The following is a 72,089-nucleotide window of genomic DNA, read 5'->3' on the forward strand; positions in this document are numbered from 1 at the left end:
CTTTGTATATTTAATTGAATTTTTAAACTTCTCTTTTTATGCTTGTTATCATCCTTGTTAATGTTAAAAATGGGATTTCCCCTAGATTTCATACTTTCTAGAACTACTACCGACTGCGCCATCTAGGGACTCTGTATTTAAAGAAGAGGAAGGGGGGAGAAAATAGCCTTAAATCATCACTAACTTAAAACTATGTAGAAAAGCGAGGGGACCGTAAAATACACTGGTACCCAAAGTTGGACAAACATGTTAAGTTATTAGTGGCTCAAAAATTTACCATCACGTTTCATCATTAATTTTATCTTACAAGGGGTGTTTTTGTTTTTCATCATTGGAAAATTTTAATATAGATTTTATTTATTGGGATTGAATTCATCGTCGATTGTCCTTTATCACTTCAAATTCCTGCCAAAAACGGAGTAACGTTAAAAATTATTTCTACCGATGCTATATAGTACGAATAGTTATTCTCTTAAACCTGCGCTATTTAGGCTTTTACTGCTTTTTAAGGTCGTGTAAAACTCAAAGGGATGGTTGTCTGCTACAAGATTAGGACAGGTTTGCTACAATAAGACCCTGTAGCTTAACTGTACTGGGAATGATCAAAGAGATCCAAGCTTTTTTATCAGACGTAGGGGATTAAATTTATATCAAGTAGTTTCAGAGGTTTTTGGTTATGCCTAAGGGGGGTATAATCACCTTTTACCACCCCACTTGTATACCCTTTTCATTTTTTAAAGCTGAATTTAAAAAAAAACTGTATGCTTTTACAATAATGAAACAATAATCTAAAGACACATTATATAACTAAGCCAATAGGATAACAATGGAGGAACAACCTGGACATGGCATTGATTTAAATTGTGAACAGATTTTGGTAGAAAACGCATATTTTTTTTCATTTCGTTCTCATAATGAGTCTGCTTTTTAAGTTTGATGAATTTTTGGGCCAGATGGACCATCTAGATTATTACGGCTATTACTCTTAAAAACAACAGCATGGCAGTTAAGCTAACAAACTAAACACTTAACAATGAAAGTAAAATAAAGAGGGGGCACGAGTTATATGTAACTCTACCAACTGACAGGGACCCCGTACTTACTCCCAAATGGGTCTTTGAATTTTAGCCAATAGCTTCGGAACTATAAACACAACCAAGTCACTACAAAAGCAATTTGCTAGCAGACGAAATGGTCATTACCACTTAGACAAGGAAGTTGTCTGGGTTCAACACCTATACTAATACATTTATTACCTAACATATAATTATGCAATGCATTGAAGAAAATATCTTTAACTGTTTAATTAATTATGAAAGAAATAAAACAGTAAATAAAAATGCATTTATAATTTTAAACAAGTAGAATTCAAGACGCAAGTAGCAAAAGAAATTATATCGTACAAATAATCTAAATATATTCAAGGAAATATTCTGCTCAAAGTTAGTATATACAGACAGACGGACGTACATGCAGACACAAATTATAAAGTAGCTTCGCTAGCAAAAATTTTTAACCAAAAGTAATTAAGATCAATCTATTCACATGACATTAATAGATAAATGTTATGTTATGTTAGAGACAATAACAACAGACGCACAGACAGTGCCCATTGTTATAGAATAGCAACGCTTACAAAAACTCGCAACCAAAAAGCATTAAGATTTGACTAGTTAACTCTAGTATAAAGCAGATTGAACATTATGCATTTTAAAAGGCGAATCTTATCTACATTAGACTTTCTTACGTTCTTCAGTACGTAATAAATAGCACTTATCCTTAGAATTTAGGTATGCTAGAATCGTCATATCCATATGAAACTTTGATAATTCTACGATCATTTTACTGAAAGTCTTTTCGTTCATTTAAAATGTTGCTTTTTTAGCAATTTTTACTTCAACTTTTATCTTCTTTTATTGACCTTATATCTAACTATGTTAAGTGTTGATTCATAAGACGCTTGGTTAAAAAATAGCAAAGCTATAGGTTCAAGTTTGTCTGAATTTTCTATATAAATGAATAAAATAAGAAAAACAATATAATTTTAAAAATTTATTTACTTACAAAAGAAAATGAATGAAATTATAAATTGAAACCAAAATATATAGCCAAAGGGTGGAATAATCTTTACAACAATTAGACTATTGGACAACCAACAAACTGAATAGCTTTGAAACCAGGATAACCACCAGCAGGTTGAACTAACTGAAATTCAAATCAATAATATATTATTAAGTTATTTTTAACATAGGTATTTCAAATTTCTATTTCATATTGAAATCTTATAATATTAAGAAGTAAGTTTTTTTCTTCTGTAGCTTAAGATTAAGATAACTACTGATTTTAATCTTGTTTTGGACAAAAAGTAAGAGGCTATTAACTAATTTTTATTTTTTCAATCAAACATGGTGTTTTAAAATCTCTCAAAATATTTTGTTTATTCTCTGTGACTAAACACAAAATCATAACACTAAAACAGTAAACTAATAATATTTTACCGCATCAAATATTGCAATTTTAAAATGCCTATAACTTTTGGTTATTATAGCTGGAGGCTTCGAATTAAATGTATTGGGTCTACTCAAGGCGACCTTTCAGCATTTAGAGCAGTGTATTTCCTTCACGCTTCCTTTAATATCCAGAGATCAGAGTAAAACAATCGAGGGGGAAAGAGTTATATAACTGTGAGTCCCCTTCCCGAGAACCCTGGGCCGTTTTTCAATTAGGACACTTCAAAGCCGCTACAAAAATAAACAGAAAGCAATTTGATAGCAAACAGGGGGATCCAGGTAGTTGTTTAAATTATAGATTTATTACCCTGATTTTATTTACAGTTTAGATTTGTAAGATTGGCTCTATTATTCTTCAAGAACTCATATAAAATCAAAATATAAAGAGAGAAAACTTTTTATGTAATAACAGTAGGCAACTTTAAAAGTCTGCATGTACAGAAAGTACTATTCATATCTTACCCTTGTTATGGTGAGTTTCACAGATTCTGTAGGTATATAGCGAGCCAACCTAAATTACATTTATTTTTTTAGACCATTTATAAAGTAATGGATTAACTGATAATCATTTAATATTATTCATTTCTAAGTTTAAACTTTTAATACAAAAATATATTGAACCTTAATTCATTCCAATCAGAAGAACCAATAACATCCAATACAAATTCCTACAAACAATGAAAATAAGAAATGTTGAAAATCACATGTAAGATAATTAAAACATTAATTATTACCTCATTTTTACCGTCATCAAAGTTCAATCTAACTTTTCTAAAATTAATTGTGCAAAAATATTTTTTTCATCAAAATGAATTTATTTAGATCCAAGAGCAATTTCAGATAAATAATGGATATTAATTATAAAATATAGAACATTAACAAATATGAATACTTACTCAGCACTCTGAGAAGGATTATATCTTTGTGTTATCCTCACTATCTGGAAAAATACTTTTTAAAATATATCTGTATCGCCGCGATATGACTTGAGATCTTATACATCCAGTCAAACCACTGATAGACGATCGACCCACTACTTGCTGTCCGATGAGGATGAAAAACCAGAAGGTTTACAAATCTTTGTATTGCAAGATGAAAACCAACGATCTAAAAAATATAAAATACATCAATTAAAATAATACATATAAATGCGATAATCAGATCAGACAATATAAATGATCATAATCGATTTAATCAAATTTAAAACATCATCCTTAAGCGTATTACGTTAAAATGATCAGGTTACATAAGCACAATTGGTCTTTTCATTAAACAACAAAGGAAATAATTTGCTCTATACTTAATACTTATTGAAAGAATTCTAATTGAAGTTAGGTCTTATATTAAGCACGCATGTAACAATCATTACCTGGGTTACATCTCATGCAAGCAGGACAGACTTACAGCAAGGTTAACACTCAAACACACTTTCCATGGCACATCCGTTTTTTTGCATTCTCCAATAAACTAAGGAGAAAACGCACTCACGGAGAACAACAACAAACTGTTGCACTTGAATGCCGCACTCTCGGAGGTGAAATTAAAAGAAATGTCGTCTTTTCTGAATCACCGGAGTGAATGCTTCCTTTCCAATACAATATCATTATAAATAACAAAAAAAAGATGAGAAGGTTAAATTACCTGAACTAGTACAGGAACTGAAAATTTTACTTCAATAAACTCGCCAACTGTCTTCAACTATGATTTAAAAGTTTGAGTATAGTTCCTTTCATTCCAAAGCCTCTTTCACAATAGCTATCGATAGGTTGGGTGATTTAATGGCAAATACATATTAACATAAGATAAATATAAATTAATCAAATTAAATAGTCACTTAGATTTTTAAGAAAAAAAGAATAGCCTAGAACTTTAAAATCTATAATAAATAGCAAATGGTCAACCTACACAAGTTTAATAATGGTGTAGGTGAAGGAAATTATGTAGAATTATAGTAAAGATTCAAAAGTTCTGAAAATTTTACTGAAAAAATTATTAAAGTCATTTAAATGATTTTTAGTTTTACCTTGCGTATAGCCCAACCATCATATTTATCTCTATTAAAATTACTATCAAGAGCATTTTCACATACATAGCGACTGAAATATGCATTTTGCATTATTAATATTTACATGTTGCAATTATGAATATACATTAAATTTAAGAAATAATATTACAAATATGTACTTTTATTCATCAACAGCCTAAAATTATAAATATTTGGATCTGTAATTTAAAAAAAAAATACCTGTCATATGTATTAGATGCAGTGCAAGTCATCATAGAAGCAGGTAGTATCTTAGAATTAAAATTTTTTTTTATTCAATATTTTTATATATTTAATATTATTATGGGTAGCGCATCTGTTAACCATATATTGTAATTATTCTTCAGTTTTGTGTGTGATTTTATACAATAAACATATCTTTCTATAATTTGCATTGGGTTGTTCTTGGTAGTTTAGCAACTCTACAAGTTGCTACTTTGAAGTGAAGGTTATTTTTAGTTTACTTTATCTAAAGTTTCCAATAGGACTCATTCATGACTAAAATTATAAGAAATTAATATTACTTACAATTGGAATGGACCCGTCATCACATGTTACTAAAATGCATATTTAAAATCATTAATAATTTGTTAAGTTATCTCAATTAATATAAATGCAAGTAAAGAGAACTTTACTTTAAAATGAAAAAAGAAATTGCAAGTTAATGATTAAATATTAGTTTACCTGGGACATTAACTCCTTCAACTGAACGGGTAATACTAAATTCTAAAAAAAGTTGATATTGCAACTTTATGGATTACTAGCGGCTTCGCCCCTAGCCTATATAGGCTTTGCCCCAAGAGGTTGGATCAATATATTTTTATGATACCTAAATTTAAAAAGAAAAAGAAAAATAAAATTGGGGGGGGGGGGGTGATGAATTTTTTTTTGGGTGGGGGAAGTAGTCAACCCCCCTTTTTAAATTTTAGATTTAAAAAGAAAAAAGAAAAATTTTAGAGGGGTATTTTTCATTTTTTGGTGGGGTTGGGGGTGTCCCACCCCCCAAGAAAATAGCTTAAAACCATCACAGGACCAGTAGGTATATACAGACAGAGAGACGGACAGTCAGACAGACAGACATCGTACTAATTTGTATTATAGATGACAAAAATATAACTTTCTTTGGGAATACAATATAGTTCTCTAAAATTTATTGCAATAAACAATTTAAAGATTTTATTCATAATTAGAAAAAGTAAAAATAATTTGTGATCATACCTTTTTTTCTACTTCCAGTGCCTAAATAATAATATAGTTATTACATTAAAGGCTAATTTTAAATAATAGATAATAGCTATTTTTAAATGAAAATAATTAAATTAGATTTGAAAAAATATCATATACTAAATTACCTGTACAAAACTTCTCTTTGCAGAAAGTTTCTCCATTTTCTAAGCATTTTGCTTTAGCCTCTGGACCTGCCTGAGTTGGAACTTGGTCACATAAGTCTTGTCTGACATCCAAACAAGTCCTGAAAATAGAGTATTAAAGTTTATTGATGATTTATCGAAGATATGAATTTTAGTTTGTAAACTTACGAGTAGCCAGGATAATCATTGCATGGATCTGCAATCACCAAACAACCTACACAAGTTTGATCATGTTTATTCAATTAAAATGTCAGGTTTAAAAAAAATAATAATTATAAATGTAAATATTTTATTACCAAATGAAATAGTCAAAGCAAGTACACAAAACTTGTTTTGCATTGTAGCTTTCTATAATCCTTGAAAAATAAATATAATTTATTATGCATACTGCGAGCCTGTCTAAAAATGGACTAATTAAAGTTCAGTCATACAAACAAAAACCAATACATTTTAAAAGTATTCCAATAATGGCTATATTAGACAGTGCGTGGAATATAAAAGTTTGTCAATTTGTTACTATAGTTTAGACACATTGCATGCCAAGTAAATCCATTGTATTTTTTTTGTTTTTAACAAAAGTAAGATTTTTTCAACATATTTGTTGTTAACTCCTGGTGTGTGCAAAAGCCTACTTAAGAGTATTTTCAACTAGCACTAAATTGTAAGAATGCATTTCTAATACTGCATCAATACTCGTAAAATTTCTATGAATTTGAATTAAATTTTTTTCAAGATAGGCATGTACTATATATAGGCTGAAAACCTGCTATCATAATCTCCTAATGCAAGTGAAGCTTAATATCAATAGTTTTATCAATAGTTTTTAGTCCATTGAAATAATTAGAATGTGTTGAATTAATAAAAAATATCTTATAATATAAAGTAGTAAGGATTATTTTGATCCAATGATTTATAAACTGATAAGGTTCTCCTTGTTAGTATGTTTCAAATATGTCAGGGATGGTTTTGGACTATTTTACTTTTAGATTTATGTGTTGAGATTTTTTAAAGCTTTATTTCTACCTCCTTATTTTTAAGGGGATGACCGTTTTTTTTGGGAGGGCGGTGTCCTACTCCTAGCTACAGTTATATATTTATATTCCCTGATGAGAAGAGCCCAATTGGATCATCGGACTGATGTCTTAAGCTTCAGACAGACGGACAGATTTCGTTCTACTTTGTATTATAGACTACCTGAAATGTCACCTAGCATCTAGGGGCTTTGAATTCGAAGGAACAAGAGGGTCCAGAAAAAAAGCTTAAAACAATGCTAAGACTTAAATCTGAAAATAAGAGCCTAAAATCATACCAAAAACTATATAAAGCTTTCTTGAAATAGGGAACCCAATCAGTTCATAATATATTAGTTTCTTAAGCTTCAGACAAAAAAAACTTACTACTTTATATAATAGGATAAAAAAAACTAAGAACAACTAATACTTTTTGGAAAGTCAAGGAAAACGTGTTGAATATTAAATTCTTAATATAGTTTACCTTTAGTTAATGTTTGACAAACTGATAATTATTTGAAAATTTTCTCTGTATTTATAGGTGATGATAACAAGTGTCCCCACAAAACAAAGTAAAAGAGACAATTTAAAAAAAGAAACAGGGATGACAACATACATTAGTAAATGTTCAGTGGTCATATAAAGGAAGAAAAAGGAAGAAGTACAAATAAAAGTAATTACAAATGAAACAAGAATGACAACATACATAAGTAGTGAAGCACTAGTAGTGTTTAAAACCCTTTCAGGACGATAATTTGAAATAAAAAATATTAAGATCCTAAAATAGTTTAAAGAAAGAAATCGTCAGGGAGAAGATAATGGAAGAATAGGGTTAATAGTCAGGATTCAGATAACCAAAAGAAAGTAAATAAAACATTGAATAAACCTAGCCAATAGCGAGATAATTATATCGAGCCCAACTCTAGTGCTCTATATGGGAATGTTGACAAGAAGTTTCAGCCTTCTCTCTTTTACAGGAGCCGAAAAAATCTGGTTTGAAAAATAAAAGCGGCTAAAATGCTGCTTAAAAGCAGTCAGACCGCTATTGATGTTGAATACTTAAATATGCTCCATATTTATGTAAATGTTGACAAGAAGTTTCGGCATTCTATGTTTTATAGCAGCTGAGAAAATTCCATAAGGTTTGTCGTTTAGGAGGTTTGTCGTTTAGGAGGTTTGTCGCTTAGGACGTTTGTCGTTTAGGAAGTTTGTCGTTTAGGAAGTTTGTCGTAGTAGGATGTTTGTCGGTGTACCCTTTAAGGCAGTCGGACGCTATGGGTTAATCAACTAAATATAATCATCCTATTTTTAAAAGAAAACTTGCTTGTGAATATAAAAAAAAATACTTTAAATGAACCATTATTGGTAAAGAATACTATCTTATGCAGATTTGTAAAAGCGAAGAATTTACAAAGAACCAAAATTACCCTAGATGGTTCAACGCGACCCCGACTGTTAAGGGATACAATCATTTCTGTGTGACAAATATTTACTTTATATGACGTTTTATTTGTCATTCGATCCAATAATATAAGTGACAAGATTTTGTATGCGAAACTATCATTAACCAAGCTTTTTTTCCTAATAAATAAATAAATGACTTATCTTATGGATGAAATGAAAAATAAGTATCTTTTGTTATAAAAATGTGTGTGTATCTTAGAATAAGATATGCAGTAGTCGATTTTTTCTTTTTTAGCCCTATTAACAAACTGAATATTTGGCCATAATTTAGAAATTGATGTATTTTTTTGGGACAGTCTAAATTATATAAGCATTAGACATGTTAAAAATTAATTAAGATTAAGTTATGATTAATTCAATTCAACGTCTTGAACATATCAAGAATTAATTTTATGAAAAAATTATTTTTCTACCAATTGTCTTTTTTTAACAAAATCAAAGTTTTGTCTCAAGGACTGAATAAATTAATGTTTATATAATCAATCTATTTTTTGTAAATAAAAATACTTTTGTTATACCCTATAATTTAGTCTGGCCCCTTTCTAGACTTATAAAGGTTCGGAAAAGTCACAACTGATATGCTAGCATAAATCTTTTTAAATTTCAAGGTCTTCATTCAGACATGAAATGTTCTAGTTGCCATGTTAGCCGCTTCGGCTACAGATAACCCAAATAGAGTGCAGCTTGTGTCTGTGTTTTGACATCTGGTTGGAAGTGAATTTGTATTTTCGGCGGTTTCTATATAAATAAGAAAAATTAAATAGAAAATATTTCTTTTATATTTTATTACTTTTAGAATAACAAAAACGTTTTGATCACAGATATTGTAACAATTATATGGTCTACAAAATATATAACTTTTGTCATACATATAACATATCAGCTAACGAAATAAATAAATAAATAATTATATAATAAATAAGACTAGAATATTATTTTTTTATGATTATGAAATTCCTAAATAAAGTTTCTGGATTTTTTTCTCATTTTTATATCATTCATAATTATTACAGAAATGTTAAAAAAAATGTTTTGTTTACAAATAAAACTAAACCCAGAACCACTTCATTATGCAATCTACATTTTCCTGGATATTTTGTCTACGGTAGTCCATAAGTGTACAGCTTTACAGTACATTGTTTCTATTTGCTAAAGCAACATGTATGATAAAAGAAAAAAATTCTTTTTAAAGTAAAATGCTTATATTTCAATCAAAATCTACATTTTTGTATTTTTTACCGACCCACTTCATTATGCAAATCAAAAGAAAAGGGATGGGAAAAGGTTTGTTTTGCACTTTTCTCCACTTTTAAAAAATGATTCTGATAAAATAACAATTTTTTAAGGGATATATGCATTAATTATAATGAAAAACAGTTTAAGGTAGTTTTAATGATTTTTCTAAATAAGAAATAATTGAAAAAAAGAAATTCTATCCCTATCACTTTAGATGACAGCTGCCGACCCCAGTCATATGGATGAAGCTAAATATATGTTAAAGATAAAATTTACCCTGAAAAGTATACAAAAATGTTTTATGAAGTGTTAAAAAAAATCCTTTTTAAAACCTTGATTTTGAGGTTGATGGCCTTTAAGATGCTCTTACTGGTGGTGAAGGTGAGCTAATTGTTATCTAAGTACACTAGCGAATGCGTCCCTAGTATCTAGGGATATTAGAAGGGACATGAGAGTGCAGAAAAATAACTTAAAACCATACAACGACTTTTTTATAAAAATTAAACAGCCTAAAACCACCCTGGGACTTATAAGAAGCTTCACTCTAAAGGAGAACCATATCAAATCAGCTGTTAGCGAGATCCTTCACTACAGACAAAAAAAGCTTACTACTTTATATAATTGGATATGTATAAATATTCGAAAATTAAAAGTGCTCTTATACAGGCAAATGTAATAATATTTATAAATGTATGTAAATATAAAATATCAAAGTAGTTATCCTATATATAATACTAGCGGCTTCGCCCCTAGCCTCTAGGGGCTTTGCCCCAAGAGGTGATAAAAAAAATTAAGGCGAAATTCGTAAAAAATTAATATTTATTGTTTTTAGTGAGAGAATGTTGCTATTCTTTCATTCAAAATAAATGCTGGAATAAAAAATATTTTTGAACAAAGGACCAAGGAAATCTTCTGCAAAAAAAAAAAAAAAAAAAAAAAAAAAAAAATGGGGGTGGGATTTTTTTGTTTTTGGGGGGGTTGGGGGTGTCCCACCCCCCAAGAAAATAGCTTAAAACCACCACAGGACCAATAGGTATATACCCTGAAGAGTAGAATCCGATCGGTTCAGTGGTTACCGAGATCTTAAGGGACAGACAGACGGACAGACGGTCAGACGGACAGACATCGTTCTACTTTGTATTATAGATGACCATTATAACAACTTGTCTATTAACCTATGTACCATTTTTTGTAGTCATAGCAGCCTCCAGTGGAGCCTCTCGACATGAAATATAACCATTATCTAAAAACTACATTATTTACTTTATGAATTTTAGTAATTAAAATTGCAATTTTTTCGTTTTTAATATTGCTTGGCTGGAGGCTGCTATGACTACAAAAATCGGACCATAGTTCAATATATAAGTTTTCATCATGGGCATGCACTTTGATAACATTTAGCTCACCATCACCACCAGTAAGAGCATCTTAAAGGCCATCATCCTCAAAATCAAGATTTTAAAATGGAGTTTTTTTAACACATCAAAAAACATTTTTGTATACTTTTCAGGCTAATTTTTATTTTTAACATGTATTTAGCTTCATCCATAAGACTGGGGGTAGGCAGCTGTCCGCTAAAGTGATAGGGATAGAATTTCTTTTTTTCAATTATTTCTTATTTAGAAAAATCATTAAGATCTACCTTAAACTGTTTTTCATTATAATTAATGCATAAATCCCTTAAAAAATTGTTATTTTATCAGAATTAATTTATAAAAGTGGAGAAAAGGGCAAAACAAACGTTTTCCCGTTGATTTTCTTTTGATTTGCATAATGAAGTGGATCGGTAAAAAATACAAAAATATAGATTTTGATTAAAATATAAGCATTTTACTCTAAACAGAATCTTTTTCTTTTATCATACGTGTTGCTTTAACAAATAGAAACAATGTACTGTAAAGCTGTACACTTATGGACTACCGTAGACAAAATATCCAGGAAAATGTAGATTGCATAATGAAGTGGTTCTAGGTTTATTATTTTTTCAAAGGTAGAAAGATATTGGGGAAAATACTTTTCCAGTATTGCTTCGAAACCGATTAATATCCTCTGGATTAGTTCCGGTTCTCAGCCATACTAAAAAATCATGCATTGTTCATATTATAGACAATTTTCTACAAATAGTGAAATAAAAACTAAGGATTAATTTTATAATTTATCGCTTTGTTACCCGCGGAAAGCTGTCTATAATAAATATTATTTTTATCTGGATGCTTTTGTCTAAGCTTACGTTAAATGAAATATGTAGTTTTATATATATATGTAAAAGATTGAACTGTATACTTTTTATTAATCTCCACTCAATTATGATAAAAAAAGGTACCGCAATGATAGATTTATTATCGAAGGAAAAGTCTATTGAATGATTGAATGGTTTTTTGGAAGGGCCCCCCTAATTTAAGACTAATTTAAAATCCCCCTCTATTTCGTAAGAATTGCTTTACTTTATAATGCCAAAAGTACAAAAATCAGGTAACACGTTGAGAGAGACAGTTTATAATGGTGATGGAAGCTAAGTATTCCGAGAATGTACACAAGTTTAAAGAGTACAAGACAATGGCACTAAAATAATGCTTAGTTAACTCAATATTTTGTATAAAACCGTCCTTAATTTGTACATATTGTATATTTGTGAAACTCTAAACAAAACTCACGTGAGCATAACATTGACTGTATAATATCGGACTCTAATTTTTCCTGTCATTGTTCACATACTCTCAATTATTCTTATTTTCCAGCTCTCCGTTCACCCCTGTTTTCTGTTACTGGTCCTGACTTGTGCCTGAAATTAATTAAAGCTTTTTATAGTGCCTATAGAAATGACGTCATACTGGCCTACCATTGGTAATTTAGTCTGTGTATTGGCCTTTGGTCTTTTGTATTGTATGACGTCATTTTTAATTGGCACTATATTGAGCTTCAAATTAATTTAAATATATTTATAAGTAACAGGATGACATATGGAGGGGCATATTCTCCTTTCCAATGAAGCTTTTTATAGTTATAGGGAAGATTAATAACTATTTTATGTTTGTACTAGCGGCTTCGCCCCTAGCCTCTAGGGGCTTTGCCCCAAGAGGTAATAAAAAAAATTAAGGCGAAATTCGTTAAAGGACCAAGGAAATCTTCAGCAAAAAAAAAAAAAAAATGGGGGGGGGATTTTTTTGTTTTTGGGGGGTTAGGGGTGTCCCACCTCCCAAGAAAATAGCTTAAAACCACCACAGGACCAATAGGTATATACCCTAAAGAGTAGAATACGATCGGTTCAGTGGTTACCGAGATCTTAAGGGACAGACAGACGGACAGACGGTCAGACAGACAGACGGACAGACGGACAGATAGACATCATTCTACTTTGTATTATAGATACCTTTACCCCCCTAAGAGAAATCACCTCTAGAAAAAAGTAAACCCGTCAACAAGAAATTCTTTTTTAATTTTCTTCTTAAAAATAAAATTGTTGCCGTAAGTTTAAACATAAAAAAAAATCATTGTGACCATTTATTAAGTAACAGGGATCGTAAGGTATAAGACAGTTAACTATAAATTGATCTATGCGACGAATTATAAATTTAAATGAAGTTTATAATTTTTGTTAGTAAAGTTTGGACACTGCTAGTTTCAATTTGTTACTATTTTACACAAACTTTTGGTAATTTTTTTTCATAGCAAATCTACACTACATGTTGTCCGTTGGTCTGTCTGCTTGTCTGTAAGGATAACTTGTTTGCACTTACCTCAAAGGCCTGTTATCACAGAAATCCCCAGAGCTGCTGTATCTATGAATCCAATCCAAAACTTTGCTTACTCTAAATAAATAGTTAAAAAATCAGATAGATAGACAGAAAATAAAAAGAATAGATAATCAATAGTTGGATAGATAGATTATAGATATATTAGCAACCTCCCCCTAGTTTCAATTTCACTTTTTAAAGAGAACGTTTTTTTTTCTAGGGGTGATATCTCCTTTGGGGGTGGTTGTACTATGCCCCAAAAATGGGAATAAACCAATTCACGTCATATGACAAGATATATTGTAAAGGAGAACCCTATCGGTTCATCGGTTATCGAGATTCTTCCATACGGACCGACAGACAGACAAACAATGTGATACTTTTAATTAAGAATAATCATAATATTGAGATGGATAAATAGATGATCATTTAGACGTACAAAAATTAACATAATACAAATGGGCGAATAAATAAACAACCTAATAGGTTAATCCTATTATCCTATTATATAAAATAGTAAGAGTTTTTTGTCTGTCCCGAAGGATCTCGATAGCCGCTGAACCGATAACTTTATTCTTTACAGTGAAGCTTCTTGTAGGTCCTGAGAAGGTTTTGAACTATTTTTTGAGGAGGGTGTCTTCACCCCTCTCCCCCCCAAATTTTTTTTTACTCTTTTGGAACTCAAATTTCAAATGGGATGAGGTCGACTTTTCCCCCTTCTACCTTAAATGCACCTAGAGGCTCCTAGGGGCGTTGCCGCTAGTAGATAATCATACCAATAAAATCATTAGATGATAAGATAGCTAGATTAACAATTAAAGAGATTAGTAAATTAACAGATTGATAAATAGACAAAAATAAATTTCAAGTTTCTGAGAAATAACCAAGAGCCGTACAAATTTATATTCAAGATTATTTAGAACAGACGGACATCCTGTTACTTTTAATCAAATGTTAAGCAATAAGAAAAAGAATATTTTACATAAAAAAATATGCAAGTTTTATTTTTAGAAAATTATCATTATAATATTTGTAGTAAACCTAATCAAATATTGTATCATTTAAATTTTCCTTATATTATAAAATGTAAAAACTAGCAACTAACTAAGGCAAATTCAATTTTTCATTGATATATTCAGATATAAAATCTGGCTTTACATGGTTAGAAGTTGGACAATCAACCTTATAAACACACAATCAAAATTCAATAAAAATCCCAAAAGTTGATAAGCCAACGATTAAGAAAACGTTATAAACTTTTGGGACTAGTGTAATTAACAGCCCAATGTCCCCTCCATTTCTGATGATTATAGATAGGTAGATAAATAGTTAGATGGATGGATAGATACCTTGAATAAACTCCAGGCCACTGTGGACGAGCACATTCTTGTCCCCAAGAAACAACGCCAGCCAACACCCAACGCTCATCATGCTAAATAAACAAGAATGCTAACACAAATAAAACTAAGCTCTCAAATAAGACGCTTAAAATATTATACCGTGTAAATGAATGTACAAACTTTCTGGTAACAATATCAAAGTTGCTACGATTTCTAAGTTATACATAACTCTAAAAGGAATCATCAGGCAAAGTTTGAAATCGATATGACGATTCTAATATGCCTAAATTAAATATAAGAAAAATCTGTTACGTACGGACGTACAGCCATTGAAACTAAAACGATTTAAACAACAATTAAACGTATCAAATGATTTGTCAAAGTCGCGGCCTTGCTAGTGACGTTAAAAAATCACTAAATGGTTTCGGCAATGTTGAATGGGCAACATTAATGCAAAAGTTGGGAAGTTGTAATAGATGTTTGTCCCTTGAAAAGATAGAAAAGTGAACAGCATTTACCTGGATAGTAAATGGACCGCCGCTGTCCCCAAAACAGGCATCTGCCCCAGGTTTACTGGCACATATCATGTTATCATTCACTTGTCTAAATAGAAAGATAACACATATACATAAAAAGATGCATACTTTTTATAATAAAGATCAATTGATTTATAATTGTCCATAATAATTTAATTTACAAAGTTATAGATAAACAGATAGATGATTGAATAGATAGATACTCACTTCTCAGAATAAAGATCAATACATTTATTATTGTTAATGATATTAACATCCACAATTTTAGGAGTAGTAGATAGAAAGATAGATAGATAATATAATATACTAGAGTTGGCTCGATATAACTATCTCATTATTGGTTAGGTTTATTTAATGTTTTATTTTATCTTTTTGATCCTAATATTTTTTATTTCAAATTACCTTCCTGAAAGGGTTAAAATGTTTAGTTAACTGTTAAATTTTAGTTTAATATTTAAACTCAGTACGCACATATCGCTAGTATCAAATTATTTAGAAACTAAGTTTTCTTTTATTTACTATATAATAAATTTAAATTTTCTGTTTTATGAATAGAAACTTAATACTTCAATATAATTCAAATAGCAACATAAAATAAAAGAGTTTCATAGAGTAAAATAATGGGTCTTAACGTTCTGGTCAATGACAGTTTATTATGGATTATTGGAGCACTATGAGTTTTAAACACTTATTATTTGGAAAACTTAAGCTCATTTATAGACATTTATTTCCTATATAGATCTGTCATCAATCTTGATGCAATAAAGCAGGCCGTTTTGTAAATATTAAAAATTGGATAATTTCATATTAAATAAAAGTTCCCGCAAATATAAGTATTAAATAATTAGATAATTGATAGATAAACAAATATATTATTAGAAAGATAGAAAAAAAGATAATTAAATAGATAGATACTTACTTCTCAGAATATAGATAAACAGATAGATAATTAAATAGTTAGATACTCACTTTTCAGAATAAAGATCAATACATTTATTATTTTCCATGATATTAACATCAACAATTTTGAGAGTAAAAGATAGATAGATACTTACTTTTCAGAATATAGATATACAGATAGATAATTAGATACATACTTATTTCTCAGAATAAAAACCAATGCATTAATTATTGTTAATGATATTTACATCCACAATTTTAGGAGTAGTAGATAGACAGATAGATAGATAAATAAATATATAATTAGATGATTGATCGATAAACAAATACAGCATGACCCTCGAAAAAGTATTTTTAAGCATCTGCAGCCTATATTTCTCAATAAAATATTAAAAGATTCATATGTACTTGTTCTCTATAATTTTCTACATCAAAGGATATCAAAATATTTTTTTTACATCAATTAACAGCCGAGATTTTTAAAGCCAAAGTTTGGAAAAAGTGCTTGAGAAACTGGATATTGCTAAATATTTCTTAGTTTTTTATTAGTATATTACTTCTTATCAACCAGTTAAAAAACAAATAAGAAAGAAGAGCAAGTTTACAATTAATACATTTTTTATTGCATTAAAAAACGTTACTTTTACATATATAAAAAACTACTTTTCAAATATTACTGAATACATTTTTCTTATAACCATTTTCCCTTAAATCTTATAATATCTCCCACTTATTAATATGACCTTAAATAAACCCCTCCCCAATTTATGCTCATTACCGTTAGGATTAGCGCAACCTTTACCAATAAATTCACGCCCACTCATCAAATTAATCTAAGACACATAAAAATCATTTAAATTGTTAAAAGTTTAATAAAAGATTGTAGCTGTAACTTTTTGGTTTTTTAACTTATTTTGATAAAATAAAAAGTGTTTGATTTCTGTTTATGTAAACTTTCAATTTGCTACTATTTTTTTTATAGGATTTCTTTCTGTAAGGGTGTTTTTGCAATTTACACTAATATAAAAATGCCTTTTAGAGCAAGTGAAAAAAGTGCTTTCAGCATGATATAAATTTCTGGGAAACATCTTTATATAAGTTTTGTAAAAAGTATTGAAATTATGAGGAAATCACGTAATTTCACTATAAAAAAACATTTTTCTTGAAAAGTTACTTTTTCCTCAGCCACTTTTTCAAAACTTTGGCTCTAAAAATCTCAGCTGTTAATTGATCTAAAAAAAATATTTTTATATCTACTTATGTGGAAATCTACAGAGAACAAGGACATATACATTTTTTGATAATTCATTGAGAAATATGGGCTGCAGATGCTTAAAAATACTTTTTCGAGGGTCATGCTGTAGATAATTAAAAAAATAGATAGATAGAAAAAAGATAATTAAATAAATAGATACTCACTTCTCAGAATAAAGATACACAGATAGATAATTAAATATATATATACTCACTTTTCATAATAAAGATCACAATACATTTGTTATTGTCCATGATATTAACATCCACAATTTTGGGAGTAAAAGATAGTAAGATAGATAGATAAACAAATATATAATTAGATGATTGATAGATAAACAAATAGATAATTAGAAAGATAGATAGAAAAAAAGATAATTAAATAGACAGATACTTACTTCTCAGATTATAGATAGACAGATAGATAATTGAATAGATAGATACTCACTTTTCAGAATAAAGATCATTACATTTATTATTGTCCATGATATTAACATCCACAATTTGAAGAGTAGCTGATTGAACTTTAGTATCTAGATCTGTGACACCCCATCCTGACACTGTTGCACTAAAACAAATAAGTTATATTTTATGCAATGGCAGCAATGTAGTATAGCTTTTTGAAATTGAAAGAAGAAGGGTGGGAAGAAAGAGAGAGAGAGAGTGATAAAGAAATAAAGATAGAGACAAAAAGGAAGAAAAAATTTGGAAAGAAAGAAGGAGATTTTAAAACAACTAATAATTTTGGAGGAGTTTTTAACTCAGCCGCGACTAAGCCTAAAATTTACGCTTTAAAAATTTATAAAAAGAGGGATATATATTTGGGTCAGGTTTAGGTTCAGCGGATTTTGAAAATGTAAAAGGTTGGTTTCTTAAGGATTTTTCAAGGCTATCCAGCCCTGTTTTTTAAGACATTCTGCTTTGGATTTAGTTTTATCAGATTGCTACTGATGTACGTATTATCAATTGTACAGATAGTCTTTTGTTTTAGAGTAGCTGCACGTTTAAATATACCTGTAACCATCAAAATCCAGGTAATCAGTTTGTGGCAGGCATGCAGGTTTCACCCAATTTATCTAAAAACAAGAATAACTGCATTGAAAACTATAGAGTTTAAAATAGAACACAAATAATTGAAATAAATACATCTCGATGGATTTAAAGATGTATAAGCTCACGAACTATTTCTTTGAGGAGAGAATTGGCTCATATTTTTAATACAAACAGTTTGAGTTTTGAGAGGTCTTTTGGTCATGATGCTATTAATTAGGGTTGGGCCGGATACTTTTTTGGCCGGATACCGGATACCGGATATCCGGCTGATTTCAAACGCCGGATATCCGGTAACCGACCGGATATCCGGCTAACGCCGGATATCCGGCAAAAATCCGGTTATCCGGCCAAATTACCGGATATCCGGCCGGATAACCGGCCAAGTTACCAGATACTAAAGTAGCAAAAAAAAATTTCTTCAGAAATCTTATATAAATTTACATAAAGTTAAACTTGTTCAGAAAAAATGTTCTTCTAGCTTCAATAATAAGACAATTATAGCCATTTAAAATTTTAAAAAGCAGAGATTTTTGGTGTAAAGTATAAAAAATTATAGAGCCGGATATCCGGCCGGATAGTTTCAATATCCGGTATCCGGCCGGATATGGAAAATGGCCGGATATCCGGCCGGATATCCGGCCACACCGGATATCCGGCCCAACCCTACTATTAATATAAAAAACTTATTAATTTTCGAGAATTTTTTTTTGTTGAAGAATATTTTATTAATAAATTTTATATCAGTTTAACTTTAACAAAGCGTTTGATATCAACCATTTAAAATCTTTGAACAATGTGTTTCGGTAAAAAGTGATGGTACATCGGATTTAGATTAAACTGGTACCCAAAGTTTAATCACCAAATTATCTTAATTGTTGGCTCAAACACTTTTGGTAATTTATTTAATTTTGTATACAAAAATTTCCAAATTTTTCAACCAATAATTCTAATCTTCAGAAGTAGGGGAAATTTATTTATCACCATTTGGGATGTATATCAATTTAAAGCCTATTGTCTTTTCCCTGAAGATCCCTGTGTTATTGAAAAATATTGAAAAACATAACATATACACAAATATTTGAAAGATATCTATGTATTTTCCCTCCCTTTCATAAAATAAAAATTTAATTTAACAAAAATTCATTCATCAAATTAGGAGGTGACTTACCCTTTCAAAGTCAACATGTTGATTTAATTCAATTAGAGCAAAGTCCATATTGAAATGAGCTCCTTTCCTAAAAATTACAAATCATATATTATTTTAAATATAAATTTCAAAAATAGCGTCGCAGAACTGTAGATTGTTTTCATATCAATAAAAGTACTAAGGGTGGTTTTTTGCTATTTCATTTAAAGTATTTAAAAGGTTTAGGCTATTTTACTATCTACCACCTCCTACTTAGACTACAGAGCCTCAAACATGCTTTTAAAACATCTTTTGTTCATGTTTTACATAACTATGTATGACGGATGGACGTACAGACTATAGAGTAGCTTGTTATAGATAAGCCTTACCTAAAATCAGGGTGCATGATGACCTCTTTAACACTGAACCGCACATCTGATGTCTCTCCATCCTAAATAAAAATATAATATAAAAGTATAGCAAAGTTTGTTCCTATGTCTGGCCGTCTGAAACTTATTTTCTTATAATAAGAATAACAAGCAAACTGCAATTTTTTTTACAAGTTAAAGTTCACAGAAATGGATGGTTCAATTTTGTGATGCTTTTCAAAGAAGTCTCATAAAGTGCAGTGGTTTTAGGATATTTTCTTTCGCCATTATGCAAAATCAATAGTTTTAATCCTTATTATAAAGACAAAGTAACAAATGTTTCGACCCTTGTATGTACATTGACATACATTGCTGGTACCAGAACCATAGGGTAACTGGAGCATCCTGCAGACACTAACCTGAGTCCAGTCATGATCACCAAAGACAATGAACAAATTTCCAGGTATTCTTCTCCTACGTGACTCCAGGCAATGGGCAGCTGATAAAAAAATGAGATATAGTAATCAGGAATATAGGGGGATAAGACAATGGACTATATATTTGTGTACCACTGATTGTACACTACCCTGTCCCGTTTTAGAAAAATTTTGTTAAAATTTTTGCCCCCAGCCATAATATGGTTTATTTATGCAAAATAATGACCCATGCAAAATATTTTTTCTGTAATGCAAAAATTGTGATGGTACAAGCACTGCAAAATTTTTAAAATTTGCAAAAAGACCTGTTTTTAAAGCTCTTGTACCATCTTAATTTTAAAGATTTTTAAAAAATTTCAATTCTAGTGTGTCAAAATAAACCTGAAATTTACCAAAAAAAATGGGGGCAGTCTCAATTCTAACATATAAAGGACAAAAGTGTAGCAAGTAATCTTTCAAAGTAAAAATTGCCAGATTTCATACACAATTAATAGGGTTAGGCCGGATTGGATGGATACAGATATCCGGCTGATCTATAATTCTGGATATCAAGTATTTAGGTTTATATTGACACACTAGAATTGAAATTTCATAAAAATCTTTAAAATTGAGATGAAACAAAAGCTTTAAAAACGGTCTTTTTGCAAATTTTAAAAAGTTTGTACCATCTCAATTTTAAAGATTTTTACGAAATTTCAATTCTAGTGTGTCAATATAACCCTAAATACTTGATATCCAGAATTATGAATCAGCTGGATATCTGTATCTATTGATTCCAGCCCAACCCAATTATTTATGTATGAAATCTGGCAATTTTTATTTTGGAAAATTACTTGCTACACCTTCTTCCATTATATGTTAGAATTGAGACTGCCCCCATTTTTTTGGTAAATTTCAGGTTTATATAGACACACTAGAATTGAAATTTTGTAAAAATCTTAAAAATTGAGATGGTACAAGAGCTTTAAAAACAGGTCTTTTTTGCAAATTTTAAAAACTTTGCAGTGCTTGTACCATCGCAATTTTTGCATTACAGAAAAAATATTTTGCATGGGTCAATATTTTGCATAAATCAACTATATTATGGCTGGTGGCAAAAATTTTAACAAAATTTTTCAAATCCGGGACAGGCTATTGTACACTATAGGTTTCAACTGAGGTACAACTCAAATAAAGAAGCTCTTTATAGTGCCTTTTAAAAAGATACATTTAATAACTTCTTATTGAGTATCCCAAATGACGTCATATTATAATAGTCCATTATTCTAATATGACGTCATTCGGGATTTTTTGGCCAAAAGTTTTTAAATTCATCCCTTTTTATAGACCCTATAAAGAGCTGCTATGTTATCCAATGTCCCCTCTCTCCCCGGATTATATAATAGTAAGATGATGTTTTCCAACGTGGAGATGTGATAGGAAAATTAAGAAAAAATGCATTAAGTGGTCATCAAATTTAATTTCACCATCTAAATGCATTTTCACAAGTAAGTACAGCTTCACAAATAAGAGAGAAAAAATGAGAAAGAAGAACAAGAGAATGAATTGGATAAAAGTAGAAAAAAGGGAGAGATAATAAAATAGATAGATATATAGAGAGAGTTATAGGAAGAGAGAAAAAAAGCTATGGGTACACTTATCAATACTATTAATTCTGCAAACTAAAAAAAGGGGTATAGTCTCTTTCGTTGCAACGCCTCTTAAGGGTCGTTTCGTCGTATTTTTTTAGTAACTTTTGATGGGTTATTTAAGGATAAGAATTAGGTTAGGTTATTGCACTGCAGTGTTAAGCAATTGGCCCCGCATGGGCTAGAAATAAAGAAAAAGCTGCAGTGAAAATACGATGAAAAGTTCCTTAAGAGGCGTTACCACGATAGGGACTATACCCAAAAAAAGTTATATATAGAAGAAGCGTCTTTTTACCTGTTAATACAAATTTGCTGTTGATCAAAGTTCCACCACAGAAAGGCTGAAAAAGAAATCATTGAATTTTAATGTCATAAAACAAAATAAACTTTTCTTTGTGCTTTCAAAATACGTTTTTTAGGTATCATATGACATAAACTAAGAGTTTATTTAGTTTTCTAGTGTGCTTTCAAATATTCTAATTATTTACATTAGAAGATTTCAAAATAATCCAGAACTATGTTTTAGTATCAGATGTACCATACCCGAAATAGTATTCATCCTTCCAGGTAGCTACACCATATTGATTCAGCAATTAATAAAATATTTAGCTACGGAAACATACAGTCTTATAAAGATTAAGACAAACAAAAATACTATACCTTGCTGGTTCCTCTGGTAGTGAGACCTGCCTTCCAGGGGATGGAACCTGGATTAGCTGTACAGTTATGGCCAGGTGGACAGATAATCCTGGGGGCTGGAGGGATCACTCCACATTCACAACTGAAATAAATTTTAATTTTAATCATTATAGCACAAAACCTTATGTAAATTAAATCAATGAATCTTCCAAATTTATCAAAGAAAACTAATGTAACAAATTTGTTTAATATGAAGGAAAGAATTGGGGAAAGTTTTGTCTGCCTACAAATAAAGGCTGCAACCATTGCAATTAGGGGCTCTATAGAGGGAAGGCACGAAAAAAAGTCTAAAACCAACCTAATACTTAAATTCAAAATAAATTATTCTAAAACTATCAAAGAACATAAGACGGTTTAGTAGTAAGGGGGATCTAAACTGACAAACACAATAAACTTACTACTTTATATAATAGGACTAGCATATTCGCCCATAGAGGCCTCTTGGGGCACTTGAGAAAGAGAAAGAGGGGAGTTAGTCGACCCTCCTCTTTTCAATCTAAATTTACAATGAAGAGTAAAAGATCAATTGAGGGCGGAACTCCAGGAGCGATTCAACTTGGGAAGGTGGAGGTACCCTTCCCCAAAGTAAATAAAAACCTTCCACGAATTTGAAAAAGTGTGAGTCAAACTCTTTAGAGTACACAAACACCCAGTTACTTTTAAATAATGATTGACCCTTACAAGTATCATTATGTGTGTTAGTACCTTTCCTCAGGTGGAGTAGTTGTACTAGTAGTAGGTCTTGCTGTAGTAGTTGTAGTTGTTGTTGTAGTTTGTTCTGTTGTAGATGTTGTAGTCGTTGATTTTTCTGTTACAGAATCAGGGAAAAAGAATGGTCTAGCAGTGCTAAAAATAAAAGTCTTGGTTACTATTTATGAGAAGCATCTTATACTGACTAATAAATATGACGCCTTACATTACAAATGACCAATGATAGGTCAGTAAACATTGTAATTGACCAATGGTGAAATGTATACTGGCAAATTATTGGTCTTTTGTATTATATGACGTCCTTTTTTATCAGGCACTATAAGCTGCTTCATTTCATTTCCATCCATCTATTTGCATTATGAATATATATCAATCAATCAATTACTAAGTACCAGTATAAGTTGATGATTTTTACAGAATCATAGAAAATGAAAAGCCTACCTATCAGTTTTGATTACTGTTTTAATATTAACCTTGGTATTAATTTAATTACCTATATGAATATCTGTCAATGAATCGGTCTGTCTATTTTGTAGCAGTACATGTTTTGATTTTTATGTTAAAGAATCAGGAAAAAAGAATGGTATAGCAGTGCTAAAAATCATAGATTTAGGTACTTTTCTCTTAATCTGTATATCTATCTCCATTATGACTATTTTTATCTATCTATCAATCAATCAGTCTTTGTATATATCTATCATTCTATCAGCCTGTCTATGTAGTAATCTTATGTGTTGTTGATTTTTTTTTCAAAGTAAAGGGATGTCTATACGATACTAAAATAACAACTCATTAAGTTAAAGTATGTTTATCTCTTTGTTTTATATCTATCTATACCTTTCTTGTTCTTCCTTCTGAACAATTCCCGGGTTAACAGGAGCGATACAGACAATCTTACATGTCCACCTGTCCATTTAGTCTATCTATCTATCTATCTATCTATATCTATCTATCTTTACCTTTCTTGTTCTTCCTTCTGGACTATTCCCGGGTTAACAGGAGCGATACAGACAATCTTACATGTCCACCTGTCCATTTAGTCTATCTATCTATCTATCTATCTATATCTATCTATCTTTACCTTTCTTGTTCTTCCTTCTGGACTATTCCCGGGTTAACAGGAGCGATACAGACAATCTTACATGTCCAACCATCCAAACTTCCAGGAGAAAACCTGCTTTTACCAGTCTAAATAACAAAGAATATTTCACTGAGCTGATTAATATATGCTGGATTAGAACCCTTTCTCAGCTATACTGAAAAATAATGTTTGCATCGTATTACAGACAATTTTCCACGAATATTAAAATAAAATCATAAAATTTATACCCGTTTTGTTATCCCGTTTTTAAGATAGATAGACAGATATGTATTTCAATTCAAGCATACAAAATGATAATAATATTATTACACATATTCACGTCATAATTCTATGCATAGTTTGATTCTTTCATAACCTGGATTGGCCGTTGCTTCCTAATCTCGGGGCTAACAAAACCGATTTTAATCTTTAATAATTTTTCATTTTAGTATCCGAGGAAAGCTGTCTACAATACGATGCTATGTATAACTATTACAGAGTTCTAAAGACAAAAGGTTCGGGTTTACAATCTTTCGAAAATCTTTTGAAAAGGGTTGTTCTGTTTCTTTAAATGTAACAGTTGAGTGTTTATTCTACTCAATTCTCAATTCCCTTCTTACATAACTAGAGAGAAGTTGCGTGAATGAATTGAAACTGAGAAATTTGAGTCAATTCATAGAGACTTTTTGGTTGTATCTCATTACTGTACATGTAATCACTTAAATTAATACAAAGCTATTAAAAAAAAAACTAGGTATCGCCAGCTGCGCGTAAGCATAAGGAAAATCATCATATCATAACTTTAAAACTTGAGTGTAAATTTGAGGCTTACGCGCGGCTTTAAAATATATATATACACCCTCACCCTTTTATCTAAAAGTTAACTGTAAAATAATTCTAATGTTGGTTGAAATTATCCTATACCTGGAATGCTAATTTGACAGTGGCATCTCCAGAAAATTTAAGGCTGGCAGTCTGGCGTCCACAGTACTTCTTCTGGAACTCCAGCTTCTTTCCTTTACCCCGCATAATCCTGAATTACAAACCTATTTTTATTTTTCAACATATTGGTTCATTGGATTACACCCCATAGCTGCATTTATCCCCTAACCCTACTACAGCGTATCTCGCACAAACTAATAATTAAGCCAATAAAACAGTAATTTTTATTAATAATATTCATGAAAAATGTTTTTATTACATTGGGACAATTAACTATAATCAATTTACAAAATAGCAATAAATTACTTAGGTGGCTTTTAGAAAGATAAAAAGGTGCACCATTTAAGACAAAGAATACCATTTTATAAAAAAAAATATTTTTTATAAAAAAAACACAATTTAAAAAAAAGTTAAATAATTAAATCTAGCTTTTTCCTGTATAGAAATTATTAAACCATTATTTTTTATTGTTTAAATTTGTTTATTTAACCTAATCTATAAGGCTTATTAAATAATTAATTCACGTTTATGATCTACATAACATTGCATTGTACTATAGATAGGTATATATAATATTTTCTATTAAAAAGAAAATTTTCCTATTGATATTATATTTTATAACTATGGTAATATCAAAGAATAAAAGGTACTATTGAAATATTTAGCTATTGCGCTTCAAAATAATGTTAATAGTTGACCTAAGACTCTATGAAATTTTTTGGAGCCATTTTAACTTGATTTTTTGAGTTAATAGCAAATTGATTGCTAAAAAATGCTAATAGGATTTAAACTAAGGAAATAATTAGAGTAAATCAAATGTAAATTTAAAAGAATTTAGTGACCTTTTAAAAAATAAGTGATAAATTAATTTTGTTTATGAAAGTTCTTAGAATGATTTGTTCCCTATAATATTAAAGTTCAAATAATCTAATTATCTAAATTTAATTTTTCTTTTTATGTATTAAATTGATTTTTTGAGTTAATAGCCAATTAATTGCTAAAAAATGCTAATAGGATTTAAACTAAGGAAATAATTAGAGTAAATCAAATGTAAGTTTAAAAGAATTTAGTGACCTTTTAAAAAATAAGTGATAAATTAATTTTGTTTATGAAAGTTCGTAGAATGATTTGTTCCCTATAATATTAAAGTTCAAATGATCTAATTATCTAAATTTAATTTTTCTTTTTATGTATTAATATTTTTTATATTTATGTAATTTTTTTATTAAAAATATTATTCTAATGAAATAAATACATTTTCATCAAAATACTGAAGTTCTTTACTGGAGTCGCTGCTGATCATCTGCAGGCACAGACCTACAGACCTACTTTATAGTTATAGAGCATCTGCGCTGATTTCGCAAAATACTTATATAAACTTGAAAGAATGTAGAATGAATAATTCCATAAAAATTATTACAAAAGACTTTAAATTTTTAAGATTATGGAATTAATAATTTCTAAATAAAATTAATACAAAGGGATTTAATTGTTAAAAGGATCAAAGCATCAGTCACTCAAGAAAGACGTATTTTAAATTATTTCGAATCAGTTTTTGATGTTATGAAATTGATAATCTTTTAATACCATTCTGATAATTCAAGATGTTCTCTATTATCTTATGTCATTGTCAATATGTCTGTTTGACTGTTTGTTTGCCTTTCTGTTTGACTGTTTGTTTTGCTGTCTGTTTGACTGTCTGTTTGACTGTCTGTTTGACTGTCTGTTTGACTGTCTGTTTGACTGTCTGTTTGACTGTCTGTTTGACTGTCTGTTTGACTGTCTGTTTGACTGTCTGTTTGACTGTCTGTTTGACTGTCTGTTTGACTGTCTGTTTGACTGTCTGTTTGACTGTCTGTTTGACTGTCTGTTTGACTGTCTGTTTGACTGTCTGTTTGACTTTCTGTTGGACTGTCTGTTGAACTGTCTGTTTGACTGTCTGTTGGACTGTCTGTCTGACTGTCTGTTTGACTGTCTGTTTAACTTTCTGTTAAAATGACTTTTAAATTTCAATAATATGCTTTTCTGTCTGTTTGTAAATCTATCAATTTTTAAACTATCAATTTTTAAACTATCAAATTATTATCTATCTATAAATCTTTTTTATCTAGCTATACATCACTAAAAACCTGAGATAATCTGCATCCTGACACCTATCCCCGCTCCCTGAGCCCTCCCTGGTCTTCATATAACTTATGTATATATCTATCTATCTATTTATATGTATATCTATCTAGCTAGCTATCTATCTATAAAAACCTGAGATAATCTGCATCCTGACACCTATCCCCGCTCCCTGAGCCCTCCCTTGTCTTCATATGGCACACAACATTCAGATCACAGCCCACGGGTTGAAACATGAATTTACACCTAAATATATTAATTATCGGACCATGGAAAGGAAACAAAGTAGCGGGTTTCGTTGTATTATTACAGTTGCTTTTCTCCAATTTCTAGGGGGTCTCTATCCCTGCGGGGCAATCAGCAACATTTCCTAACTTAACCTAACTTAGAGTAACCTTTCAAAAGCTTCTGTAAAAAATACGACGAAACTTACTACTTTGTTACTTTCCATGATCTAAATTATCTTTATTAAAAAAGTATCAGGATGTCCGACTGTTTGTAGTGTACAATCTAGCTAACAATTGAACCGATATGGTTTTTTAATACTGTGAAACTTAAAATTAGTTCCGGGAAGGTTTATAACAATTTTGAAAGAATATTTAACTTAATTGAAAGTGGGAGTCGTCTCTCCACCCCCTTTAACTTACATGCATCTAGAAACCTCTAGGGGTATTGCCAGTAGTTTGTTATAAAGTAGTTTGGCTACTAGGAAATAAATAAAAACCTTTCCTTGACCCAAAATATTATTCTGTAAAGGAGAGCCAGAAAGTTGGCGTTAGTCAAATTTTTATCCGGGTTAAAAATTTTTAAAGTTGTACCTTTAGCTCCTATGTTAAACTTACAATATTAGTAAGAGAAGCTTAACTGCCTTTGCCCAAAACAGAGGCAACTTATAAGCATGCACAATTAGGACTTTTTAGCAAGAGTTATACAATCAAAGTGTTGATAGTTTAAGATATAAGTGGGTGCCATAAAAGTCAGGCCCTATTTTGTTATATTGCTACACTTCCTGTATCTCTTATAAACCCAGAACCACTTCATTATGCAATCTACATTTTCCTGGATATTTTGTCTACGGTAGTCCATAAGTGTACAGCTTTACAGTACATTGTTTCTATTTGTTAAAGCAACACGTATGATAAAAGAAAAAGATTCTGTTTAAAGTAAAAAGCTTATATTTCAATCAAAATTTATATTTTTGTATTTTTTACCGATCCACTTCATTATGCAAATCAAAAGAAAATCAATGAGAAAACGTTTGTTTGGCCCTTTTTTCCACTTTTAAAAATTAATTCTGATAAAATAACATTTTTTAAGGGATTTATGCATTAATTATAATGAAAAACAGTTTAAGGTAGATTTTAATGATTTTTCTAAATAAGAAATAATTGAAAAAAAGAAATTCTATCCCTATCACTTTAGAGGACAGCTGCTGACCCCCAGTCTTATGGATGAAGCTAAATACATGTTAAAAATAAAAATTAGCCTGAAAAGTATACAAAAATGTTTTTTGATGTGTTAAAAAAATCCATTTTAAAATCTTGATTTTGAGGATGATGGCCTTTAAGATGCTCTTACAGGTGGTGATGGTGAGCTAAATGTTATCAAAGTGTACGCCCATGAAGAAAACTTATATATTGAACTATGGTCCAATTTTTGTAGTCATAGCAGCCTCCAGCCAAGCAATGTTAAAAAAGAAAAAAATTGCAATTTTAATTACTAAAATTCATAAAGTAAATAATGTAGTTTTTAGATAATGGTTATATTTCATGTCGAGAGGCTCCACTGGAGGCTGCTATGACTACAAAAAATGGTACATAGGTTAATAGACAAGTTGTTGTAATGGTCATGTACTTAGATAACATTTAGCTCACCTTCACCACCAGTAAGAGCATCTTAAAGGCAATCATCCTCAAAATCAAGATTTTAAAATGGATTTTTTTAAACACATCAAAAAACATTTTTGTATACTTTTCAGGGTAAGTTTTATCTTTAACATGTATTTAGCTTCATCCATAAGACTGGGGGTCAGCAGCTGTCCTCTAAAGTGATAGGGATAGAATTTCTTTTTTTCAATTATTTCTTATTTAGAAAAATCATTAAAATCTACCTTAAACTGTTTTTCATTATAATTAATGCATAAATCCCTTAAAAAATTGTTATTTTATCAGAATAATTTTTTTAAGTGGAGAAAAGTGCAAAACAAACGTTTTCCCATTGATTTTCTTTTGATTTGCATAATGAAGTGGATCGGTAAAAAATACAAAAATATAGATTATGATTGAAATATAAGCATTTTACTTTAAAAAGAATCTTTTTCTTTTATCATACGTGTTGCTTTAACAAATAGAAACAATGTACTGCAAAGCTGTACACTTATGGAATACCGTAGACAAAATATCCAGGAAAATGTAGATTGCATAATGAAGTGGTTCTGGGTTTATAAAGAAATATCAATAGAAAATATCAGAGAAAGAGGTCAAAAGTTATAACTACTCATACTTTTCAATCCACTTCTTTCCAAATACACGTTCCTTATAAGAAGATTTATATAACGTTTAGGTGTTTTCCCTCAAAGATTCCTGTTGGGCATAGAGCCATCCTACCTTATATAAAAGAAATAAAAAATAAAGGGGATCAGGTAGTTTTTTATTGCTTGTTAGGTTGGGTTACATTGGGTACATTGAAGCCCATCAAATTTAGGTCCCTAACTAAAATATTGGGGTTTAAGGATTCAATTTTAGAATAGGTATATATAATTTAGGATATATGAGTTGGAAGGAATTTTAATGTTAGAGGGAGATTTGAAATCTGCATAAAATTTTAAGGATTTTTATAAAATTCGTTTTTTGTATAATTCTTTATCTAAAAGCGGAAATACAATTTAAGTTAATTAATTTTTACATCTGTGATTGGTGGATTTAAAACTATCTGCGCTCTGATTGAAGAAGCTTAAGTGTCATACATCAATCAACCAATTAGAGCGCAGGTAGTTTCCAATCCACCTCTCCTATTAGTCAAAATTAATTAACTTAAATTGTATTTCCGCTTTTAGATAAAGAATTATACAAAAAACAAATCTAATAAAAAATCCTTAAAATTTGATGCAGATTTCAAATCTCCCTCTAACATTAAAACTTTTTCCAACTTATATATCTTAATATATAATATCCAGTTTTGACAGATTGAATGGATGAAAAGTTGTATAATAATTTTGGTTTGACACCCCCCCCCCGCCCCCCCCCCCAACCATTTAAAGTATAAAAAATAAAAAATTAAAATGGTTGGTGGAAAAGATTAGACATTGTTAGTTTATCAAAAATACTCATAGTTTTTAGGCTAGTGAATAAGATAATGTTTTTATAATGTTTTGGGTATAATTTACATAATATAATTAGAATATCAACATGGTTAACAGCTACATTTATAATTTCTTTTTTATCCTTGTTTTTGTTAGAAAAATATTGGATTCATCAAATATTATTTTATCAAAACTTTTGATTGTGTTTCATAAAGGAAAAAGGAACTTTGTAAATGAGGAACGAATTAGGTTGGTTTCTGATAAAAATAGGTTAATACCAACCACAGACTTTAATTTACAAAATATGGCCTAAAACTATACCGTGTGCTTAATAAATGTACCTTAAAATAAAGAACACAATTGATTTAATGGTTTTCTAGATCTTAACACACAGAAAAAAAACAAACTTTTATTATTATAAGTAATTATCAACTACTTAATTAAAAAACATATTGAAATAAAAAAATAACCTGTAATCGTCTTTATAGGCGTATTTTCCGTAACTTCTATGTGATCTAAATTAACATAAATAAATTATATTTCAGTAAAGTATAAAATGTAATTTTTATAAATAAAGATTAGAACTCAAGGTTGCGTGATTCTCAAAAAAGAAATTACCAATTTTAAACAAGAATGAAAATATCTGAAAATAAAGATTTTTTGGAACTGATTTTCTTTTCTTTTTGGGCCATATATTTTAGAGGATGTGTGTAGTACCCCTCTCCCCTTCCTCTTCTATCTCCCCTCGAAAAGCCAAAAACCTTCCCTGGACCAATGTAAACCGTATCTTCCATTTTTGAAACGATTTCCTATTCCCTCCCCTCCTACCAGATGAACGCCCTGACCAATATATGACAGAGAAAATAACAACATAAATTGACGGCAATTTTTGTCCATTGATTTATTATGACCCGTCCTAAATCCAGCTTTTGATAAAGCTTCCAACAATCGATATAAGATATAATCTTGGATATATTGTCATGGATAATTTGTCGTCAATTTAGCTTGGTAATATGGACCTCATTTATTGGTAACTTCGTTCATCCAGTAGGAGTGGAGGTGGTATAGTAACGAGGATGGGTGGGGGGATTCGTTATTTTTGCCAGCTCAGAGCATCACTTTATCAGAGTACATGAAAATCTGGTTATATATCCAAGTAATAATTTATCGATTATTCTAACTATGCGCGCATAATATTTACTAACCTGGCCACAGTACCCTCGCCTTGTCTTAGGTACATCATACTTCCCTCACATTCATCTGATTTGGAGGGACTAAAATATTTTGAATTGATACATAGATAGATAGATAAATAGATAGATGATGGATGGATAGAAAGATAGAGAGATAGACAGGTGTAGCGTGAACGGCACACGAAAATTTGACACCCCCTTAAACCAAGGCCAGGGATAACAAATGTCTCTTTTGGTGGAGGTCGATTTAATTGTATATAATTATTATTTTGACCAACCAATTATGTAAATGTGAATAATCTGCTATATAATTATGTACATATTTTTTCTTTAATTAACTTGTCCTGTTTATTCGCACATATATGACGCCCACTCAATATTTAAGTTTGTAAGAATGAAAAACAAAAGTTTATTTTTTCCACATACAGTGATACTGATAAGAAATCAATTTTTTAAATACAAGTAACATATTCTGTGTCTGTCTGTCTGTCTCATTGTAGGGTCTCGCTAATCCCTGAACTGATATGGTTCTTCTTTAAAGTGTAGCTTACCAAGAGTCGTTCCAAGAGATCCCGACCCCCCCCCCCAAAAAAAAAAAAAAAAAAAAGTGGCAGGATTATGATTCGTCAAGGCTTTTTCATTATATTCAACATGACTGACAAAATTTTTATTAATGACAAAAAAACCTTACTATTTTATAATCTGGAATATATTTCTATGTCTTTTGCAAACCAAAATAAATTTTAAAACTTTACTTTCAAGTGAGAAAAAACTTTAATTTACTGAAAACAAGGATGAAATTATTATAATACAAATCAAAGGAAAGTATCAAAGGAAAGTGTAAAGAAAAGTTTAGATGTGTTTTGTCTGTTATATAAAGTAGAATGTTTTTTTATCTACTAACATCCAATGAACCAATTGAGTTCTTCATTTTAAGCAAGCTTCACATAGGTACCAGGTTTTACACTACATTATCTATAATACGATTAAGGCTTTCTTTAAAGAAAAATATAGTCATTTTGTAAAGAACGTGTCCTAACTTTTGTAATTTTTAAAAAATAGCTAGTCGGTGCTTTTAGTAAGTAGTAGATGTAAAATGATCCATAGAATTTAGATATGCAATCGGTTTTTTTGGTAGACCTCTCATTTTTGGGTAATTAAAGTTTTTTTTTAAAATTGAGTTTGTTTTGAGGCACTTAAACGCAACAAAAAAAGAAGAAAATTGACATCATGAACAAAAACAGTAAGATCTTTAATTTGAAACCTTACTTACTTTTTAAATTTTGTTGAGTAATTAATGAAAATATCTATTTTGTCGAACCCTGGTGAATAAAACTTTAAACTTTGGGAGCTCGTCACGATTGGGTTAAAACAAAATCACAATAGTTAGGACAAGTTCTTTCAAATTTTATTTCAATTCAGGAGAAGCTTTGAACTGAATATAAAAGGTACAAAACTTTTAACCCGAGGAGTCTAGAAAAAAAAGTTCTCTATGTATTGTTTATACATGAAATATTTCAAGCAGTTTTAAAGGTTTTGAAGTACATACAAACAATTTTGAAAGTACTATTTACTTTATGACTATATGTCCCTATATTCGACAGGTCTAGATTTAAAATATTATAATTAGTGATGTTTTGACGATACATTCCCAAAATTGCTATTTGATTGTTTTTATTATGGATAAGCCATTGGAAGATAAATTGATGTACATCTCCATTAATTGTAATCAGAATTAACCTTTCTAGAGTTCTAAATCATCGGTTGAAATTTTTAACTATGCTAAAGTTTTTAAGCAAATCAATAGGATATTTTGGTATAAACCTTTAGGAGACAGCCAGTGTAACTCACAGTTGTCCCCTTCCTCCCTGATATTTTTAAAAGCGAAGCTTTTCTATAATTAGGGTCGGTCCGTCCGTCCGTCCGTCCGTACGTCCGTCCGTCCGTCCGAGATAGATAGCTTTTATTATATGTCGATTTTTACTTTTTTTACAACAAATTTTTGTATGTTAAAATTATCCTATTCTTCTGATTTTTTGAAAACTGATTCCTATTACAACAAGGTAATAAGCAAAGCATCTCTATAAAAAAGTCACAAAAATGTAAGTATGTTCTTAAACAGTATCATATATTTATGCAGTTTTGCAACAAATTTACTTACAATATTGTTTGTACTGATGCATTAATATTCTGCTAATTCAGTTCTGACAATCTACAAGTGTTAATGTTCGTTTGTTCTTCCATTTCAGAGCTTCGCTTTTATTAATGTTGTCATCCTTGTTATTTTATGTCTATGTTTTGAACAAAGTCAAGAAAATGAACGATAGATGTTACCATTTCTCGACAGAAGTAAACTAGGGGTGTAAGACATACAAAGTTAGTCATAGAAAATCTCATATCTAAATTTTAAAAGTTTAAAAGTTAGATGTGAAAGTTAAATTCACTGAAATAATATTTTCATATGGATTGGAATAAAATGCGTATGTCCCTAATTTTAAACACATCTAATTAAATTCTTTTAGGTTGTGAAGAGCCTCAATATCTAATATTAAATCTATCTATCTATTTTCATTCTTTATATCTATCTATCTATCTTTCTGAAGATTGCGAAATAATAAAATTGAAGTAATAAAAAACGTGTTTTATTGTATAAAATACTAGTGACTACGCTTCTATCAACAAGAAGCTCTGTATTTAAAGAGATAGGAAGGGGCAAAGAAAATAGCCTAAAATCATCCCAAGACTAAAATCTGGAACAAAGACCATAAAACCATCCCGGGACATAAATGGAGCTTCCCAGGAATAGAGAACTCGCTCGGTACAATAGTTATCGATATCTTAAGTTAGAGACAAAATAACGTTACTACTTTATTATACTAATCAATCTATCAATATTTCTATGTCCATCAATATATCTGTCTATCTATATAACTATCAGTGGCTAATTGTCTGCCTGACTGTCCGCCTGTTTGCTTGCCAATCAAACGACACATTTTTTTAGAATTTGTGAAACTTGAATTATTTATCTTTCTATTTATTATACCTGTCACTAGGAAAAGCAATCTGTCTGGAGTCTTTTCCTGGCTGTGTAACTTGGACAGGGTCATCCTGGTAGGATTATAGTTATTTTCAGGGATTTAGTGGATTTGACAATAAGGAAAATATTGCAAAACCCTTAATATATAACAAACAAAATTACCCAAACGGTATATTACAAACATTGCATATGGTCGAAAAGTTTTGACACTACTAGTTTGTAACAATTAATCAAGATTTGATAAAAGTCCCCAAAGTTCCATAAACTCAGGAATGAGAGAACATGTTCATAAATCTATTGGTTCCATAATAATTAAAATTCCAAATGTATTCTTAGAAGTGGAGTACTTTATATAACTTACTAGCGGCTAGGCCCCTAGAGGCCTCTAGGGGCACTTGTGGAGGGGGGAGTCGAATTTGATAACCCAATTTCTTATTTTAGATTTTAAAAGAAAAAGTAAAAAAAGATTTTTTGGGGGGGGTGGAAAATTTTTAATTTTAGTTAAAAAATTTAAAATTTTTTTGGGGAGGAGGGTATTTTTTATTTTTTGAGGGGGTTGGGGGTATTCCACCCCCCAGAAAATAGTTATAAACCTTCCCGGGACCTATGAGAAGCTGCCCTGTTAAGGAGATCAGCGGTTAGCGATATCCTTTGGTACAAACATACAGACGAACAAACAGACATCCTGTTACTTTAGTATAAGGAGACCTAATCTTAAATGAGGGAAGGTAAACTTGACTGTATATTAATGGTATCTAAACTTTAAAGTTTTAAAAACTCGAGCTCTTTTTCGTTGGCTTAAAAACTTTAAATACTATTGCTATAATTTTGATTTGGTGGCACAAACTATCAGTGTTCAAACTTTTCTTCCAATCATTTTAATCTGGAGCATAGTTTTTTTGAATAATGTAATTTGATGAGTGCATGTATTTTCTGTTGTCGTATCCCTTAATAGCCCTGTTAATATAACCCGCGACCGTGGCTCAACACGTAGCGCATCCGCTCGTCGTCGGGAAGGTGATAGGTTCGAATCTCGTCATAACTAAAGACGTTAAAAATGGTTCCTACTGCTGCTATGTCAGATGCGCGACATAAATAGTTAGAGGAGGGGGAATGCCTTGGTCCAAAACAGGCGCAACTCGTTACCATGCACAGTTGGGACTTCTCAGACAAAGGTCGTGCATCACAGAGAGTTGGTTGTCTGTTGGATGTTACTTAACCTAATATCATTGGGTGTTTGGACAGAGAAGGGTGCGTAACAGCCATCCTTAGTTCTCCTGGATTGCTGGACCAGGAACTACACCAAGTCGAAAAGGTCCCGGACTGTAATCCCGCCCGTACGAGGTAAATCCCTGTTAATATAATAACTATTCCTGTAACCAATCTTCTTCTGCTTCTAAACATCTCACAGACACAACTAAAATAAGTAAAACATTTCTGATTACTGGATACTTGCACTTACTAAATACTGATTCCTATTTCAACAAGGTACTATGTTATAAGCATCTCTATAATCAAATCCGAGACTGTAAGTATGTACTTAAACAGTATCCTGTATTTATAAAGTTTTGCAACAAGTTTAATGAAAATTTTGATTTTACTAATTCATTTATATTCTGCTTTTACAGTTTTGACACTCTGCAAGTGTTGATGTTCTATCGTTTCATAGTTTTGCTCTTCTGGTTGTCATCCTTGTTAGTCTTAAAATTCGTAGACTTTTATTAGCGAAGCTACTCCATAATTTGTCCGTCTCTCAGTCCGTCAGTCCATCAGTTCATAACGCTATGGGGGAAATATGATTTTCTCGGATGCTTTTGTTGATATACATTTGAAATAATCGCTAGTAGTAATATGTATCAACGAGCATCCATTAAGTACACTTGGTCTGTTGGTCAGTCGGAAATGTTATGTTTGGTTAAAATTATATTTTATGAATCTTTTTATCCTTGTAAGTCTAGGTACTCCATTTTCAGTCAAAATTAAATTAACGTAGTTTCCGTTTAAATTTAGTGAAAATTTAAATTATAAATATTCAATTACCGCGTAGGATTGTGATTTTATTAAAAATTTAATTATTAAGACAATTTTTAAATTTTAAGCTGCTCAAAATAAAATTCCGTTTTTTTCAAACGTCCATTTTATTCATGAAGATTTTTAGTTGGTCCAATTAAGGATTTGGTTTTAATATAAAAGGATCTCTAGAAAACATCAATGTTAATCTGAAAGGACAGTCAGTCAAACAATTAAAATTATGTGATAACCAGCGGTTCTGCTCCTTGAGGCCCCTAGGGACACATGAAGGAAGGTAGTCAACCATTCGCTTTGGGGTGGGGGTATTTCTTTTTTTGTAAGTTAATTCTCTTTCAAGGTGGAGATACCCTCACCCTAAATAGTTAAAAAAAACTTCCCTAAGAAAGTTAACTGTAAATTAGAAACAGCTGTTAAAGTTAGTACAAACCCATAGACATCCTGTTACTTTTACATAAAGTTAAAGCGACAGTGTTTGTGGGTAAAATGTATACTGGTAAAGGGGCTAATCACCTCCTTGACGCCCCTGGCCAATGTAAAGTCTACGGACTGACCCTAAATATATAATTGCTACGCTTTGAAAATCTAAAATTAATTCAATTAATGTGATAAAATAATAAAATTTTCTTGAAAATGATGAAATAATTTTTACGTGGGATGTTATTAAATTTTATGAGTATCTATATTACAAAGCATGTTTAAAAATGTGATCTAAATTTTATTTAACGAGTATAACTATACAGAAATCAGGCTTTTCCAACAAGGAGGGGGGGGGGGGGGCGTGTTATGGAATATAAAAATTTCAGCTCTTTTATTTTAATTTTAGTGGAAAATTGGCTGTAATACGATGCTATACATTAGTTTTCAGTATTGTTAAGAACCCGTTCAAATTCAGCGGATAATAATCAGTTTGGAAACCATACTGGAAATATATTTGAACATGGGTGCAGATGCTGTACGTATTGGTGCAAAAAATGGGGACAATTTTTAAATTGATTTGACGGGGCTGTTTATTTACGTCACAAGTGAGGGGAAAGAAAAGGGAAGGAGGAAAAAAACCCTAGAAAAGAGATGGGGGTATGACGTCACACGCCAAAACAATTTGAAATTTGTCCCCATTTTTTGCACCAATACGTACAGCATCATGGGTGCAACTTAGTAATGGACAAATATACCCTCTTTGTAGATTAAGTTGAAAAGTTTAGACACTAATTGTTTGAACCTATCAAGATTTAATAAAAAGTTCCCAGTTTTAGGTCAAGAAATGACTTGAACGTGTATGTTAATCTTTAGGTACCAGAATAATTTACAGTATGTTCCCTACCCTGCTGGATTCTTAACTCAATGTGAAAGACAGATGAACAGACATACAGACATTGGTATTTGGTGTAGCTGTCTGTAGTGCCCTAGTAAAATGGGGATAGATGTCACTGCTTTTGGCCTGCCTATTCTGTTGACGTCAGGAAATACCCCATACCCCATCTCTTTTATACTAGGTTTCTTTTCCACTTCTCATTCTCTTTCCCTCTACTATAACATCAATAGAATAGGTAGGCCAAAAGCTGTGACATCTATCCCCATTTTCCTAGGGTACTAAACACAGTTACATATTTGGTATTTTTGCTCTTTACTTTGGTTATTAGAACCAAATAAAAGAATTTTTTTAAAAATATTTTAATTTTCTTAAACTAATTTAAACACAACTAATTTGTGTAGGTAAAAGAATGATTATAAAACTAAGAATTTTTTTTAAAAATAACCAAATATCAAATTCATTAAAATTGACCTTCAAAATTAGAGGATTAGGTTTCTTTTTTAAATAAGCAAAGCTTTTTTACATTTAGCGTTTGTCCACTTGACCGTCCATCACTAAAATTTCTTTAAGTTGATTTAGGCGTGATAGAATTGTCATAAGGATTTCAATGTTCGTATAATAATAAGGTTAAAGCGAGACAACTATGCGGATTTTTGCCTTTTAAAAAATTTATTATCTTAATCATATTAAGGTGTATCTATCAATTACTTCATATAATTAAGGTGAGCTAAATCTCTCATTTTCTGTCCAAATACTTTGTTTTTGTAGGATAAGTAACATCCAACACAAAACCAACCCTTTGATCGCACGAACTTTGTCTGGAAGTACAACCGAGAAGTACTATCAATGTCGCGCACCTGACATAGCATTAGTAGGAAATAATTTTAACGTCTTTAGTTATGACGAAGTGTTAAGCTGAGATTAGAACCTTTCCCTTCCCCGACGACGTTTAGGTGTAGCTTTAGAGTTGTGTTCAAAGTACTTCTCCAATTTTCAAGAATAAAATTTAATTACAAATATACAAACCTTAATTTAAGTATCTTTTCATTTTGAGTTAAATTTGATATTTTAAACTACTTTAAAATACCATCGCACATAAACATGTTGATTTGCTTTTCGTATTATTCGGAAAGGATTTTTTAAATGTTAATTATACTTGAGGGATCTTAATGAATGATAAACAAATAAACCCTTCTATAGGTTAAGATTATTTGTTCAAAACTTTGACCACTATTGGTTCGGAGCTAATCAATCAAAATTGAAGAAAAGTACCCAAAAGTATTTGAGTCAAAGTCTTTAATAAAATGTTTATAAAACTTTGAGTATCCTTTAACCCTTTGTCCCTTCCTCCTTGATTATTCTGGTCCCTAAAATTTGAGATTCATTCGTTGACTGCAATACTTTTATTGAATATTAATTGGGTTGTACAAACTAGCAGTCTACAAACTTTTGCACAATAAATTTTAATTGACAGAAGTTTTTTTGTTTATCATAATGGGGGATGAACATTGTATACTTTTTTATCCCCATCGTCTTGACCTTTGAGATATCTGACAAGTATATCCAATAAAATCTGTCCTTTCACAGAGTCGAAACTTATTTATCCCTCCTTAACAATTTTAAGTTCAGCTGTTTATTCATTATACACATTTTAATCAGAATATATTTAGGATTAGTATTGACCTAATATTTTTATCATGAATATTATATTTTACTTCTCGATGACGATTATTTTTCTTTCTGGAACTTACTGAAGTTTTATTTTTTTTTGTATAAATTGGACATAATTTGAGAAGAGATTATGTTGAATTAGTCTTGACCTAATTTAGATGTACACTTTTTATGTTAAACGGCAAAATTTCTTCCTCTTTTTTTGACTTCTGCTTTACAATGAACTTACACTTCTTATAAGAGAATATCTTGGATTAGTCTTTATTTAATATTGTTATAATAACTCTTATAATTCAGATGTTAACTTTTTATGTAAATAATTAAGACAAATAAAGAATCAAATAATAATAATAACAGAGTCGAAACTGCTTGAAAAATGTTACTCAAAAGACATAAATTCCCAAGAATCTTAAGAGAAAGGACACAGGACGGTAAATGTTCCCTTCCTCCCTACTTAAAGTAAGAGGCAAATAGACGTATAAACCCTAATTATAGAAAAGATTCTGAAAAAAGTCTTACCAAATAAACTAAGCAACCCAATTTTTAACAATAACATATTTTTCATTTTCATCACACTTTTTAAATCGTCTATCCTTCTAGATATCTTATTTGATGTCTTGCTATCTGCTCTGATGATCTAGAACTGAGCTATGAAAACTGATTCACTTGCAAGTTATGGAAAAGTTTGGTTCATATTTAAACTCATCTCAAAAGGTTTGACATAGGCATAAAAATGAGAGAGAAAGAGAAACAAAAATAAAAGAGAGATGGAGAAACCAAAAAAAGAAAAGAAGGAGATAGTGAGACAGAAACAGGGAGAAAGAAAGAGAAAGCAATAAAGAGAGAGATAAAAAGAAAGAGAGAGATAGAGAAAGAGAGATACAGAGAGAGAGAGAAGAGAGAGAGAGAGAGAGAGAGAGAGAGAGAGAGAGAGAGAGAGAGAGAGAGAGAGAGAGAGAGAAGGCCATAGTTACTTCAAGGGTGGTTGCATATAAGTGCGCCTAAACAGTGTTTAAACAATAAAGCATAAAAAATCTTTCGTCAGAATTTACAATAAGTTTTTTGGATCAGGAAAGGAAAACAAAGTAGTGGGTTTCGTCGTATTTTGATAGGTTATACAATTGTCCTGCAAGGGCTAGAAATGAAAGAAAAGAAACTGTGAAAATACGACGAAACCCCAAAGAAGATAAAGTATAGAATAGAATCCAGGTAGAAGATTCTGCCTGGCTAGCCTGAAATAAAATTGGAACATTTGAAAGACAAAAACGGCTATAAGGCTGTTAGTAAATAACATGATTTCAGTAATTATTCAGAAAAAATATTCAAAATAAATTCCTTTTGAAATAATTTACTAAAAGCCTTGTAGCCAAGCTTCCACCTTTCTCTTCCCTATTCACAATTGATTAAAAATGAATTTGATGTGCATTTTAAGCCTTAAAAAATTTAATCATGAAAGAAAATTTACAAAAAATATTGGTCTTGGTATTTATATTATAAAACTAGGTTGTGCTCTTGTGTATGTTTTTAAACAGCTGATTATACATGATAGCAACTACATCCATACATTAACTTGTGGTAGGGGGGGGGGGGAGGAAGGGGCAGTACCCATTTGACTGACCCTTGAAAATTACAAATGTGGTCAATCATACTTACCAAAATTAAAACAACAAAGTGTTAAGGACTTTTCATCTTTGTCTAGAACAACCAAGCAGCTTTTGCTGTCTTCACTTCAATATGAGGTGTGTTTCAGAGATGTTAGAGTCTATTAGATATTTATGTTTATGGGTAAATAATTACCTTCTAGTTACAGAGAACTGGTTAAATTTGTTCTATAGTCAAGCGTGTTACACTACAATACATAATGTTAAATCATGAAGATCAAAAGAGATTTTAATAGTATATATTAGATTTTGATATAAATTAAATTTTTCTAATTTTGTCCAACTAGTCATTGTGATTTACATTTGTCTTTACTGCGCATGGCAAAGATTCCTTCTAATTTCCCAGAAACTTTTATGGTTTTCACTTCTATTCCTCCTTATTCTATGCGAAACCCGCTACTTCGTTTTTTCTCAATTAAAAGTTTAAAGAAAAAAAATTAAATTCTTAATTTATTATTGTAATTGAATTATGATTCTTTTGGGTTTAACACTTCAATGTTTTTTTTCAACTTTATATGGTAAGCTTGCCAGTTTTGCGCTATTATAGGACAAAATATTTGTGTAGTTTTATTGTTATACTTATGTGAGTGTGCGTAAAAATCCAGAAAGTTGGTTGTTCGTTGTGTAATCAAAGTTCTTGAAATTCAGAGAAAAAAGTATAGGATTTTGAACGATAATTTAACTTTCTCAAATTTTCTTTTTAAATCTTATTTTGCCTTTAGAAGCTGGTCAATAAAAATGTATCCAAAATTAGCACAGCGCACAGCAAAATATGAAAAATTAGTAATTTGTTTTATGTATGCAAAGCTTAAGCTTTTAAAAAACAATTAACCGATTAAGATATCCATTTTAGGGAAGCTTGACTTAGATCCCGGCAATGTTTTATGCTATTTCATATAACCCCATCCAACCCCTTTTAATACAAAGTCCACTAGTTGCTTGGAGAGAAGCCGCTAATTCTCTATAAAGAGCTGAGTAATTATTACAATTATCATAAATTATCTAATTTCTACAACTAAAAAACTAAGTGTGGTTGCTTTCAGGGAGGAAGGGAGGGGACAATGGGCAATTAATTCAATTTTATAGTTGTGACACTTTAAGGTTGAAAAACCAGATAATTCCAGATAAAACGAGTATTTCTGATAGTGCAACTTTTATTGGAAATTTATTCATTTTTTAATTAATTTTAACTCAAAATGCACCATCCCCCAAATTCTACTTTACTAATAGCCTCTGATTATCAAGATAAAGAACTTGGTAGCAAATCATTTACTAAAGAATATTAGTTTTAGAATTTAGCATAGAAAAATAGCATAAAACCATCTTAAGATTTTAATGATAAAAACAGTTTAAAAGGATTTCAGGACCTTTATGCATCTTCCCTAAAATGTAGAACTTAATCGGATCGGTAACCAAATTCTTAAGCTATAAATAAACAAAACTTACTACTTTTTATTAGATATTAGCGCAGCTTACTATTGTGTATGAGCATGTTATAAATGGACGTACGGATTTTCTAGTAACAATTGAGTTTTTATGGTTTCTAAATCGTAATAAATAATAAACAAGAATCAGTCAAAACAATTGTATTAAAAATTATTAAAATAACAACAAAATCAACTTAAATAATACATATACAATATATGTATATATCATATCACAATAGAATTGTTAGGTAAATATAAAACAATTGAATCAAAAATGATTTATGGGTATAGTCCTATTCGTGGCAACACCCCTTAAGGGGCGATTCGTCGTATTTTCAAAATTGCTTGGGGCTGGAAATAGGAGAAAAGCTACTGTGAAAATACAAAGAAACTCCCCTTAAGGGGTGTTGTCACAAAAGGGGCTACCCTGATTTAATTACAACAAAATAATAAATAACAAGGATGACAACATCCATAAAAGCGAAGCACTGAAACGGTAGGACAAACGGACATTAACACTTGTATAGTGTTAGAACTTAATTATCATAATATAAATTTATAAGAGTCAAAGCAAAATTGTAAGTAAATTTGTTGAAAAACTGCTTGATACAGGAAAATTTTTATGGACATACTTACATTTTTAGGACTTGATTATAGAGTTGCTTCGCTTAATACATTATACTTTGTTGTCCCAGGAATCAATATACCAAAAATCAGATCAATCCGATGATTAGATCACATAAAAATTTGTTGTTAAAAAAGTAAAAAAATCAACATGTTTAAAATGGAGGTACGGACATTTTGGTAATGATTATAGAGTTGCTACGCTTTCTAAATCGTACCTAATTACTAAAGGAATCACCATGCAAAATTTGAAATCGATAGGACAATTCTAACATGCCTAAATTAACGGAAAAAGCTATCTGTTACGGACGTACGGACGGACCGACCATAATTATAGAAAAGCTTCGCTTTTAAAAATAAAATCAATTAGATAAACTTTTTAAAATCTAAAAAAAATGTCAGTTTAAGACGTACCTACACAGTTACACACACTAGGTATAAACAAAATAACTTGATTAAAAATGTTTATGAATAAACAAGGATGACAACATCCATAAAAGCGAAGCTCTGAAACGGTAGGACAAACGGACATTAACACTTGTATAATGTCAGAACTGAATAATCAGAATGCGAATGTATAAGAGTCAAAGCAAAATTGTAAGTAAATTTGTTGAAAAACTGCTTGATACAGGATAATGTTTATGGACATACTTACATTTTTAGGACTTGATTATAGAGTTGCTTCGCTTATAAAATTGTACTTTGTTGTCTCAGGAATCAGTATACCAAAAATCAGACCAATCGGATAATTAGGTCACATACAAATTTGTTGTTAAAAATGTAAAAAAAATCAACATGTTTAAAATGGACGTACGGACATTCTGGTAATGATTATAGAGTTACTACGCTTTCTAACTCGTACCTAACTATTACAGAAATCACCATGCAAAATTTGAAATCGATAGGACAATTCTAACATGCCTTAATTAACGAAAAAAGCTATTTAAAAAAGTAAAAAAATCAATATGTTAAAAATGGACGTACGGACATTTTGGTAATGATTATAGAGTTGCTACGCTTTCTACATCGTACCTAACTACTAAAGGAATCACCATGCAAAATTTGAAATCGATAGGACAATTCTAACATGTCTAAATTCACGAAAAAAGCTATCCGTTACGGACGTACGGACGTACGGACGGACGGACCGACCCTAATTATAGAAAAGCTTCGCTTTTAAAAAGGTTGCAGAATAGAATGTCTCAAGGATATTTTTAGTTTTGTATTTAGATTTATGGTTCTAATTCTTAATTATATTTGGTCTAGTTACAAAAAATTTACTTTTTATTGATAAAGTATTTATAAAACATATTTTGGAAAGTATCAGATAAAACAAATTGATAAAAGTAAAATAAACTTTTAAATGACCCCCTTTTAAATAAAATTAAACAAGGATGACAACATCCATAAAAGCGAAGCTCTGAAATGGAAGGACAAACGAATATTAACACTTGTAGATTGTCAGAACTGAATTAGCAGAATATTAATGCTTCAGTACAAACAATATTGTAAGTAAATTTGTTGCAAAACTGCATAAATAGATAAGGCTCAATACCAACTGAGTATCCACAAATTCCCCAATAGTAGCTGAGTATCCACGCATATTTCCCAAAAGTAGTTAAATATCCACACTTTTTCCCTATGGAAGTTGAATATCCACAATAGTTTTCTATTGGTATTTTCATTATATCCTTTCATAATGCTGATTCCCATGACAATAAAGCACATTAATGCAAGCAATTCACACCTATCATATAGCTTTAATACAGATTTAGGAACCAAATATTGAAAATCCACAAAAGCGAAGCTCTGAAATGAAAGGACAAGCTAACATTAACAGGATAATAATGCCTAAGTCTATATAAAATTATTGTAGTTAAAGTAAATTTGTTGCAAATTTGCTTAAGTATATGATATTGTTTAAGGACATACTGACATTTTTAGGACTTGATTATTGAGATGCCTCGCTTATAACATTGTACCTTATCGTAATAAGAATCAGTATTCCATAAATTAGATATCCTCAAACTTAAATAAAAATTAAATAATAAATACCATTTAGATCCACGTATGTTTTTGTCTTGAATTTAGGTTGTACAAAGAAGGCGAAAAATCTCCACCCACTTATTGCATCTTGAACTTTAAAACAAGGATGACAAAATCATTAAAACCGTAGTTTGGCATACAATAATCAATTTGATTTGTTGGTAATTACGTTCTTTATAATGTGCTTTACAGGAATAATGATCAAATCTACAGGGCTAATAATTCAATATTTTTTTTGGACCAAAAATCCCTAAAGTCATGATTTTATAGAGTTGATATAATTTCGTAGAAATGTAGAAAAACTTTGCTTTCATTTATTACATTATATGAAAAAAAAATGTTAAAAAGGTTAAAAAGCAACATGTTTAAAATTGAACTACGGACTTTCTATTATAGAGTTGCTACGCTTCCTAAATCGTACCTTTTGTATTAAATCGATAGGACAATTCTAACATGTATAATTTAACAAAAAAGCTAACCAAAAAAATTTTTTAAAAACTTTTTTCCCCCAATGGTAGTTAAATATCCACACATTTTCCCAATGGTAGCTGAGTATCCAAAAATAACCCCAATAGTAGCTGAATATCCACGTGGATACTCAGCTGGAATTGAGCCTATACTGTTTAAGGACATACTTAAATTTTTAGGACTTGTTTATAGAGATGCTTTGCTTATAACATTGTATAATAGGAATCAGTTTTCAAAAAATCTGAAGAATCGGATAATTTGTTATCAAAAAAGTTAAAAATCAACATGTTTCAAATGGATGTACGGACATTCTGGTATTGATTGTAGGGTTGCTACGCTTTCTAAATTGTACCTAACTATTACAGAAATCATCATGCAAAGTTTGGAATCGATAGGACAATTCTAACCTGTTTAAATTAACGAAAAGAGCTAACTCTCTGTGACTGAGGTACGGACGGATGGACGGACGTACGGACGGACCGTAATCATAGAAAAGCTTCACTTAAAAAAAAAAAAATTATATAAATGTCAAACTACGGACCACCCCTACACGCTGCAGATACCCTCCGTGATGTAACTTAAATTCTTTCTTGCACGTTCGCACCATATCAATAACATCTTCTTTCAGGAAAGCTAATTTTCTCTTTGTTAGTCATCTGAAATAAATATTTTTTTTAGTATTTATAGGCTTAACTGAAAGGCAAAAATATTAATTCGGAACTAATATAAATACCAATGAAATTATTACCTACTGCTACCTAGTTAAACAAGGATGACAACATCCATAAAAACGAAGCACTGAAACGGTAGGACATTAACACTTGTATAGTGTCTGAACTGAATAATCAGAATATATCTAAGTATAAGATTCGAAGCAAAATTGTAAGTAAATTTGTTGATAAATTGCTTGATACAGCATAATGTTTAGGACTTTAGGACTTGATAATAGAGTTGCTTCGCTTATAATATTGTTCTTTGTTGTTCCAGGAATCAATATGTGGTATCCGCCTCGGTTAAATGGCAGACACCCAAGTTCAAATGATTACGGCAGTGCGAACAGAGGTGGACACATATATTATAGAGAAGCTACGCTTCTCTAGCAATCACTAAATAATAAACAGAGTCTATTCAGATGTTACTTTATTCAGGGTCTAAGGTTTACTAAAGTTATATACAACAAATAATAAATACACAGATTGGAATAAATAATCCTAAAGCAAAATCAATATAAAATACATATACAATAATCAGATTGGGCAATAATGATCCCCCATCCCTGGAAAGGGTGGGGGAACCAAACAATACAGCTTAACCATAATAAGGCTGTCAAAATCTATCATTAATTTTAAAGCATAGGGAGGGGTCAGGCTGACCCCTTCCCCGGTACTCGGGGGAGGGCCCTCGGCCCTTCTCCGAACCAAGGTCAGGGTTGCCATAGAACATGGCTCAAGGTTGCCGAATACCACAAATATACCAAAAATCAGATCAAACGGATAATTAGATCACATAAAAATTTGTGGTTAAAAAAGTAGAAAAATCAACATGTTTAAAATGGACGTTCGGACATTCTGGTAATGGTTATAGAGTTGCTACGCTTTCTAAATCGTACCTTACTACTACAGGAATCATCATGCAAAGTTTGAAATCGATAGGACAATTCTAACATGCCTAAATTAACGAATAAGAGCTATCTATCTCAGACGGACGGACGTACGGACCGACCCTAATTATAGAAAGCTTCGCTTTTAAAAACCATAACTGGAAATTACTTTTGGATATAGTCCCTTTCGAAACATCGCACCATATGGGGCGATTCTTCGTATTTTTCACAGTAGCTTTTTTCCTATTTATAGCCCCTGCAGGAGGCTCTAACCCAACGGGCCATTACCAATACCTAACCCTGTGGGGCAATCATCTAACCCAATATAACCTAACCTAACCTAGCCTAACCTAAAATAACCTATAAAAAGCCATTTTAAAATACGAAGAATAGCCCCATATGGGGCGATGTTACGTAAGGGACTATTCCCTTACTTTTCTCAAAATTAGGTACCTAATAAGAATGAAATGATAACCGAAAAGCAATCTTCTAACTATTAATAATTAGTGGCAAAGGTACAGTATGATTAAAAATGTCAATCTGTATGTCTTTCCCTTCCTAACATTCCATTAATTACAACATATTTTCTTAATATTTAAATTTCTATGCTTTGGTAGTTGTCAACTTTGTTTTGATAAAAAATGTATATATACCGTAACCATTTTGTTGTTCTCCTGGAAACCTAGTCAGTATCACATTTTCTGCTTGTTTGCATTTTATACAAGATTTCATCTGAAAAATATTAAAAATTCTTATAGAGTTGCTTCGTTTTCCAAGTCATACCTAATTGTTATAGAAATCATCATGTAAAGTTTGAAATTGATAGGACAATTCTAATCTGTTTAATTTAACAAAATGAGCTAACCGTAATGGACAGACGTACGGACAGACCGACCCTTAAATTATAAAAAGCTTCGCTTTTAAAATTTTTATAAAATCATCACTAGACTAAATTTTATCTTGTAATGTAATGCCCTCTAAAATGGAGAACTAAATCAACATACAAAAAACGTATTACTATATAAAATAAATAAATACAATAATTTCTATAATCATAACTGCAAACAAATATTCCATAATTATTTTTTCTTTATGATTTTAAAACAATTAAAGTAAAAATTTTCTGTCTGTTTGTTTATTGTTTACATTTTTGTTATTGCGCTAGTTAGCATAAGAATGCCCCGTCATGTTGCATGATTTCTCGTGACGTCATTCATATTTTAGTCCCCAAAGTCAGTCAGAAACTGCTAAATTCATGCACATTCCCTTTAAGCCAGTCCCCAAAGTCTGAGACTCCTAAAATATGAATATTCGATCCATTGTCCCCTCCCTTCCTCCCTGGGTTGCTTTTTATTTCAAACTTTGGCCCATATAAGTATCCCTTTAACCTCGATAAAGAAACCAGATAAATAGATAGATACGGCTGATGGTGAGTTGATTACACTTAGGCGCCAGGCGCTACACAATGTATTATGGACAAAACAGTTTTCAAAAATATTTTTCTTATTTTTGTCCTAAATTTCTTTGATTAAAAAGCGTTTTAAAGGTAAGCTTCATTTTTTAAAAGTTATCCTTTTCTATGAATATTAAAAGTGAAGCATGTCTAAAATTATAATCGTACCATTCGCCCGTGTGTACCTAATGAAAAGCTTATCGTGAACACAATTCAAATGTTTTAAAAAAGGTTATGCTTTGAAAAAAGACTGTTAAAAAACTATGCTCGTATAAGGATGAACCGTTTTAACCACTTGTTTTAAGCAAGAAAGGAGAAGATATTTACCAGAGATTTAAGGGATGAAAAAGTATGTATATCGTATATTTCCAATTATGAAAAAATTAACACATCTATACAATTGGCGGAAAAGTTTAGAAACAGCTAAGCGTTTGTACAACAGAAATTTAATAAAAAAAACAGATCTGATAAAAGTTCTTAAAGTATGTAGGCCAAAAATTATAGATATCCTTGTTTATTTTTCTTATTCCCCCACTTCAAAGTTAAAAATTTAATAGTAAACACGTATGTACGTGACAATAAACTTCTTGTTTGTTGGCAGCTATACAAATATTGAAGATATATTTCATTGATATATCCATTTACCCTGGTTATATAACAACGTCAACGTCATAAAGAAAGGGCGAGAGGGAGAGATAGAGAAAGAAAGCAAGAAAAAGAAAGGGAATGGGATACTTGTAAAGAGAAACAAAACAAAGAAATTCTTAAAAACTTGTATGAGCTGTAACTTAGAGATACAGGGATAGGGAAGGAAATATTAATCCTTCTCCCCCGTAATTATTGAGTGTAAAATTCTTTCATGGATGTCTAATAGCTTTTTAGGGACAAAGAAAAGACTTAAAGTTTAAGTTTAACCATCATTAGCACCCCCCCCCCCCTCCCTACCTTCCCTGGTTTAAATACATACATAGAGCATAAAGAAGAGGGATTTCCAATGTTAAATCCTAAACTTAAACACAAAAGGGATGTATATCATATTATTTTAGAAATTTTATTTTTCCAAAACTAAAAATAGTTTGGAACTAAAAATATTGCTCTTCTCAAAATTACTGCTTTAATTATGACTTTAGTTTACTATCCTATTCTATAAAGTAGTGAAGCTTAAGCTTTTGAACCGATTAAGTTCTCTATTTTATCGAAGCTTTATATAGGTCCCGGGATGGCTTTAGGCATTTAATTTTTATATTTAATCCTTGGAAATGTTTTATGCTATTTTTATGCCCTCTTCTTATACCTTGGAATACTAACCCCAAAAAATACTTGGGGTGCAGCCGCTATTAATTAAGAAAGTTAATGATAACAGTTATCAGAAAGTGCATCTTTCCATGTATAGCTTATTTTACAATGTTTTTTTTATTAGTTTTAATGCGGGTGTCACTTTGTATTTGCTGATGTTTGTTTCACTGATTTTGTTAAGTTTCGATACTTATGGATGTTGTCATCCTTGATTGATTTTGATAAGAACGTATTATTGGGTTTTGCAATAGACTGTTATTATAGTTATTTATCGCATCGCATTATAAATAGGCTTCATGGCGGATAAATTATAAGATTACAAGGTTTTGTACGTCGCTCCAGCCAACTATTTTTTTATGCATTGATATTATAATTTTTATTTTATCATTCGTAGAAAATTGCCTCTAATACGATATGAAATATGATTATTCAGTATATTTTGTAACCGGTTCTAATCCAGCGAATATTAATCGGTTTCGAAGCCATGCTGGAATACTGATTGCAATTAAAAACTAATTATTGTGGGCGTACATGTAAATTTAACCAAAATTGTTCTTAATACACAATAGGGTGGTTGAACATTTTTTTCCTTTCTTAAAATTCACAAAAGATTAATAAATCTTAACTCAAATACAATTATATCTTAAGGGATAAACAATTGATAATAAATGATATAAATCTAAAATTATCCTAGACGAAATCATCCCTTCTGTAAACTAAAGTTTTAGGTAAAAAATTGGACACTAGTTTGAACGAACCAATCAAGATTTAATACCCAAAGTTTTAAAATATGGAATGAGGGAACAAGTACATAAATCTTTGGTTATGTTAAAATTTAGAGTCCAATGTCCCTGTCCTCCCTGATTATTAATTTCAGGAAACTTTATATAGGTCATGGGTAGGTTTATAGCTCTTTTTAGTAGCGAAGCTACTCTATTATTCGAAATGTCCGTCCGTCTGTCCTTAAGTCCGTCCGTCTGTCTGTCCGTCTGAGACAGAAAAGGGGAAACGTGATTTTCTCAGCTCCTATAAAAGATAGAGTTAACAGTCTCCAAATTTTCACCAAGTTTCATTAAGATTCTTCAAATGGTTGGGGTGCTAGATCGATTCCTACATTTTCAAGTTTTCATGATAATCTCAACTCCTATTCAACATAGACAGCTGAAATTTTCAGGGATTGAATAGTTTCATATTCTGCATACTTTTATTAAGTTTTATCGAGATTTGCTTATTGGTTGGGGTGCTAGTTCGATTCCTAGATTTTTAGGTTTTCATGATTTTCTTTACTCCTATCTGAGATAGACGGCTGATATTTTAAGGATTAAATAAGTTCACAATTTACTTAACTCCACAAAGTTTCATTAAGATTTGCTAATTTGCTGAGGTGCTAGATCGATTCCTAGATTTTCATGTTATAAACCATACAAGGTTTTGTGATTTTTTAGTTTGAGTTTTTTTTATGAAACTGCAATAAAGTTAATTTTTTTCCAGATATCCATCCATAATTTTTGAGCTTTGCTACTTATGGATGTTGTCATCCTTGTTTAGAATTGTAAGCTGCAAATATAAGTATCATTGAGGTTGCATAATGCTCTGAAGGTTTAACTCTTGAAATTAATCTAACAGAGAACAAGTTTTTCAGCCACCTTACTGATATGATATGAAAGATATAAATATTTCTATGGGTCAATAACTTTTAATACAGGATCATTGCGGTTTATTATGAGTAACCTAATTGCAAATGTTTACAGAGTATAGTACTTTATTTGAAAAATAAGGGGTTTTGCCCTCAAAGATAATGATTTGTCTTTGTTCAGTTACTTTTAAATTGTATGTTAAACAATTTTTTTGAGAAAAAATTGTTTACAAAGAATTTTTTTTTAATTAGGGGGGTATATTTTGGTTTTTTTTTAGGGGGGGAATGGGTGTGTTTCATCCCCCAATAAAATAGCCTGAAACCACCACAGGACCAGTAGGTATATTCTTTGAAAAGTAGAATCAAATCGGTTCAGCGGTTACCGAGATCTTAAGCTTCAGACAGACAAACGGACAGATATCAAGCTACTTTAATATTGAAATTGAAACAACAATACCCCCCCCCCCCATAAACGGTTGCAGCTTGTATTATAAGGAATAAGACAATGGACAATAAATTTACTTATATCTCCAATGATCAGTAAAATTACCCCTTCTGTTGAAAAGTTTGGACACTGCTAGTTTCTACAAACTAATCAATATTTAAGTACCCAAAGGTTTTAGACCAACGAATGAAAGAACTATCTTAACCATTTTTAACCAGTTCAATTAATGCAATGCCAATACTTATAGACATTATTGAGCTTACTTTCATAATTTCAGTTTGTAATTAGAAAAGTTTTGAAAAGTGGGGTAGGCATTTTTAGTTGAAAATAATGGGATTTGTCAACATTTACAGTTTTAATTATGATGAATATATCATTATTATTATTATTAATCTTTGCAATCTTGGGTTAAGGTCTGGGAACAAGGTATAGAGAAACGGGTATTTTAAATTATTATCCTTATATGAAAGTAACAGGATCTATGTCTGTGTGTAGTGTATGTACCGAAGAATCTCGCTAACCGCTAAATTGATATGGTTTACCTTTAACCACCCTCAAAAAAACACCAACTTTTTAAAAATTTTCCTTTTTAAGCTAAAAAGAAACATGGTTGGGTGTCGACTCCTCTTAAAGGGCCCCTAGAGGCCTCTAAGGGCGCAGCCGCTAGTAGAGGATACAATGATAATCTGATCGAAAACACCCAATCGTGACATATATATATAGTTCTAAATATTCAAAATAGATTTTTAAAAAGTCATTTTTATATGTTCCGAGGTGGTTTTTAAATTATCTATCATTCCCTAAAACTTCATAATACAACCCCTAGAGGCAAGGGACGAAGCAACTTATTTTATATTAGAAGGATTTAATCTTCTTTGTTAAAACTAGATTTTTTATTTCATCATGATCACTTATAAATTCAAACACAAATGTATAATAACTCACAAATTGGCAGTGATTGTACTTTAATATCTTTTAGACGGCTAAACTGAATGGTCCAAAAGAGGGTGAGGTCATTGGTTTTAATCAAGGTCAGGTTTTAGGCTACTTAGCATGATGAAATATATTCTGACCTCCAATCATCACTATAATTTTTTTTAATAACAGACGAATTAATAATGTTAAAGACTATGAAAAAGTTAAAATCTAACAAAGTTCTTGTGCTCGAAAAAAATGTAAAACATACAACAATGACCAATACTAAATACTTATAGCTGTAAATTTTTTTGTGAATAAAGCATTAAAGTATAAAACCCCTTTTTGCACACTTAAAAAATATAAAAAAAATAAGCATATGTAAATATACATAGATATATTGTTTTATTAACTAGTTAGACATAGTCATATAATTAGTGCCCATTATAGATCACCAAACACCAATCTTTCTTTCTGTGACGCACAATGTTACGCAAACTAATAAAAAAAATGGTTTTCCCATTTAGAAAATATTTACAGTTAGATCCGTTGGGGAAAAATCCATATAAATGAGTATTGAACCCTACATAGCACCTTGCCCCATAATTTGAATTTTAGAAGCTAAGCTACAATAAAGTTAACTTTGTCTGTTTGTCAGTCAAGCAGGCCGTAAATTTTAATGAATAGTACTATGACATATGCACATCTAGTTTTTACTTGGTTTTGTCTGTCTTTCTGTCGATCAGGCTTTAAAAGACATTAACCTTATTTTTTGTATTTTCCTTAGTTTAAGCACATTCAATAAATTTCTTTTCTTAGTTATTTTCAAGATATTTTTGGTTTGCTTCATAGTGATGTTAACAAAACAAGGATGACAACATCCATAAAGGCGAAGCACTGAAACGGTAGGACAAACGGACATGAACACTTATTTAGTGTCAGAACTGAACAATCAGAATATAAATGTATAAGAGTCGAAGCAAAATTGTAAGTAAATTTGTTGAAAAACTGCTTGATACAGGATAATGTTTATGGCCATACTTACATTTTTAGGACTTGATTATAGAGTTGCTTCGCTTATAACATTATACTATGTTGTCCCAGAAATTGATATACCAAAAATCAGATCAATCGGAAGATTAGATCACATGAAAATTTATTGTTAAAAAAGTAAAAAAAATCGATATGTTCAAAATGGACGTACGGACATTCTGGTAATGATTATAGAGTTGCTATGCATTCTAAATCGTACCTGACTACTAAAGGAATCACCATGAAAAGTTTGAAATCGATAGGACAATTCTAACATGCCTAAATTAATGAAAAAAGTTATCCGTTACGGACGGACGGACGGACCGACCCTAATTATAGAAAAGCTTCGCTTTTAAAAAGTAAAAAGAGAATGGGCTATTTATTTGGGATATATATTTCAGTTACCTAATTTGATGGGAGCGGGGTTTCAATGCGTTTATTGCGATTTAGGAGAAATTGCTTTCTGTTTTTTATAATACATTAAATCTGCTAAGTAACACAACAATGGGTAATTCAAAATTTCCAAAAACATGTTTAATTTATACATACATACATACTGTTGTAATAGTACTGTGGTATCCGCCTAGGTTAAATGGCAGACACCCGAGTTCAAATGACTACGGCAGTGCGAACAGACGTGGACACATATATTATAGAGAAGCTACGCTTCTCTAGCAATCACTAAATAATAAACAGAGTCTATTCAGATGTTCCTTTATTCAGGGTCTAAGGTTTACTAAAGATGTACAACATAATATAAATACATATGGATTAGGAATAGAGATAGTTAAAGGTAAATCATACAAGTAAAACATAGATAGTTGCAATGGTTAGGTAGATGGCTATCCCTGTCCGGGGGAGGCAGGATAGCCCATGGAACAGCACAATAGGTAGATAAGAATAGAGGGGTTGAGTAGTAGGTCTGGGTACTAAAAGGGAAGGTTTGATGATTACTATGACAACAACAGTCTGTGTGGGTGGTGAATCTATCGGGTGAAGGAAGGCTTAGAACCTTTATCCTCAGGGCTGAGGTGGTGCTGATAACTTGGTGGTTGAAGGGGAAGGTTCCAGTGCTTAAGAAGGGAGAGGGAGGGGTCACACCCCTCCCTCCACTTGCAGGACAACTGAGAGATGAAATCAATACCGTTATCTCACATATTTGCAGGTGGCTTTACAATTGTAGAATAACAGAATTAGCTGGGTGCGTAGCATCACTATAATATCTTGGTTTCCGCATGGCCCAGAGTTGCCGAATACCACAACTCTCCCCTCGGAAGGCTGGGAGGGGTTGTCTGCACCGCCAGACTTCCGACAGTGGTTGAGGCCTTCAGTTTGTTTTCCTTGTGGAATGGGTCCGCCAGGACACCAGCTGCTGAACGGTGGTAGACTCCAGCCTTCCCCAGGTCGAACGGGATCTGCTATATCTGCTGGAGTAGCTGGTTCTGCTGGATGTTCTGGCCGTTGGATGTGTACTTCTGAGGCCACCCTGGCAACCTCCAGGGGTGGCACAGCACATGAGGGGGCTTGGACCAACAACCGCATGGTATACCTCTCTCAAGGTTTCTCTACTGGGCTGGTGGTCTCCATCTTGTTGGTCACCTTGCTGCTGGCAGGCTGGTTACTGGCTGCAGGCACAGCTTCTTCGCCCTCGGGGTTGGTCAGGTTCATTCTGCTTCCAGGGTCTCTGTCAACGCGGGCAGGTGGTGGTTGCCATACTGTAGGAACGTTGCCTCCCTCAGGCTCATCCTGGACATTGGCAGGGTGGTGCATGGCAGTCAGACCTGCAGGGTAGGGGAAGGTAACAGTCCATCCCCTGTGCCGGAGGCTGTCTTGGATCTGCAAGGTTGGCTCCGCTCTAATTGGCTGGGGGACAGGCCAATCCACGGCCACTGCTGCTGGTGGACCGGAGGCACAAGGCCCCGGATTTCCTCCCCTAGCATGAAGGTGTCCAGGCACATCGTCTCCATCTTGGGTAGGCATAATTGTTGGGGATCCTCTACTTCTATGGTTAGGCTCGGCACTTGATGCATCTAGTTGAGCTACTCCCCAGGCAGAGGCCAAAGCTTCTTCAGGTTGGCTGGTAATGGCTGATATCCTGGTTCCTGGGGCAGATGCAGGAGGCGCAGGCAAGTTTGACCCAGCACAAACTTCCTGGTACACCAATACAATACAATTACCCTGGCTTGGTTGAGGGGGGTAGACAGCTGGACGCAGTTGAGGGTGAGGGACAGCTGGACTCTTCCTTCTGGCTGGGGGCTCTGGCTGACTGGGGGTGACGGGTGTCACCCCTTCCTCTGGGGCTGCGGGCTCGTTCCAGGGTCCAGGTCTCTCGGTGGCGGCGACGGTTGTCGCCCCAGGCACCAGCGTGGGGCGCTGGATAGCACCCCCCAGTCTTCACAGGTGGCGGCGACGGTTGTCACCCCAGACATCAGCTTGGTGGTGCAGGGAAGCACCTCTCGTTCTTCCCAGGTGGCGACGCCAGTTGGCGTCCCATACATCGACTCAGACTCGCTGGCTAGCGCCTCTTGCCTCTCCCGCTCGGCGGCCGCCAGGGCCTCCCCGTCCACCGTCCCAGTGGCGCTGGGTAGTGCCCCTCGGCTCTCGCTGGGGGTGACAGGGTTTACCTCCTCCTTCGGGGGACGCGGTCTGACTGTTACCATCATGTTGAGGCCGAACGGCAGAGGCCGCAGGACTTCTGGCTCCGCAATGTTGGTTGGCTGCACGAACTCCGGTCCCATGTGGTTGAGGCTGAAGCCCAGGCCGACCCGGTTGGGTTCAGCCGCTCCTCCCAGCACGTTGATCCTGGCCACTATGGTCCCAACCTGAGACACAGACTCCTGGGTAGCCGCAGCCCCAGCGGCGGCAGCTGGTTGGGGTGACGGCTGGGCATCTCCCTCCAGGTAGACCTGGGTGTCAGACTGGTTGTATGCAGGTTGTTGGGCTGCCTGGTGTTTCTTCACTGCCTGGTCCCAACCGGTTCTACACTTGGCAGCTGTGTGGCCGTTGAAGCAGCAGCGCTCCTTCGTCCAGCTGGGTCCCATCAGTCCGGCTTCCACAGGGTGTGTCAACCTGCCAGGTCTCTCATCCTCCAGTTGGGGCACCAGCTGACAAGCAGGGTCTCCCCTACTAGGGGTCAGGCAGTGCTGGGCTGCTTGTGGTGGCTCCTTGGTTACATTCAGCCTTCTCCCCATACACACAGGTCCCTTCCATACAACAGCGGCTCTCCTCTCCTGGGTGGCGAGGCCAGCCTCGGCCTTAGCTTCTGCAGGTGCTTCTCCACATGAGGGATCCTGCCTCCAGTTACTCCAGGTAGTTGGTAGCAAAGGCCGTTGATGGTGCCAGTCGGAAGGTGGGCTATGATCCCTGGGGGGTATCTGTGGCCAGTGTGTGGACAGGTACCCACAGTTGAACCGGCAAGGCCCAGAGGATGCCATACTGATGGTAGCCTGAACTGGGTTCTGAACTGCCAGCGGGCTGTTGGTAGCTACCTGAGTTAGGCCAGAGTTGCCAGCTGGTATTGCGTCCCTGCCAGGCTCTGTCAGCCGCTGGTGGGGAGCCCCTGCGATGATTCTGGTTTTGGCAGGGGGTGGCCTTCTTATTGACTTCCCTAGCTGGAGCTCTGCATCCTGGTGGGCCTCCATCTTCAGCAGCATGGGGGGACTTGGCTGGGTCATGTGCAGTGGTTCAACAGAGTAGAGGCATCTGGTCTTGGAGTGTGGGGGAACAGCCTCACTGCTGCTGGTCAACCCTGCTCCCTCCTTGCTGGGTAAGGCCTTCCACTGCAGCAGGTCACCATTCTCCATCCTTAGGCCGGTCCCCAGTCGTTCCATGCCTGGGGGCTCCCAGGGAGGCTTGGGTGGCGGCTCCCCCACCCCCAGGTACACGTCGGGCATCTGGGTGAAGAGCCTATTCCCCTGGGACAGCTCCCCATCCTCCAGGTTGGTGAGGCCAGCGCCAGGGAGGACCTTTCCACCCCAGACACAGGTGGTACTGGCCCTAGGGCTGGGCTCCTTTGGAGTCTCAGTACTGGTGGTAGTGCCCATATTGGGGCAGGCCACTAAGTCTCTGAAGCTTGTCACCTTCTCATTGGGCTCAGCCGCATCGTTCAACACTCCAGGGAGGACACATACAGGTTCAACAATCCCCAGTCCAGTATCTCCATTTCTTGTGCGTTGCGCACCAACTGTACAGGAGCTGTGCAACGGACATTCAGTCATCCTTCCAGACAAGGGCATCTCAGGGACCAGGGGTCTGTGACCTTGCATGTGTTTTATGTTCACTGTACTCAACACAGTAGGCCCAAGTAATAACAGAAGCAGCACCTTGTATGAAGAAGCAGAGAGTGGTGGTGTACAGATGTTGGTGGTTATGATCCAAATGAAGGCTTCTGTCCACCACAGTGCCAGCAGTATGCCTAGGCACACAGTTAATGCCCAATCAGGAATGTCTTCTATTGCCGCACGTCGGGCTAGGGGCTGACAATTTCTCATCTTGTAGATATAGGAGCAGAGTAGAGTAGCCGCGCTGCAAAGAGGTTCGAGCCGGCTCACCCCTATTATAGATACTATAGCTGTGTAATTAGGGTGGTAGTCCACGTAGCCGTAGGCTCTGTCCTCCTGGCTCAAGATTTTCGGTGGCTGGAGTGTCCCCATGATAAGTAGCAGGGGGTTGGTCTGTTGGTGCCAGCGGCTTGTTTAACTGTTGAGCCTGAGTTGTTCTCCTTTCCAGTATAGCTCTTAATTTCTGTGATAACCAGCGGATCTTAGCTTAGAGATAAAAGGGAACATGTTAGGTGTCCATAGATGTCTCTAGGAGCGTATCCGCTAGTAGATATATGGATATGTAGGCTATCTATATATGGCTACACTCCCATATATATACGTGTATAGGAATATCCTCAGAGCTAGCTGGCTTTCCTCCTTGCTCCAAAAAAATACACTCTTCCTCTGTATATAATTCACAACTATGAGGGTCTATGGTCAAGGTACACACCACCACTGCCCAGTGTGGGGCATCAAGTCAGGCTATTTCCACAGGGTGGGCGTACTTTCATTAAGTTTCCATATCAGTCTCCATTGTTGTATGGTGAGGTTAATATTCACTTACTTGCAACCATGACACAAAAAAACAACACTATTTATCACTTGGTTGCTGCACAACTTAGTATTGAGTTGTTAACACTTATGTATTTTATATATACATATATTTTGTTCACTAGCCACTCAGCTTTGAAGTAGGGTTGGCAGAGCTGGGAAGATGTTGAGGGTCTGAGCTGGTCTAAGGAACTGATTTAGTTTTCCTTATCACACTGTAGATAGGGAGGGAGGAGCTTGCAAGTTTTTCTTCTAAAAAATATCTCTGTTGTATGCTATAGAGTGGCTCCTCTCCTGTGTGTGTGTGTGTGTGTGAAATCCCCTTTTCTTGCAACGCGCCTACGCGCCGTCAGAGTGTGCACACAGGTAAACGCGCATCTATCCCTCAATCTGCTCTCTCATTGGTCCGCTTTATCTCCTTTTTTCGTCGAATTTTTTGTTGCGTCCCAAGCTCCGCTGCGCAACCCGTGATTTGCGCTCCGTTCTCCCGGTCGCTATCTCCGCACGGTGGACGGACTTATCCAAGTGTGGGGAGAAGGGGGAGTGCGTGAGGGGACGGGGTAAAGCCGTCCTTTCCCCCTATGGGGAGGGGGGTGCTGCAGGTTTGAAGTGACTGGGTGGTGAGGTAATTGTGCCTCTTCCTTAATCCTTGGCTTATTGTTATGTCACCTCAATTGTATTTGCTTCAATTTATGGTGGGCCCCTCCCCTTCCGTTGGGATAAGGGGGTGTATTTGTTGTGCTGGAGGCTTGGGGTCAGATTGTTTACCAATGCATTGTTACCTTACATCTAGGTTCTATTTTTGGCTTTATCACAATACACAACAAATTTGTTTACCAAGCCCTGCCCATAAATCTATTGTTCAGCTTTCACACCAGGGTGGTAATCCATAAAATCTGATATAATATCTGTTTTTCTCAATGGGTGGCTGCGCTGTAGCCTCTCAGGATACTTGGAGTTAACGTAGTTTTTCTTCTGCTTGGTACACTACACTCGTATTTTCGCTCACAGCTCGCAGCTATTTGGCTTGTTTCAGCCAGTCGGCGGCAGGGAATGTCCCGTCCTGCAGCGCCGTGTGTCCGAATCCGGTTGGTGGCGGCAGGGAATGTCCCTTCCTGCAGCGCCGCGGGTTCGGATCCTGCTATCTCTTGCAGTAAATGTTGGCCTATTTTCAGCCGTTTGCACTTATTTGGCCTGTTTCAGCCCGTCCGCAGGCCTGTTTCAGCCCTTGAGCGCCCAATCCTCCGTTAGATGTCGGCGCTTTTCGCGGTTCTCCGTCAAGTTTCGCTGCTCTCCGCAGTCTCTTGTCCGATTTCGCTACTCTCCGCAGCTCGGGTTCCGCCACACTTAGTGGTCTTTTGCTAGGTTTCGCTTCCACAACTGCCGGATACAGAGTTAGACCTTGCTATCCAGGGTGGGTAATTCAGGTTGCTTGTGTCAGTTTTGCCAGTTTCACTGCTGGGAGTACCTTAGCCTCAGCTGCGCGTCTGCTCTACACTTGTGGTTTGCCGTAATCTCACACAGCTGTCACCAAAAGTTGTGGTATCCGCCTAGGTTAAATGGCAGACACCCGAGTTCAAATGACTACGGCAGTGCGAACAGACGTGGACACATATATTATAGAGAAGCTACGCTTCTCTAGCAATACCTAAATAATAAACAGAGTCTATTCAGATGTTCCTTTATTCAGGGTCTAAGGTTTACTAAAGATGTACAACATAATATAAATACATATGGATTAGGAATAGAGATAGTTAAAGGTAAATCATACAAGTAAAACATAGATAGTTGCAATGGTTAGGTAGATGGCTATCCCTGTCCGGGGGAGGCAGGATAGCCCATGGAACAGCACAATAGGTAGATAAGAATAGAGGGGTTGAGTAGTAGGTCTGGGTACTAAAAGGGAAGGTTTGATGATTACTATGACAACAACAGTCTGTGTGGGTGGTGAATCTATCGGGTGAAGGAAGGCTTAGAACCTTTATCCTCAGGGCTGAGGTGGTGCTGATAACTTGGTGGTTGAAGGGGAAGGTTCCAGTGCTTAAGAAGGGAGAGGGAGGGGTCACACCCCTCCCTCCACTTGCAGGACAACTGAGAGATGAAATCAATACCGTTATCTCACATATTTGCAGGTGGCTTTACAATTGTAGAATAACAGAATTAGCTGGGTGCGTAGCATCACTATAATATCTTGGTTTCCGCATGGCCCAGAGTTGCCGAATACCACAGTACAAAGGAGGGTTTGAAATTTAGATGACTTTAGAATAGATTAATAGATGAATAGAGAGATAGTTAGTTAGATAGAAAATTAAATTGATGAATAATACATAAAAACTAGATACACATTACACAAATAGATGGATTGCTATATATAGCCCTGCAATGCTTTTGTGACTTTTAAATTTTTTTTATCTTTTCACCAACAATTTTATACAACAGTTAAGGTTATTTAGTTTATTGTAATTGGGTAATTGAGCTGGATACATCAATTTATCATCCATTGTCTTTAAATATTCCTGCTCTGAGCATAATGCCAAGTCTAGACTTTTAGCTTTTTTTAACAACTTTAAAACAATATGTTAATGCATAAAATCTTCATAAATTTGAATCTTTTATAAAAAGCGAAATAATATCAGATTTATAAAAAAAAGATATAATATAATACTTAATCCGAAATGGACAGAAAAAAGCATACATTTGTAATAGTTATTTATCGCATCGTATTATAGACAACTTTCCGGGGGAAATTGTCTGTAATTCAATGCTAAACATAGTTATTCAGCATGGCTAAGAACCGGTTCTCATCCAGCGCATATTAATAGGTTTTGAAGCCATAATGGAAAAGTATTTCTTCATATGAGGTTAGCTTAATTGAAGATTATGAAAACTACAGTGTTAACGCTCTATTAGTTTTAAACTAGATAAAATAATCTTCAATAAACAAATAATGCTCTCTTAATGTTAATGTCCATTAAAATCTTACAAACCTCGGATCGAAAAACTAGAATTTTCTATCTTGTACTAACCTACTATCTAAGTACTTGACCTACTTGTATAGAAATATTTTTATAATATTGCATCCATTCTAAGTAATAAAAATACTTTTTTTTGAAGGCGAAGCTACTATAAAAGTAGAAAATTTTCGTAAAGGAACATTAAACTGGTATCCAGAGTTTAATATACACGTTTCTTCATCCGTTGGCTTAACAACTTTGGGCACTTTTATTGAATATTTATCAATAAACTAGCATCGTCCAAAATTTTCAACCATTAATTTAAATCAGCAGAAGGGGAATTATATACATTATCATTTTGGATGTTCATAAATATTTTGTACATTGTCATACCCTTTATTCCTTATACACACAAAAAAGTAGAGAAACTATTAAATTGCTGCACTACTTAGAAACATTAAAGTCCTTGTTGTTAACATTGATTAAAATTCCTATAATCTTTTAACTTTTTTTCGCTTAGAAATTGATATATCTAGATTTATGAAAATCTCGTTTAATCCCGTTTTACATTTTTTCAAAACATAAATTGTAAATTCTAAAGAAATGATAATACATCATTATAGCTTATTAAATATAGTAGATTAATTGAGTTTTACATTTAAGGGAAGCCTTATCCTGGGTATTTTATTTGTACAAATATCTATCTAAAAAATAAAGTAGAATAAACTGTAAATAAAACTACTCAAAAACACCAACCTTGTAAGACAAAATACTTTTTCGTTGTTACATACGGAGGGACATAAGGACATACCATAGTAGAGAAAACTTTGCCTTTCTCGGCTGCTATTTATGATAGACTTCTGTGTTTCTTAGTGAAGATATCTCCTATCAAATTGCTTCCAGTTATTTCTTTGGTTAGGCTGTCGGTCATGCTACAAATGACTAATATTTTTTTATGATCACTGAAAAACTACTTTATAACCCACTTGGTCCATTTGTCCATATATGCTTGTGTGCTTCGCTACTTTAGGATTTTGTCATTTTCTTTTATCCTCCGCACTAAATCTGGCTAAACTCTGTCTGTAATCTTTTCTGGAATTTTGCTGAAAATTAAATGATTACACAATGCTTAGCTAAATAAGTATCATTTAATTAATTAAGGTGCTACTAACTTAAACGAATTTAATAATTGATTTATCTTGTGATTGAGCACTACTTTATTTTTCATGCCTATAGCTTAATTTTACAGCTAGTATAAACTATTTTTAAAAGCGAAGCTTTTTTATAATTAGGGTCGGTCCGTCCGTACATCTGTAACGGATAGCTTTTTTCATTAATTTAGGCATGTTAGAATGGTCCTATAAATTTCAAGCTTTGCATGATGATTCCTTTAGTAGTTAGGTACGAGTTAGAAAGCGTAGCAACTTTATAATCATTACTAGAATGTCAGTACTTCCATTTTAAACATGTATATTTTTTTACTTTTTTAACAACAAATTTTTATGTGATCTAATTATCCGATTGATCTGATTTTTGCTATACTGATTACTGCAACAACAAAGTATAATGTTATAAGCGAAGTAACTCTATAATAAAGTGCTAAAAATGTAAGTATGTCCTTAAACATTATCCTGTGTCAAGCAGTTTTTCAATAAATTTACTTACAATTTTGCTTCGACTCTTATACATATATATTCTGATTATTCAGTTCTGACACTAAACAAGTGTTAATGTCCGTTTGTCCTACCGTTTCAGTGCTTCGCTTTTATGGATGTTGTCATCCTTGTTTTTTTTTTACTTTTGCAATAGATTTACATTCATTTCAAAATTTTCCTTTTATTGTGAAGTCTAGACTGTTAAAATAACATTAGTTTTTTTTAATTATTGATTTGTTGTATGTTAAAATATAACTTGATATCATTTTTGGATCTTAAGTGATATGGCAATTGACTTTAAATTAATCTGCATCCACTTTCATAATTGAGTCAAACTTAGGTTAAAAGTGTTGGACACTAATAGTTTTAGACAACTAACCAAGATTTAATTTCTACAGATACAATTTTGCTCTTTTAGATAAAGGACATTCTTTCAAATTTGTATTGTAATGGATGTAGAAAATACGTGGATATTATGACAGGAAACAAATTGTCAATTTAGCCTTCTAATAAATAACTCGTTTATTGGTCAGTTCGTTCATCCAGTAGAAGGGGGGGGGAGTATAGGGGGTAGAATGGGGAAATCGCCATTTTAGCCCACTGCTTGTTTAACTTTATTAGAGAACATGAAAATCTGGTGTAAGATCCAAGTAATGATGTATCCATTTGAACTGTACTGTACAGATGTACATTGTACCAAAAAAACTTGTACTTCTAAATATTAAACTACATATTTACATATGGCCTTGGAATAACAAAATTAAAAGTTCTCTAAATTAATTGGATATTCTGTCTTCATATAATTTTAATACTTTATTTTGACTATATTTTGTGGAATCAAATAAATAAGACGCTGTAGTTACAAAGAACCTATAGTGCTAGTTGTACCTGTCAACAGCCTTTCTCCAGTCAAAAATTTACCTTAATAAGCTTTTTAATGTTACTTTCTGATGGGAGCCAAAAAAGAATAAACAAAGATGGGGTTTTAGAATTCTTTAGACATCTTTGAAATGTACCTGTACATACTTGGCTTTTTTTATGGCTTCCGGACATTTACTTGATAAAAGTAGCCTGCTCTAGAAAAGGTCTCCTGTGTTTATAAAGGTCATGGCCAAAGCGCTCGGCTCTCTGGCCTGCCTAGCCGCGAGCTCTCGGCCCCCTAGCCTCTAACCTAACCTATGTTAGCCTCAGGACATTTATTTAAGAAAAATATCCTCAACTGTTAATACATAGGTGGTTTAGAATTTCGTGAATTTTACAAAAAGTGGTTGGTAGATTTTTACAATTTTTAGGATAGGTTAGGTTAGGGGGCCGAGCGCAAGCGGCTAGGCAGGCCAGGGGCCCGAGCAATGCGGCCATGACCTTTATTAACAGTGGAGGCAACTTTCTATAGGAGGCTACTTTGTCCGGAAGCTTTTTGTCCTGAAGCGACTTTGTCCGAAGCTACTTTGTCCAAAGCTTATTTGTCCAAGAAACCTCCTCAGTGGATATTTGTGTTATTTTAAAAGCCACAAAATTGTGTAAGAGAAAGAGAGAGAAGTGGACGGAAGCTTAATTAAAACTTACCAATGTAAAAATTAACTTCAATTTGTAGCACCTAAACTAAATGATATATTTATTTTTCACATGTGCCCATTAATAATTTTATATGTATGTTTCATATCAATACGAAGATAATAATCAAGATGTTTATGATTCAGTTCAGTTATAACTCAATTGTAGTTGTGCAATATAATTATAGATATCATTATCAACTTAAAATGATAGCTTGTGTATTTGTGAGTAATAACATATCTTTAAAACGTTTGACTGATATTTCTTTGGATACATTCAACGAAGCCTTCCCTCTCCCTACTTTAGTTGTTTAAAATAGATATGCTGTTAATGCGCCTTTAACATTTACTTAACTTAACCCAACCGAATTTTCTTCAAATAGTTTTGTTTCTGGTCACAATTCCTATTGATTTTAAAAGATTTAAGACTATTTAGAGGCGCTTGTGGGGTGATGAAGTCGACCTCCACATTCAAATTTAGTTTTCATTCAGAAAAAAAACTTTGGGTGGGGGAGGGATAAATTTTTTTAAGGGGCGATTTCTTTTAGGATCATAGTACCTTTCCTAAAATAGCTATAAACCTTCCGAGAAACTATGAAAAGCTGCTCTGTAAAGAAGAACCCTCGGTTGACAGGCAGACACGTATCCTGTTACTTTCATGTAATGATCATATAAACGAATATCTTTTTTACACAGAAAAGCATAAAAATGAAGTTGTCTTGTGTAGTTTTATCCCTGGTGTTGGTACACACTGCTTCTGCAGGTTTCAGGTATGAAAAATATTTATTTTAGGTCAAGTAGTAGCAAAGCTTTTTGAAATAATATAATGGGCGCATTATATGGGCATACTTCCATTTTAAGACTTGAGAATTGGTTTTTGCGTTCAATGATATACCTTATCGTTCTAGTAATTCATTGTCCAAAAAAGGATATCTCTGCTTAAAAAAAAATACTTATTCTAATAAAAATATTTGAATAAAAAATACTAAGCCTTGCAAAAATATCAACTTATCTCAGATTAAAATAACAGTGTTTTTCATCGCTATATTTATTTAAGGAAAAATTTGGTCATTTCCCTTAAAGTGCTTGTTAAACAATAAAAATATCTCCCTTATCTTAAATTAAAAAAAGGGGGCGGTAGTTTTTAGTTTTTTTGTTTATTACTTTAGAGTAGGTTAGATGATATTGGTTACTGGATAGCCCCCCGGGGTTATGGCATCGCAAGTATAGGTATAGTGTCATAGGAAAATTATGTAATCCACGATGCTGTGAGTATTGGTTTAAAAAATATGACGTAACAAAAAAAATTAGCCAATGAGAGGCCGTTATTGACCAATGGCGGCATGCTTAGTGGACTCTCATTGGCTAATTTTTTTTGTTACGTCATATGTTTTAAACCACTACTCACAGCATCGTAATCCACCCCAACTTATTCATATTTTTAAAAAAAATATAGGGAGTGGAGTTCAGTGCTCAACAAGCAATTATAGAGAAAGCACATAAAAAATTGTTTTTTCCTTGTTAGATTTTGCGTTGGCTTCTTCTAGGTTTACATCAAATTTTAATCTGCTTATTTAAGTTCTCTAAAATTAATTAAAAATGGTATTATTTTGAATTATATTTGCTGTTATGTTATGCAAATTATTTTATAAAAAAATATAAATAAATCTATCTATCTATCTAACCAGCTATCTATCTATCTATCTATCTATCTATCTATCTATCTATCTATCTATCTATCAATCTATCTATCTATCTATCTATCTATCTATCTATCTATCTATCTATCTATCTATCTATCTATCTATCTATCTATCTATCTATCTATCTATCTATCTATCTATCTATCTATCTATCTATCTATCTATCTATCTATCATTAGTATTTGATTCTTTATTTGTCTTAACTATATACATAAAAAGTTAACATATGAATTATAAGAGTTATTATAACAATATTAAATAAGGACTAATCCAAGATATTCTCTTATAAAAAGTGTAAGTTCATTGTAAAGCAGAAGTAAGCAATACAAAGAAAGAAATTTTGCCGTTTAACATAAAAAGTGTACATTTAAATTAGGTCAATACTAATTCAACATAATATCTTCTCAAAATATGTCCAATTTATACAAAAAAAATAAAACTTCAGTAAGTTCCAGAAAGAAAAATAATCATCATCGAGAAGTAAAATATAATATTCATGATAAAAATATTAGGTCAATAGGTACTAATCCTTAATATAAAAATGTGTATAATGGATACACAGCTGAACTTAAAATTGTTAAGGAGGGATAAATAAGTGTGGCCTGTTAAATGAAAACTGCAGAATGCTTTAATGGCAGATCAACAAAAGCTCCACCTCAAGATTATTGTTAAGGTTGTATACTGACCCTCTATTGGATGAGGTAATTTTTCTTGAAGGTCTAAACGTCACCATATGAAAAACAGGCTTAAATTCATATGGTTAAAGTTAAGAATCACAAGAAATAATTATCCTCGGGATCATTCTTTTTTTACTACACTTTATTTATCAATACCCACCTGTAGATTTTACAGGTGAGATGAAGTTGAGGTGAAATACTTAAGTGTGTCTAAAGATTTGGTGTGTTTGTTGTAAGTGTAGAGTATAGTATATATATATTACATACGAATTTAAATAAACAAACACTTTTTAAAAATGCCCTCATTTGCAGGTAGTTATCTTTCTATACTCGAAACATGACATTTATCCCGGGTCAAATTGAAATGTTGTTAATTTTTCATATCCTAATTTATAATTTGTGTTTTTAAACAAATATTTTCTTTGAAAAGAAATAAATTCAAGTAGATTTGAATTTAATGGAAGCTTTTTTTTCAGTCTTGACTGAAAGATAAAAAATAACACAAGTGTAATTTCAATATTAACTACATTAATAATATTACTGGTGAGCGTTTTTGGGACTCCTATTAACAGCCAGCTTGAGTCGAAATTAAATTCCATATTCTGTAGAAATTCTGTGAAGTAGTTTGTTGTAAAGTTTGTGGTGACGGGACAGTCCAGAAAAAAGTGTTGTGTTGTTTCTCTCGGTGCGGGTAGATTCCGGTCCAGCTTACAAAGTGTACATTCTGGAGATTCTAGCCTAAAATTTGAGATATTAGCGTTAAAATAGTTATAATTGTTTATGGACCTAAATGCGAATTCTCGGATATTTATTGGTAAGAAGGAAAAAGTCCATACTTTTTGCCATTTCCGCTCTCTCTCTATGTCAAATTCTCTTATTTTCGCCCAGTTATACCTATTTAAGTAAGACTTACACTTTTCTATCCTCTGATCATCATTTGATAAGAAGTAACGAAAATGTTTTGACTTTACTTTTGGCTTTAAAAAAAGTGAACTGATTTTAGTTTGGGGTTTTGAAAGTTTACACCTATATAAAGCAATATTGTGCTGAACAAATCCTCGAAGTCTCAAAAATTCCATGTAATTGAAGTTGACCTTTGATTTGATGTTAAAGTTTCTATAATCTAGACATATATTATCAATATTTAACAGGTCTCCAAAACAAATTGACTTAATATCATTTTCATAGCGTACCCATGTTGTTTCTGTAAAAATTGCCCTGCTTACAATTTGTTTTTCACTATTACAAAAGAAATTATTTTTAAAAATTCTCATATCTTTTATGTTATCATGGTTTAGCCAAAATGAATTTGAAAATATTATATATGATTCAATAATTCTAGATAAAATAGGATTAATATTCTTATCTAATTTTTCATTGAAATAAAATGGATCATTTGCTTGACATCTAGTATTTTTTATTTCTAAAGCCCAAGTATCTACTATAGATAAGGATTTTTTATACATTAAAATATCTAAAGAGCGTAAAAAATCTATTACTTTTGGTATTCCTAAACCTCCATTTTCAACACTTGAAAAGATTTTAGATTTTGCAATTGGTCTACTTTGACATAAGAAGGAAATAATGAGATTTTCAATTTGCAAAATTATATCTTCAGATGGAAAGACAACTGCCCCTACATAATTCAGTAAAGGTAACATGAATCCCTTTATAATTGCAATTTTTCCAGGTGTAGTAAGGTAGAAAAGTGCCCAAAAATTTCTAACTTTTGACATTTTAGCGACAATTTTGTTCCAATTATTTTGCATATTAGACAGTTTTGAATCAAAATGTAAACCTAAAATATCAAAATCATCAACCAATTCAATACCAATTAAATCCAATTCCAGAAAAAAATCATTTGATGGCTTCCTTCCTATAATACAAATTTTGGTTTTATTTACATTAGTTCTTAAATTAGAAACTTGTGCAAAGTAGGTAAGAATTTGAAAAATAGTTTGTAAAGCAATGGCAGTTGGAGTAAATGCAACATTACAATCATCGGCAAATGCTGATTCAGGGTCTGGCTGTGTATCTGTGTCTGTCAATTTAAAAGGTATAGCTCTTGGTATTACAATTTCATTGTTAATTGATATAATAAGTAATAAAGGGGTTAGGGCAATTTTAAAAATGTTAGGACTTGGCCTATCACCTTGCATATAACCAACTTTCATGGGAAAGTTAGGTGTTATTCCAGTATCGGTCAGAATGTGGGCAAATCTATCATTCATGCATGTTAAAATCATATTTATCATATTTGGGCCAAAATTCATAAATTCCAATACATCTCTTAAATATCCATGTCCAATACAGTCAAAGGCTGAGTGAAAGTCAATTAAAGCAATTGCTAGAGACGAGTTGGAAGCTAAAGTTTTAGAAATTAGTTCATAAATTTGAATCAAATTTTCCTGAATAGTGTATTTAGAAGAATAGGCTTTTTGAGATCTGATATTTATTTTATCAATTACTTTTTTTAACCTATTGTCAATAACCCCAGAGAAAATTTTGTACACAGTAGACAAACAAAAAATTGTTCTCCAAGATTTAATTTTTGAAAGGTCAGAATTTTTTTTGGCTATAAGTCTAATTTTACCACATCTTAGCATGCCTCTTAACTGTTTTTTATTAATCATTTCTTTAAAGCCTCTCAGTAAAGGTAAGCTTAAAATGTCCCAAAACTTAACCAACATTCTATAAGGAATACCATCTGGTCCTACACTAGAATTTAAATTAGCTGAACAAAGTGACTCTTTTAATTCATTAATAGTAATGTCTGCCTCTAATTTTTCTCTATCTGTGTTATTTAATTTATGTTCTAATATTTTTGGGTGATTTACATTATTGCCCAAAAAATCAAAGAGAGAAGAATTGGAAATAAAGGCTGTGCCAAATTTATTTTTAAAGTGGTTTGTTAAAAACTCATTCCTTTCATTCTCACATGTAAAAGATTCACCTAAGTCATTCTTAATTTGTGAGATAGAGTCAGCTTTTTTTGAATTTTTTAGCAAACTACTAAATGTTTTTGAGGCCTTTTCTGCATTTAAAATCTATCTATCTATCTATCTATCTATCTATCTATCTATCTATCTATCTATCTATCTATCTATCTATCTATCTATCTATCTATCTATCTATCTATCTATCTATCTATCTATCTATCTATCTATCTATCTATCTATCTATCTATCTATCTATCTATCTATCTATCTATCTATCTATCTATCTATCTATCTATCTATCTATCTATCTATCTATCTATCTATCTATCTATCTATCTATCTATCTATCTATCTATCTATCTATCTATCTATCTATCTATCTATCTATCTATCTATCTATATATCTATCTATCTACCTATTTAGATGTACATTTGGAGATTGGATGTGTACCGCTGGCTGTGTCATGCTGGGACAAACTTCAGGTGAATAACTTTTATTTTTTTTATATTGTTTGTATCCAATTATTTATTGCATTGTAACATGTGTGTAACAGTGTTGCTTCTAATAGGTACTTTTAATATTTACAACTATTTTGGTGGAGTGTACCAAGATATATCGCCCCTATAAAAAATGTCTTCCCCCCCCCCCTTATTTTTTTTACTTTAGATATATTGATCATTTCTTTTTTAAATGTACTTTTATTGGTATAATATATGATAATAACAAAAAGAAGAAAGAACTGATTAACCTTAATTTATTTTTTTCAAAGAAAGCTTATTAGGAATTATGAAATTATGAA

General features: G+C 32.6%; 3 protein-coding genes across 4 annotated transcripts in view; 1 reads left to right on the forward strand and 2 right to left on the reverse strand.

Annotated features, from left to right (window-relative positions):
• Positions 1-2,039: 2,039 nt before the first annotated feature.
• Positions 2,040-7,444, reverse strand: LOC145327740 (uncharacterized). 2 transcript variants are annotated; one of them, XM_080171295.1, is made up of 15 exons: positions 7,419-7,444; positions 6,221-6,280; positions 6,093-6,138; positions 5,907-6,025; positions 5,773-5,793; positions 5,239-5,280; positions 5,083-5,111; positions 4,756-4,805; positions 4,534-4,606; positions 4,152-4,208; positions 3,407-3,450; positions 3,245-3,281; positions 3,132-3,178; positions 2,973-3,021; positions 2,040-2,205 (listed from the first exon to the last, which is right to left on the reverse strand). In XM_080171295.1, exons 2-15 carry the CDS (start codon positions 6,261-6,263, stop codon positions 2,137-2,139), a joined length of 726 nt encoding a protein of 241 aa, XP_080027421.1. In that variant the 5' UTR covers positions 6,264-6,280; positions 7,419-7,444; the 3' UTR covers positions 2,040-2,136. The 2 variants fall into 2 exon arrangements, with proteins under 2 accessions (XP_080027421.1, XP_080027422.1); XM_080171296.1 differs by lacking the exon at positions 7,419-7,444 and adding an exon at positions 7,119-7,262.
• A 4,478-nt stretch (positions 7,445-11,922) lies between these two features.
• LOC145328318 (uncharacterized) lies at positions 11,923-40,782 on the reverse strand. The gene is made up of 20 exons (XM_080171949.1): positions 40,632-40,782; positions 36,470-36,515; positions 35,105-35,167; positions 32,074-32,142; positions 31,339-31,383; positions 27,703-27,813; positions 25,426-25,534; positions 24,502-24,608; positions 23,415-23,555; positions 22,671-22,791; positions 22,306-22,351; positions 20,365-20,444; positions 19,967-20,028; positions 19,620-19,686; positions 18,413-18,474; positions 17,847-17,966; positions 15,227-15,311; positions 14,718-14,800; positions 13,372-13,443; positions 11,923-12,416 (listed from the first exon to the last, which is right to left on the reverse strand). Exons 1-20 carry the CDS (start codon positions 40,681-40,683, stop codon positions 12,362-12,364), a joined length of 1,596 nt encoding a protein of 531 aa, XP_080028075.1. The 5' UTR covers positions 40,684-40,782; the 3' UTR covers positions 11,923-12,361.
• A 25,879-nt stretch (positions 40,783-66,661) lies between these two features.
• LOC145328321 (uncharacterized) overlaps positions 66,662-72,089 on the forward strand; it is a 10,112-nt gene continuing 4,684 nt past the window's right edge. The window contains exons 1-2 of the mRNA XM_080171950.1: positions 66,662-66,740; positions 71,714-71,772. Coding sequence (XP_080028076.1) covers positions 66,679-66,740; positions 71,714-71,772 — 121 coding nt within the window. The 5' untranslated portion in view covers positions 66,662-66,678. The remainder of the gene's footprint in view (positions 66,741-71,713; positions 71,773-72,089) is intronic.

This window comes from Acartia tonsa, chromosome 9, assembly GCF_053477335.1.
Source record: "Acartia tonsa isolate MP-2025a chromosome 9, ASM5347733v1, whole genome shotgun sequence".
NCBI classification, from domain to species: domain Eukaryota; kingdom Metazoa; phylum Arthropoda; class Copepoda; order Calanoida; family Acartiidae; genus Acartia; species Acartia tonsa.

Bases quoted from the DNA above. Each gene is read 5' to 3' on its own strand.
- LOC145327740 (XM_080171295.1), bottom strand. From the start codon at position 6,263: ATGCAAAACAAGTTTTGTGTACTTGCTTTGACTATTTCATTTG. The intron at 6,139-6,220 runs GTAATAAAATAT...AAACTTGTGTAG, and splicing joins TGCTTTGACTATTTCATTTG to GTTGTTTGGTGATTGCAGAT. The intron at 5,281-5,772 runs GTATGATCACAA...AACTTTTTTTAG, and splicing joins CACTGGAAGTAGAAAAAAAG to AATTTAGTATTACCCGTTCA.
- LOC145328318 (XM_080171949.1), bottom strand. From the start codon at position 40,683: ATGAAAATGAAAAATATGTTATTGTTAAAAATTGGGTTGCTTAGTTTA. The intron at 36,516-40,631 runs GTAAGACTTTTT...TACTTATTTTAG, and splicing joins TGGGTTGCTTAGTTTATTTG to TTGTGTCTGTGAGATGTTTA. The intron at 27,814-31,338 runs GTTATTTTTTTA...TAATATATTTAG, and splicing joins GCCTATAAAGACGATTACAG to GTGTAAATTCATGTTTCAAC.